Raw genomic sequence first — 72089 nt, 5'->3', positions numbered from 1 at the left:
AAAAAATAACCATTATGTACATTATACTGTGAATTTCAGTGTTTGTGACTTATGTACTGGATTGCAAAATAATAGTTTGAAGGCATTTGATGTGAGTTTAATGACCTAGTCTATAGGTTCAAGGAAGTCCCTGGTGTTGTAAGACAGATCCAATTTTTTATTATATCATGATAGCGTATACATTATTAAATGAAGGATATAATTAACTTATTTTCTTACCTACTTAACTCCTTAAAATCACCTGGCAGAGTTTGTTGTTACTTGGTTTCATACCAACAATTTGACCTCAGCCAAGTTAATTAGATCCTTTACACCTCAGTGTATTCTTCAACAAAACGGGAATAATAATAGTGGCGATCTCCTTTGGCTGGAGTGAGGGAGAAGCTGAGTTTGTGCATGTAAATAACCTCGGGAACTGTTTGATATGTGAAATTCAGTATATACTCATTCCCTTCCATATTTGACTTTCAGGTATTTAAAATCTTTTCAACCGACATTACTCTACAGATATCCTAAAATTCATAGAGCTATTTATTATTCACCTTTATCATGTATTTTTCTTCTAACTTTCTGTACTATTGAACAGCTATTTCCTGGGAGTTGAGGTCTCTTTCATCTCACCTACTCCTGCTCCACACAGACTAAAGTCCTTCTCATCCTCATAAGTAAATTCTAGAGTGAAGACCATCTTTCCACTGAAAACTTGTCTCCCAAGTTGTAATAATGCCTTTTGAGTCTTTTATAAAAATTCTTTTCCATTTCATTCTTGGCATCTTCACCTTGTAAAATTATTTACACTAATCCCCACTGGGATTTAGGCTTTTGAGGGTAATATCTGTTTTTAATTCCTTTTCATATTCTACTACCCCTAATTTTTAAATACTTTCTTAACAAATTGTCTATTCAAATGTGAATAGAATTAACTCTATGTACATACAATAAAATCAGCATAAATGATAAGTAATGTTTCATATTAATCTAGCAAGAATAATTTCTAGTTAGTACACTGTAGTGGTATCCATCTCTAGAGCTCTCTGGTCCTGATTCCCATCTATCCATCATCTGGTATCTCCTGGGCTGAGTCACTAGTGAGGTGAATAGTCAAGTACTATGCAGAGGTGTGAGACTCAGGAGGCCTCAGGCTCTAGTCAGGGTACAGATAGAAGAAGCTGGGACAGTATACTGGTCCAAACTAAGTGAATCCAAGTACTATTCAAGTACCTAGTCCTTTCTACACTTAAGATTGTGAGAGCTGATGGGAATCTGGTGAGTTGAGTTTCCTTCCGGTGATATGACATGAGGACTAGGAACTTTTCAGAGGCTTCTGTTCATCTCCTACATTTAAGGGATGGCCACTATTCACATGGACATGGATTAGATTAATAGACAAAGGAAAACAAAGACACAACAAAACAAAACAGAATAGGCAGCTTTTTATATTCCAACTGTTGGAAGAAACTAAAATAGCTTGAATAAAACATAATAAAAACACAAAGAAATTCAAATATAGCTACATGAAAAATTTCTGAAACAAAAATTCATAAAAATGTGATATTTATATTACAATAATTCAGTAGCTTATTTGAAGTATATCAGTATAATATAAACATGTAGTAGCTTATAATATCACGTAGAAGAAACGTATCACTTGAAAGAGAAAAACATGAGGGTTAAAATATGAGGTAACTTCAATAGTCAATCTTGTGTGTATTTTCAGATACTTTCTCAATATTCATTTACATGTTTTTTCAAAGCTTTATTGTTGTCTTATCCTTTTTATTCTTATTATATGTTGTGTTATCTCTTTCTCTCTTTTTTAAAAGTTTTTATTTAAATTCCAGTAAGTTAAAATACAGTGTAATGTTAGTTTCAGGTGTACAATTTAGTGATTCATCACTTCCATACAACACCCAGTGCTCACCATGACGAGTGCACTCCTTAATCCCCATCACCTATTTAACCCTTCCCCCACCCCACTTCCTCTCTGGTAACCATCAGTTTGTTCTCTAAGAGTCTGTTAAAAGTCTGTTTCTCAGTTTGCCTCTCTCTCTCTTTTTTCCCTATGCTCATTTGTTCTGTTTCTTTTTTTTTTTTTTTTAAAGATTTTATTTATTTATTTGAGAGAGAGAGAATGAGAGACAGAGAGCATGAGAGGGAGGAGGGTCAGAGGGAGAAGCAGACTCCCTGCCGAGCAGGGAGCCCGATGCGGGACTCGATCCCGGGACTCCAGGATCATGACCTGAGCCGAAGGCAGTCGCTTAACCAACTGAGCCACCCAGGCGCCCATTTGTTCTGTTTCTTAAATTCCACATACGAGTCCAAGATAGTTTTAAAAGGAATAATTTGAGTTTTAAATATTCTGTTAATAGTAAAAACACATTTTAAATTAATATCCCTTTATGTCCTTTGAATCATTTGTTGTCTTTTAAAGCATTTTTGACATTAGTTTACTATTTCATATATGAACATCAGCTTTAAAGGTACTAAATAACTTCTAACATATTGTGATAAGCACAAAAACACATATTAGAACAAGTCTTCATTTTTCATAAAAATATTTTTTCATTACAATAATTGAACAATGCTTTTTGATTGTGAATACTAATTTACTCTAATTTTAAAATATGGACATATAATATTAGAATTATGTACTATGCTTCCTGATATTTGTAACTTGGTTTTTATTTTTGTTATCTTTACAAGGGCCAGTTCTTTTTTTAAATAATCTCTACACCAACATGGGTCTCTAACTCACAACCCCAAGATCAAGAGTTGCATGCTCTACCAACTGAGCCAGCCAGGAGCCCCTTCAAGATCCAGTGACATTAACATGATAGCTTTTTAAACAACATATTATATATGTGGATATTTAATATCCTATTTAAATCCTATTATATATGCCTTAAAGCATGTATTTTCCCTAATCTATAGACAGATATTACAAAGAATTAAATTGGACTTAAATGGTTATATTTTATGCAAATCAATTCTTTGGCAGAACTATAAGACCTAGAAGATTTATTTTTTTATTTAATTAAATACCAATTGGGTCAGTTTTCAAGTTAAGGACCAGAGATAAAACAAAATGAAGAACTCTGCAATCTACAAACTTATACTCAGCCAGGCAACAGGAATGCTGGTTCTATAAGGTATGTGACAGTGGTCATAGCCCAAAATAATGTATAGACTATTGGAATTGTTAATGGTTCATGGTCTTTTGTGTTGGATCAATATCAATTTGATGATGTTTAATGCAACTCTGAGGTTTTATTATGCCAAAATAATACACCATTTTTCTTTATTATTCATAGCCATTTACTGTCTCATTGCCTCAGCCTATTGCTTTCAAATTATGTTCTGAATGTATCTTTGCATAATTAATAGATTCATTAAGGAACTTTTATTAAAAATTATTTTCACATGAATCTTGCTTTTCCTATAGAATTTAGAAACAGATGAAAGTATCTTTTAGGACCCCTCCCTTTTTTTTCTTTTTAGCTGGTTAATGAGTCCAAATCATTAGAAAAGAAATGATCCATAGGTAAAAATCATCTCTGAAAAGTTTTTGAGTGGGCCAAGCATACGAGAGTAAATATTTTAAACATTGTCATTCTGAAATGCAGAACAAAGTAAAGTTTTATGAAATCCTTTATTCTTCTCATGAGCTGCTATCCTATTACGTCGTGCGTGGGAGGGTGTTTATGGGCAGATAGTGTGACAATTGAAACTTGTTAATTCATGCTTTTGAAGTCTTTCAATTTTAAAGAACTGTCTCACAGTTAACCACTCATTAATTACAGAAGTTAGCTCTATCTCATTACTGTTCCCTTTATTGTCCTCTTCCTTTGTAAGATGGGATCCAGATAACTGGCAAAACTAATCATATGATTATGAAGATAGTATTGGGTTTGGCTTTATCTTTATTATAGAGTGGCTGGTATCAGTAGGAGTATTTAAAAGTAGACATTATAAAGTAAAAAGTACATTCAACATTATGCAAACATGATCTTTTTATGGACAGAATTGTAAGACTTTGCTACTGATAATTTCTAATACTTTTTAAATTTCACATTATTATTTGATACAAACTTACAGAAAATTTGAATATCAAAATGCTGAAAGCTGTTTATTTTGATTTTAGTTAAGTAACAAAGCCACAATGTTTATGTTTGAAGTACTATTTGAAGTCATGAAATCATTAAATTTATATTGGAGTATACTGAATACTCAAATATAAACCAATTTCATCTTTTCTATTTATCTGTATTAATTCTTGAAATCACAAAAATCAGTCCCCTTTATTTTAACTCTGCAGTTCTAAAAAATGGCACAAAAATTTTTGACATCCTTCCCTTGAGAGACGGAACCTAATCTTCTCCCCTTGGATCTGGACAAGATTGTGAATATTTTAGGTAACAAAGTTTGGCAGAACTGATGATGACTTTCGTGCAAGGCAAGGTCAGAAATGACCATGACTCTTCTCCATTGTTCTTCTGGAATGATCACTTTCTTAGAAAGCTTCTTCCTGGAACTTTGTCATCCATGCTGAAAACACCAAGCCACACCCTCTACTACCTGAATCTCATCAGCCCAGTGGTAGATATGAAGAGACAAATTTATCTGGAAATTGAAGTTCTCATCCTCAGCTTTTCCAGCTCCTAATCTTTTAAGGCATCCTTAGGTGTTTGAGTCAATCTAGGCCATTGTGTATCCCCATCTGAGGCTTCAAACATTATGAACAAGAGATAAGTCATCCCTGCTCTATTATGTCCAAATACTCGAGCAACAGAATTTTTGCGACTAATCAAACTGTTACTTTATGCTACTAATTTTGATAGTTTATTATGCAGCAATAGCAATCAGAAAAAGGCACATTTGTAGTTTGAATTAAAATTTGTATAATGTTATAGGGTACTCAATTATTAAACCAGAGATTTTTTTTTCTTATTAATGAAATATTTTGTCCTTTTAAGAACTTGGAAACTTTCCCAGATCCTACAACTTATATCCTCAAATCATGATTTACTTTTTAGCCTTGAGATTTGTTTTCTGTATCATCTATTAAACAGTATGGTAAGAATATTCTTATGTAGGGTGCCTGGGTGGCTCAGATGGTTAAGCGTCTGCCTTCGGCTCAGGTCATGATCCCAGAGACCTGGGATTGAGTCCCTCATCAGGCTCCCTGCTCCTTGGGAGCCTGCTTCTCCCTCTGCCTCTCTCTCTCTCTCTGTCTCTCATGAATAAATAAATAAAATCTTTAAAAAAAAAAAAAAAAAGAATATTCTTATGTATTTGTATTCCATTGCTTTGTAGTTTTATATTTCATCCTAGTTTTATTGGATAGTAATCTTTCTTACAACAGCATAATAATTTCCCTGTTCCAACTTGTATCAAAACTATATTTATATGATGGATTTCTCATGTGCTAAACACTTCATCATTTTAGCTCACATGAGTTTGACTTAAAATGCTGGTGACTAAATAAATAGCAATAGTTTCCATTCATTGCTCTCTCGATCCACATTTTCACAAGCAAATGAATATTCAGTATTTCTTTTATAACAGAACAACTCTGTTTGCTTAATAGAACAGTTTATTTCAACAAAGAAAAATAACAGTATAAATCAAATGCCCACTGCTAGACATATACTTTATTGTCTAACTCTTAGAAATTAGTATATGGGGGGCACCTGGGTGGCTCAGTCATTAAGCGTCTGCCTTCGGCTCAGGTCATGATTCCAGGGTCCTGGGATTGAGCCTCGCATCGGGCTCCCTGCTCGGCGGGGAGTCTGCTTTTCCCTCTCCCACTCCCTCTGTTTGTGTTCCCTCTCTCACTGTGTCTCTCTCTGTCAAATAAATAAATAAAATCTTTAAAAATATATAAAAATAAATTAAAAAAAGAAAGAAATTAGTATATGCAGGTTCATATCAACTCAATTTTTTTTTGAGAGACTTCTATTTCTTTCTCTCCATGTATCTACCTACACACATGTAGGCATGTACACACATATAATATATATATATTTCATCAAGCATATGGGTAATGCATTCTATATATTTAATTTATGTATTTATTTATTTACTTATTTATATTTTAAGTAAGCTCTACACCCAGCGTGGTGCCCAACACAGGGCTTGAACTCACGCCCCTGAGATCAAGACCTGAGCTGAGATCAAGAGTCAGATATTTAACTGATTGAGCCATCCAGGCACCCCTGCATTCTATACATTTTAATTAAGATTTATTTTCATAGACTATGATTACTTATTCCTAAAAATAGGACTTAAATTATGAAATAATGGATGGTTCTTGAGAAGGGTATAAGTTCTTTCTGTGTCACTGACCTCAAATCAAGTAAATATAGCAGTCATTAATAGAATGGATACCCTAAACATGGAATAGGCAATATTTCATGCTAAGTGAAGCTGAGATGTGAGAAATCCCAGGGAAAAAAAATGGTACAAGGATTATAAGGCTCAGCAATGTCAGTATCCTAGAATGGATATACTATGTAGGTTTGGAAGGCCCACCAAAAGATTGTGTTTTAAGAGAAAGACCAGACTACAAACACAACATTTAACAAGTTTATAATGAATGTTCTGGTGAAAGGGGAACAAGTATTTTTAATTAACTCAGTGGTATTTTTCTTCTGTAAGGCCAAAGCTGACAGTAAGAGAGGCTGCTACAGAGCTTGTCTGATTGAAATGGGAGTTATAAGACCTCAAAATAGTAGACAACAGATTACAACACTTAACTGTCAGAAGCCAGGGGACTGTAGCATCATCATATCTAGCAAGGTTCAAGTAGTGAGTGACCAAGGGGACTTGACTCACATAGAGTTAAGGAGATTGTTAGTAGAACCATCTCCAATCTACAAGTAAATAAGCGAATAGCTGTAGCACTGGAAAAAATCAAGGATAGCTATCCAAAAGCCTGAGGACAATCATCTAAATAAAGATTCATGATCTCCATCCCAGTTTTCAGACATGAGCATGAGATCAGACCTGGAATCCATGGACGGCAGACGTGGCTACATCTCCAGGAAGCAGGACTCTGCAATTCCAAGTCAGTTATACATGGGAATGAATTTATCAGTACTTCTAAAGGACCCTATGGCAATTTATATGGGTAACTCTGCCCTGGGGAATGGAGAATAACCAAACATTTTCAGGAACATTGGGCGGAAGTACCCAATTGTCACTGATACCAGAGATCTGAAGGGTCATCATGACCATCCTCTTATGTTGTAGCTCAGAGAAGCCAAATAATAAATTAGGTCTTCTGTAAGGTCTGGTTTACACTGGGCTAACATAGTCTCTTAACCCAACTGTAGTCATTTCCCTGGTCCCTAAATATATCATTAAAATTGACATAATTGGTAATTTGCATAACTTCTACATTCCTGATCTGTAGGATAGGCACTATCAAGAAGGAAAAGCAAACTGAAAGACTCTGAAACTAGTTCTCTCTCCAGCTAAGACAGTAAGTAAAAAATAGATCACATGCCAAGATTATAGGGAGATTAGTGTCACTTTACTGACCTAAAGGCTGCAAAGATGGTAATTAGTCTCCTATGTGTCCCCATATAATTCAATAAACTCCTGTAGAAAACAGATAGATTATGTTAGATAACTGTAGACTATTGCAAAAACAGCCAAGAAACCAATGTGGTATTTTTACTAGATCAGTTTAATATAGCCCAGGGACATAGCATTTGACCATTGATTTAGTGAATAAATCTTTTTCTTCAAAAAAGAAGGTCAGACATAGTGTACATTTACATGACAAGAATAGTTACAATAATTTAGTTTTATAGTCATATATATATATATTATATAATATATAATAAATTAGTTTTATAGTCATGTCAATTCTGCTTTCTATCACAATATAGTCAGAGGACACCTGGATACCTTGGACATACTGCAAAATATCACACTGATTTATTACATTGATGATATTATTTTAATTGCGTTTTATGGGCATGACATGAGTAACATGCTAGAAGATTTGGTAAGACACCCACATTCCAGAGTGTGGGACATAAACCCTGTGAAGATTCAAAACCTGACATTCAAAAACTATTTAAGAATACAGTTAATCAGGAGTGTGCTGGGATATCTTCTCCCAAATAAATATAAAGTTGTTGCACCTTTTTTACCTACAAAAAGCACAACTCTCAAGGACCTCAAGGGGTATACCAGTATTCTCTGTCAACTCACATCTATACCTGGTGGGGAATTCCATATGACCTCCTGAATAAGGAGAAAAATTCTTGAGCTTAGTTTATAGATGGATCAGCCATTGCATGGGTGTACATAAAAAATGAACAGAAATTATATTATAGCCCACTCAGGGGTGAGCTTGAGAATCAGTATCTAAGGAAATTGGACATTCTACTTTTGTGGAAGAGAATAAATCAAGTTTAGAATGTAAACAGTTTCAAGAATAGAGACAAATATCCTGGATAGTTGGTCAGGGACTTGGAAAAAAAAAAGGTGGGAAGATGGGAGGGAAAGTATTCTGAGGTGAATGTATGTGGATAGACATAATGGAGTAAGCATGAAGTATACAGAACTTTATGTCCTGTTACTGCTCACCAAATAGTTATCACCATGGAAAAGCCACAAAACTATCAAGTAAACAAAACTACCTGGCAAGTTGGTATTGGCCAGACTCTGTCAATGGCCAGGCCAGTGCTGGCGTGAAAAGTTAGACAGAAGTGGCCATGGTGGCAGAGACAGAGGCTGAACAAAACGAACTCACACTTACCAAAGATGATTCAACATTCTAGCAATAGAGACCAACAAGGAAACCCCAAACTGCATCATTCCTACAGGAAACCTACTGAATACTTGGTGGCAAATTTGTTATCCTTCCATACTGGTTGGGTCAGAAGTTTGTTCTCATATGCATAGGCATGTTTTTGAATATGGCTTTGCCTTTCTTTTCAGCAGGGCATTGGTTGGTACCTACATCAATAAGCTTATGGAGCATTAGATTTACTGACATAAGACCCCCAAGGATCAGACCAGGGGTCACATTAAAATCAAAGATGTTGTGGGAGTGAAGCCATGTCCATAAGATCCAATATTTCTGTCACATATTGTACCACTCAGAAGCTCCTGGAGTACTGAAGAGACATTTGCCTCACAAGCCCTAAGGAAATATTATGTAAGAATAGCATGCATCATCCAGGATGCATAATATGCATTGAATAGAAATATTTATTTTGTACTATTTCTTCAAAGGAAGAATACATAAGTCTGAAAAGCAAGAAATGGAAAAAAGAGCATTCCCTGTTATTATCACTTCTAATGACCTACCAGGAATTTTTGTGATTAAAATTTCCACACATCTGGACACTGCAAGATTTAGGCCCTTTATCCCAAAGGGAGCACACTTTTGTCAGAGGAAATGCAAGAGTCCCATTGAACAATTGTCTATACCTTCCCCCTGGAGACTTTGGGCTTTTTGTATCCAGGGAACAGCAACCAAGAAGGAAAGTCACTGTTTTTTTGCAGGTATTGACATGGATCATAAGGTGGTATATGCTACTCAATAAATGTAGGGAAGAATAAAATAATCAACTTAAAGGATTTTTGATACTCTTTCCCAACTGTGAATATAATTGAAAAAGTACAATAACTGTATCTTAAGAAGGTCATGGTGACCCGGGGCTCAAGCACCTTGGGGATGAGGTTCTGGGTCATACCAATTGGTAAGCCATTAAGGCCAAAAGAGGTAGTTGTTGAGGGCAAGGGCAATCTAGAATGAACAGTGGCAGATGGCAACAATGAGTATCAATTGAGGTAGTAAGGCCAAGTGCATTGGCAAGGCCTGAGGTTTATTCCACTAGCATCCCTTTGTTAGGTCTTCTGTCAGAAAGAAATGCTTAATGGAATCATGCAGTTGTTGCTCCACATACATATATGGAGAAGTGAATCCAAGTAGCACAAGTGGTTGGAAAGAGGTAGACATGGTAATATGCCACCCAGATCCAACTTCGAGGAAGAGCTTGCTGCTCCGAGGAGTTTGGTCAGCAAATTGCCTCCATCTATCCCCTTCTTCAGGGTCTGCCCCAGCTGTAGAGAATGGCCTTGACTGAAGTCTCACTTCCTCAAGGAAACTTGTATCCAGTGACTAAGCAAGGCAGGTGTATAAAGGCCTGGCCATTTTGGTCCAGTTGGGTAAAACTTGATGAATGCCAGTCTCAAGAGTTTCTCCCCCAGGCTGGCCAAGGCTTTGTCCAACCTACATCAGAGTTTGACTTGTTTGTCTTTCCCATTCCGCTTCTTCCCTCTTCTTTTTGTGGATTTTGATTCCTAATAAATATGTGACACCTCACTATCGATCTCAGAGTTGTCTTTTAGAGAACATACTGGACATTCCCTTTAAATGCATTAGTACATAGGGCGCCTGGGTGGCTCAGTTGGTTAAGCGACTGCCTTCGGCTCAGGTCATGATCCCAGGGTCCTGGGATCGAGTCCCACATCGGGCTCCCTGCTCTGCGGGGAGCCTGCTTCTCCCTCTCCCACTCCCCCTGCTTGTGTTCCCTCTCTTGCTATGTCTCTCTCTGTCAAATAAATAAATAAAATCTTTAAAAAAAATAAAAATAAAAATAAATAAATAAATGCATTAGTACATAGAAAAGGAACACTTATAAAGTGAATTCTTTGTTATTTCTGGTGGTATAGCCAATTTCTGGGTAGAAGCAGTACCTGCCATTTGAATAAATCATCAACTTTCTTATAAAAAATTGTCTTAAACAGCCCTTTGTAAAGTGACTCTGGCAATTACTCATTTGTTCTAATTAAATGATGTGAAGATAATCCCGAATATCTAATGATAAAACATGATTATAATTAGATTTCCAGTTCTTTTTGTGCCTCTGAAGAGATCTTTTATTTTCTACTCTACCATCTTAATTCTCTCTCTTACTAGAGCTGCTATGTTTCTGTATCTCTGACATATGTTTAATGATTATAGCTTCAACATTTTTGAGCTGAATAATGAAGCTTCATCAGACAACTGCTGCTGGTAACATATGTTTTATCTCTATGAAGAATGCTCTTCACGGACTATACATTCCACTTTGATATAATTTTGTAAATTAAATCAGATGCAAAAAATGTATTTTAAAATAAATATATCATTTTAAAGGGAGAGTTGGCATTTATATCTGGGGGTCTGGTTAATTAATGAATTAATTTATATCTAGTATTTTAATATCTATAATAGTTGCCATGGTATTTATTTGATTGTCTTTAAGTCAATCTCCTTCATCAATTCAACATTTCTAATAGGTTCTATTAACACATAGATTTATAGCAATTAAGATTTACTGATTAAGTTGTTTACTTAATACAATGAGGCCTTTAAGTGATATTTCCTTTCATTCCCAGTATTGTGCGTTTTTCGATATATTAAACTCTCTAACATGGATTAATAACTTGATTTTTAAATTTGAAATATGTATCAGAGTATAGTATATATTATATATACATCATATACATATGTATGAAAGTGTGCTCTTTTCTCTGTCTTTGGGATAGAACAAACATGTTTACCAAAAAACAAAAACAAAGCAAAATTAACAAAAACTAATTTATCATTAGTAGGGCAATAATATATATGGCCAGGTTGCTAAGCATCCAGAATTATTTATAACATACAATACTAATGACAAGTCTTTAAGGAAAATAAAATTGTGACTTCATAACCAATTGTGAGTTATAACAAAGCTGCCAAAATAAATACATACCACGAAGCACTGTGGTTACATAATGCACCTAAAATTAATGTATAGATATTAACTAATTCATATATACACATATACAAACACGTGTGTATATTTTCTGCTATTCTGCAAAAAAGATTTCTTTGTTTCCCTACTATTCTCCCTACCATGTTATAGAAGTGAATTGTACACAGTATTCAGAATATTCTTGAAAGAACATAAATCAAATAGATTCTGACACTCTCTTGCTGAAAGCCCTTCAACGATCGATTCTCACACTTAGCATAAAATAAAAACCGGTTAGTCAGTGTATTAATTTGCTAGGGCTTCTGTAACAAAGTACCAAAGACCTGGGAGGCTTAAACAAAAGACATTTCTCATATTTCTGGAGGCTTCGGAAATCCAAGATCAAAATATCAGCACGATGAGGCCTTTCTCCTTAGCTTCTAGATGACTATCTTCATGTTCACATGATGTTTTCCCTCTTGGTGTATCTGTGTCCTAATTTCTTCTTCTTTTAAGGATACTAGTTATATTGGATTAAAGTCTACCTTAATGACTTCATTTTAACCTAATTACCTCTGTAAGACCCTATCTTCAAATACATTCACATTGTGATGTGCTAGGGGTTAAAACTTCAACCTATCAATTTGGGGTAACACATTTCAGCCCTTATAGCGAGGACACAAAGGTCTACATCATCTAACTACTCTCTTCCTGGGACATTTTGTCTCTGTCAAAAGAAAATTCAGAGAGTTTTCCTTGAGCTGTTCATGAATAGGGAGACATCAAACAGGAAACTGGTTTGCAGTCTGGAGGCATGATGTTATAGGGTGGCGTACAAAGTGAAAATGAGGAAGTTGTTTAACCTCTGCAATTATTGTTTATTAAAAAATGTGCATTTCCAAATGGCAGAGAAATGGTTAAAAGTGATTATTTTATACCATTTTAGTTGTGACTCATGTTTCATTTATGATTTTCAGAGCCATTTACAAGAAATAATTTAATTTTGATTATGTTTATGAACTGAGGTAGACTAAGTTTTTCTTATGTGGCTTAAATGGTTTTGTCTTCCTGAGGGATCTTCAAGCCTGGTCTTCATTCTATTTTATTTTAACATCCTCTATGCACTCTGGTTTAGGCACAGACAGCCTAAATATGTTCACAGTTTTTCAAGTACTCAAATCTATTCTACCTTGACACCATTTCCTCTGCCATAAAAGCTATTCACAGTGATTTCGATTTTGCAAGACTTGCTTCTTTCCTAACATTTCAATTTAAATGTCATCTCCTAAGATAGATCTTGGATAATAACAACAAAAGTAGAAATCACTGTATACCATAATTCTACTTTAATTTTCTTTATAACCCTTTTTGCTATCTGAAATTTTCTTTTTTAGTTATGTGTTAAATTTACGTCTCTCAGTTGAATATAAGGAGAGAGAGAGTATGTGTGTGTGTGTAAGAGAAAGAGAGAGAGAGAGGGAATTCTTTTCTCATGTTCATAACTGAATTCCCAGTGAATAGAAAAATCCCTGTCAGGTAGAAGGTAGACAGTAAATACTTATTTATTTTATGACTTGAATGAATATATTAATGAATCAATGTAATTAAAATAGCTCACCTTTTTTTGTACTTCTAGGTAGGAAAGGGGAGCTATAAAATGGGTGTTATAAAGTTATCGGGAGGATAATAATGCTAACATTTCTCAATACTCATTTGCTTAATCAGTATGCAGGGTTTTTCTACTACGATAGACTTTATGTATACAATGACTGAGACAGAGCCCTCTCAAATTTCTTACACAAAAAGCACTATAAGATAAGTCATAGGTTTACTTTTTAACAAGGAAATTGGACACACAGTTCTATGAGATGATAAGAAATGACTATTCTCACAATGAAGCAAGTGCCAGGCAAATTTTCTGGCAACTCTTTGATTCTTGGATACTTTCAATGTGTGTTCCATGGTTCTAGCTTAGAAAGTGTTGGAGTGGTCACAGGAATATTCAGAATAATGTTTGATCAAATATCTGGGCACTGTGGCCCAGCCAAATTAGCACATATAGTTAACCACAAGCCAGAAAGCCAAGGAATCCAGGCAGCTTCTAGAGGATGGAAAAATAAGGAATCCCTAGAATCTCTAGGGAAAATGTAGCCCTTTTAAAAACCTTGATTTTAGCTAGTAAGAACATTTTAGACCTCTGATCTCCAGAACTCTAGAACTGTATGACAACATTTTTTATTTTATTTTATTTATTTATTTGACAGAGAGAGAGGGAACACACGCAGGGGGAGTGGGAGAGGGAGAAGCAGGCTTCCCGCTGAGCAGGGAGCCCAATGCAGGGCTCTATCCCAGGATCTTGGGATCATGACCTGAACCGAAGGCAGACCCTTAACGACTGAGCCATCCAGGCGCCCCTACAACATTTTTTGTTTGTTTTAAGCCACTATGTTTCCCAGATGTATTTAGGGAAAACCTGGAAACCTGCTTTGTAACAACTGGAAGTTCTCAAAGCAAGTTTTCTTTTTCTTTCTCTCTGTCTCTCTCTCTCTATCAGGTAGGTTTGGAAAATGCCTAAGCAGGCAATTTTCTACAAGTCTTGTCCTTACCTTTAACCTCTAATATGTTTTGGGAATCTCTCAGTCAGAGTTATGATATTCATCTTGTTTAAAATTATTTAAAAAATTATTTAATGGGGCGCCTGGGTGGCTCAGTCATTAAGCATCTGCCTTCGGCTCAGGTCATGATCCCAGGGTCCTGGGATCAAGCCCCACATTGGGCTCCCTGCTCCGCGGGAAGCCTGCTTCTCTCTCTCCCACTCCTCCTGCTTGTGTTCCCTCTCTTGCTGTGTCTCTCTCTGTCAAATAAAAAAAAAAAAAAAAATTATTTAACTAGGAAACACTTTTTTTTTTCTCTCCCCCATGACTTTTGCAACAAATCTAAGAAAAACACATTGCAATATTCTTCATAAAATTTAGTGATGGTGTGACTATTTTTCTAGGACATTTCATGACTGAGATCTAAATATTATTAAATAAAATAATAAAATGGATCTTGCCATTTCTATTTATTTCACCAACTATTTTAAAATAATGGATGATACAATAAATAGCTTGTGATATCTAATATCAAAAAATTTGAAAATTCTTTGATTTTTTTTTCATTCCATAGTTCAACTGAAACAAGCAAAAGGAGAAATTTACTTGCTTATTATAACTTTCCAATGTATAATCAAATGACGTTAGGACCATTTTTCATGATATTAAAAGTGAATTGTTCACGGTACTATTATTCTAAATGTGACAATTTTTTATTATTTGTAGTTATCACAAGAAAATTTTATTTTTTAAACTTCAGATTAAAATGAAATTTGACTTATACCTGAAAATGCTCAATTAGTATAATTTAACTTACAATTATGTAAATCAATCTTATGTTTTCAACCTTACACATAGTTATACAGAGCAAAGAAGCAATTGAAGAACAAAAAGATTACTTAGAAAAAAAATGCCCATTTTAATTAATTAATAAAATCAAGTTTTTAAAAGTCATCTAATTGTGCTATTTTTGTTTTCAAATTAATTACACATTGGGTAGAATGAATTATTCATATGCTTTTTCACACTACTCTAAGAAACAAAGGGTTTTTCATTTATTACATTTTTTCTATTTACAAGAGAAAAAAAATCTTTTGAAAAGAAGATACCATTGGTTTTTGGGTCTTCCTTACTATAAATATGTATTAACACCAAAACTTTTGAAAATATGACAGTACTTGTTTTTTGTTGTGCTGGTAAATGTTGCTACATCTTCCAGGGTTTCAGAAGGATACATTGTTTCAATGATCAGTAGTAGATATTTATTTATTTATTTATTTTTATTTTTTATTTTTTTTTTGAAGTCTGATCTTATTTATTTGTCACTCTTAGAAAATCTCATTTTTGACTGGACTCAGACTTAGAGGTAGAAGCTCTCAGAGAGGACAGTCTCCGTCTCTTGGCAATCTGTTCCTGGCGTTTTTCTTTGGTCTCCTTCATTCTCTTGGCCAAAAGTTTAGCATATTCTGCAGCCTCTTCCTTATTTTTCTGAGTGTGCTGCTTCTTCAAGGCAATACGCCGACATTTGTGCTGGAGGACATGTGGAGTAACAAGATGCTGAATCTTAGGCGCTTTGGTTCTAGGTTTCTTACCTTCTTTGTTTAGGGGCTTTCTCACAACATACTGGCGGACATCATCTTCTTTAGAGAGATTGACAAGTTTGCGGATTCTGCTGGCTCTTTTGGGCCCCAGGCGACAAAGCACAGTAGTATCTGTGAGTTCAGGAATATCCTTCTCCCCTTTTTTTACAATGACCAACTTGAGAACACTGAGATTGGCATCCACAATGCAACCCTGAACAGATTTGCGCTTTCTCTCTCCAGTCCTCCTTGGTCTATAGCAGGAATACCCCTTACTCAGCAGCAGGCGGACACGGTCATGGGTCGAGACACCCTGCCCCATGGGGAAGCCTTGTTTGTCATTGCCACCACTGATTCGGACCACATAACCCTTCCATTCTTCACCCAGAGCATCAGCAGCAACTTCTGTGGCCATACACTTCTCATAAAAGGTACGAGGTTTGCGTTCATCGTCCACTTCAATGAGTTTCTGGCAGCCAGTAGCTGGGAAAGAGATGTTCAGCTGAATCCTGAAGCAGCCTACCGCCTCTGAGGTGCCATGACAAAGAGCAATAGTAGATATTTAAACCTATACAAATATTTTGTTATAAATCTTTAAGGCAGATCTTTTTCCTCTCCAAGCTGATGTACCAATGATCTGGCCTTCCCCAAATAGACAATAGTTCTCTCAGAATTTTTTAACCATAGTTTTTATTTGATCATTCATAACCCACTCACCCTCCCATTTATCACAGAGTGTAACATTTCAGCTTGTATTGAAATTGAATTTTAATGTCTATTTTATTTACCCAACTAGATATTATGCTTGATATTAAATTACTGTAGCATAAAGCTTGGCCATTCTGTGCATGTATCCCTGGAATAACTTTAGCTAAATAACATGTATATATTTGGTGCAAGTTAAGTATTTATTAATTTAATTTGCCAAGTCCAACAATCACCATTCATTTCTATTTTAGCTTTATTTTCCTCCACCATTTTGCTGAGTAGTCATATTTCCAAAAGTGGAGCATGAGAACTCCCAGAGGTGCATGTTAGGGTGAGTTTAATGTGCTGAGTCACAGGATAAATATGGTCCAATTAGTTCTTTTTGAAAGTTTGAGGAAAATTCCAAAATATGAGTAAAATATTTTTCATATTTAAACAAATATGCACATAATTTGGGATAGAATACAACTCAAGAAGTGTTGCATGTGTAATCGATCATCTTCAGACTCAGTCCACTCACAAAAGTAATTTTCTCTATCATTAAGGACACCATACAATGTGAAACTTCCTGCTCCCTTCCCATACCTTACTGCTGGTTCTCTTGCCTCTTACATTATTTTGGGAGTGTCAATTTTTATTCTCAATATATTTTCCTCATCTATCTTTTAGGTCCTGTTACTATCACTGTCATCCTCAGTACTTTGTGATAATTTGATCAATTCAAATAAATTCAACTTTTGGAGGGTACTCTTAAAGTTGATATAATCTTGGTTGTATGTAGGAAGGCCTAGCATACAGATTAAATGTAGAGTGAGTCTAGTTGATGGAATACATTCTTTTCACCTTGCTTTTAAAGCGAATTCACAAGATTGATTTTTAATGTCTATTCTATCTACCTTGGGTCTTGAGGTGTTAGTTGGTGTATCCTGAGAAGTGAGTTTGCATATCACATTATAGAATTAATTTGTAGTTTTCTTGTTTGTCTCCTGAACTAAAGAGCGGATATTGTTAGTACTGAAATGGGATCACAGACATAGTTGTTACCCAGGGTAACACATTAAGTACCAATAAGTTACCTACTGTTTCTAGTCAATGATTATTTATTGAGCAAAATGGATTTATTTCCCCTTACGGCAGAATCTAACAAAAAAATTTTGAAATAGTGAGCAAATATCACTTTTCCGGGGGCTAGACGTTTTTGTTTTTTTTTTGTTTGTTTGTTTGTTTTAAAGATTTTATTTTATTTATTTCAGAGGAGATAGAGCAAGAGCAGGGTGGAGGGGTAGAGGGAGAGGGAGAAGCAGAGTCCCTAGTGAGCTGGGAGCTGGATGCAGGGCTCCATCCCAGGACCCTGAGATCATGACCTGGGCCAAAGGCAGCTGCCTAACTCACTAACCCACCCAGCAGCCCCCAGGGGCTAGAGGTTTTGTTAATGACATTTTCCTCTCCTTAATTTGTAATTGCTTTTACATTTCTCAGGGTCTTGAAATGGGCTTGCAGCAGTCTCTGCGCTCAGTGCAGAGTCTGCTTCTCTCCTTCTTCCTCCTATCCCTCTGCCCCTCCCCTGCTCATGCTCGCTCTCTCTCCCTCTAAAATAAATAAATAAATCTTAAAAAAAAGAGAGAGAGAGAAAGTGATGGAATGGAAAAATATATTCCATGCAATTGGAAAAAAGAAAAAAAGGCTGGGGTAGCAATATTTATATCAGACAAAATAGACTTTAAAACAAAGAATGTAACAAAAGACAAAGAAGGACATTACATAATGATAAAGTGATCATCCAACAAAAGGATATAACTATGGTGTTCTATTATCGTGAAATTCAGGCTAGTTGCTGCAGGTCCTGATTATATTATTTTCCACTATACTTCTCATGAGTAGTTGGCAAATATAAACTTTGTGAACATGCCAGAGGAGAGTTAGGAATTGAAGTGTGTCCTGCAGTTATTGTTTTGAACTGTTTTTACTATAGGGCATAAAAGGACTAATATGAAAATTCAGATATGTGAAGGCATATTCGTGAATTATATATTTGTAATTCCTGTGGAATGTTGAAGAAAATCCTGAAGACTATATATAGTAGTTGCCTTTCTTTTGTTTTCCTCCCTCAAACTTACCATAGCTTTGGGATGTCCTCTGCGTAGGGAAGAATTTTTCCACAATATTTTTTAAATGAAAACAACTAAAAGTCTTGCCTTATTTATCCATCTACCTTTTTTTCCCCTTTCTATCTCTCCAAGCTATGCATCACCAGTGATCATGAAGCCCCCCCCCCCTTTTTTAGAGAAGTAAGTTTCAGTATTATATTTTAAATTATAGGCAACTCTGCCTTTGGAACACAGCATGCCATGCAGTGTGTCCTCTTGGGTCAGAATCTTTATGGAGAAAGGCTACTTCCTGAAAGGAAAGAAATAACATTTTTACTGTTGATATCAATTCAACTTTTCACCATATAAGATATATGATGTAAAGTTTCAAGAGCATTATTTCACACTTTAAAATCAGACATGAAAATAAGAGTAAGAAAATGTGACTTCAATTTCCATGCCCTATAAAAATGATTGAGAATGGAAAAGAAGTGTAATGAAGTATAGTGTCATAATCTTTTTAAATGGACAGGTCAATATTTTTTAGTTCTCCTAAAGGCAGAGCTTACCATGTCAAAAAAGCCTTAGAGTTCCACAGAGTGATTTCCATGCACTAATTATGTTCCTTTTATATAAGCCCTAATTATGCAGGCAGAAAGAATGTTTTGTAGTTAAGTTGTGGAAAAACATACTGATTAATATAAAAAATGTTCTTTTCACTGCATGAAAAGACAATTGATTTGATTACATACAAAATTGTTTACGATGAAGGGAATTGTAGAGAGGTGATATACTGGATAAAATACTTGCAATGTCTAAAAGAGATAGGGGATAATAGAATATTCTAAGAAATCTTTTAAGACAAGAAAATGAAATCCCAAGAGAAATACAGTCAACATATGAGAATGCAAAAATCACTAAAGAGGAAATCTGAAGTGCAAGTAATTATAATGAAGAGATGCTCAAACTCACTAGCAGTCAGAGATGCTCAAATTAAAAAAAAAATGTTAATTTATAAGAATTAGCATGGCAAAAATTAGATAATAAACATTTTGGTTTGGAGATGAAAAATAAGAACTCATTCCTGGTGAAGTACACAATAAGAGCTATTTTGGAAAGAAATATGGCACTTTTCATTATATTATGCATATCCTGTGATCTCATTACTGGGTTCTATACCATTGAAATTTACACACAAATATTTTACAGAACATGTAATTTTGTAGTAATGAGGAGACAGGGGAAGTTTAGAGATCATCATTTGACAACTGATAAAATATGGTAGATGCTACCATAGAATACTATGGTATGTGTTATAACCATCAAACATATGTAACTAAAACAGCATGCATATATCTCAGAAATATAGTATTGAGGACCAAGTAAGTATAATAGGGTTGTAGAATGACTGTATCTTTCCTAGAATGATGATGGAAATGTAAAATAGTACAGTCACTCTGGGAACAGTTTGGCAGTTTCTTATAAAGTTAAAGATACACTATACAGCAATTACACTGTAGGTATTTATCCTCGAGAAATTAAAACTTTCATGTTTAGCAAAAATTTGTACACAAATGTTCATAGCAGTTTTATTTCTAATAGCCAAAAAAAACCACATAAATTTTCTTCAACAGGTGAATAAACTGTGACATATCTATATAATGGAATAGAACTGAGCAGAATTCACCAATAAAAAGGAACAAAATAATTATTCACACATTGATTTTGTGAATCTCAAGGATGTTATATTGAACAAAAATACCAATCTGAAAAAGTTACATATTGCTTTGTTCCTGTTCTATAACTTTTTTCAATTTGCGAAATTACAGTCATAGAGAATAGATTAGTTAGTATTTGACAGAGCTTAAGGTTGGGGATGGATAGGGCTATAAAAGGAGAACAAAAGAGAGTTTATTTGTGATTATTGAACAGTTTTGTAATCTGACAGTTATACATGAATCTATACATGTGAAATTTCATGTAACTATACAGAATAAAAGAATGCAAGCAAACCTGGTAAAATCTGAATAAGGTGTCTAGTTTTATTAATAGTTTCAAAATGTCAAATTCCTGTTTTTTTTTTTTTGTTTTTTTTTTTTTAAGATGATACTGTTGGGGAAGATAAAGGGCACAAACAAACTCTCTAGTATTTTTACCATTTATTTTGAGCCCAAAGTTATTTTTTAAAAAGGAATTTAAAAATAAAGTAAAATATACATTTGGGAATTAATAGTATTACGTTAAATTTACAAATTTACAAATCAATTTCAGGAGAGTTGATATATTTATATTACCTTAATTTTTTTCAAACAGGAACATAGTATCCTAATATTTCTTTACATTTATCCATTTACTCAAGTCCCTTTTCTGTACTGTTCAGTTAAGATTAAAAAATTATATATGTGTTGGGTGCCCAGGTGGCTCACTCATTGTCTGCCTTCGGCTCAGGTCATGATCCCAAGGTCCTGGGATTGAGCCTTGCATTGGGCTCCCTGCTCAGCAGGAAGCCTGCTTCTCCTTCTCCCACTCCCCCTGCTTGTGCTCCCTCTCTCGCTGTGTCTCTCTCTGTCAAATAAACAAAATCTTTAAAAAAGAAATTATATGTGTGTATATATATTTATATGTATTAAGTATATATATTATATTAAGTATATTATATATGTATTATATTATATATATTATATGTAGTAAATATATGTATTAAGTATATACTTATAAATTTTTCCAATTCAGCTTCTCTATGTTTAATTCTACTGAGTTTATACTTTTATATTGTGGTTATTAATTTGAAGGACATATTTTACCTTGCAATATTATCAGATTGGTTATAGTCCTTGTCACAGAATTTTTTGTTTCTTCTAATGTTTGAACTTGCCCACATAATTCATTCCTGTTTTATTAGTTTTTGTTTAATTCTATTAATTTCTCTTCATATAAATCATAATTATTTCTAAAAATATCAACAGTCCTAATTAATGATTATCTTTTCAAATATTTTATAAATATATCAAGTGAATGAGAGGACAAGCCACAGGATGGGAGAAAATATTGCAAAAGTTACATCTGATAAAAAACTGTTATCTAAAATAGACAAAGAACTCTTAAAACTCAACAATAAGATAACAAATAGCCAAAAAAGAAAGAGGCAAACCAAGAAACAGACTCCTAGCTATAGAGAATAAACTGAGGGGAGGTACATTTTGGGGGGGGGGGGTTGAATGAGTGATGGGATTAAGTAGGGCACTTGTGATGAGAACCTACTGATGTATCAAAGTGTTGAATCACTATATTGTACACCTGAAACAAATACGACACTGCATGTTAACTAACTGGAATTTAAATTAAAATTTTTTAAAAAGATAACAAATAGCTAAATTAAAAAGTGGGCCAACGACCTTAAAAGATAACTCACCAAAGAAGATATACAGATGGCAAAAAGCATATGAGAAGATGCTCCACATCTTATGTCATCACAAAAATGCAAATTAAAATAATGAGATATCACTGCACATCTCTTAAAATGTTCCAGATCCAGAACACTGACAACACCAAATGTTGGTGGGGATGTAAAGCAACAGGACTATCATACCTTGCTGGTGGGAATGCAAAATGGTACAGCCACTTTGGAAGACAATTTGGCAGTTTCTTACAAAATGAAACATACTTTTACTATGTGATCCAGCAATCGTGCTCCTTGGTATTGATGCAAAGGAGTTGAAAACTTATGTCCACACAAAAACCTGCACATGGATGTTTATAGCTTCTTTATTCAGAATTACTAAGACTTGGAAGCAATCAAGATGTCCTTCGGTAGGTGAATGGATAAATAAACTAGTACATCCAGAAAGTAGAATGTTACTCATTGCTAAAAAGAAATAAGCAATCAAGCCATGGAAAGACATGAAAAGAAGCTTAAATGCATATTACTAAGTGAAAAAAGACAGTATGAGAAGACTACATACTACATAATTCCAACTATACAATATTCCGGAAAAGGTAAAACTATGAAGACAGTACAAAGATCAGTGGTTGAGAGGGGTTGGTGGGGAAGAGATGAACAGACAGCACAGATTAATTTTAGGTCAGTGAAAATACTCTCTATGATTTTATAATAATCGATATATCTCATTATATGTTTGTTCAAACCCATAGAATATACAACACTAAGAATGAACAAGGTCAACTATGGACTTCAGGGGATTATGATATGTTGCTGTGGGTTCATCCTTGGAAAAACTGTACCACTCTGTTGAATAATATTGATAATGGGGAAGATTATACCATGTGTGGGAGCAGGGGATATTTGGGATATATCTACGTTTTTAAAAATGTTGTTATAGGGGCGCCTGGGTGGCTCAGTCGTTAAGTGTCTGCCTTCAGCTCAGGTCATGATCCCAGGGTCCTGGGATCGAGCCCCGCATCCCTGCTCAGCGGGAAGCCTGCTTCTCCCTCTCCCACTCCCCCTGCTTGTGTTCCCTCTCTTGCTGTGTATCTCTCTGTCAAATAAATAAATAAATAAATAAATAAATAAAAGCTTTAAAAAAAAATGTTGTTATAGACCTAAAACTGCTCCAAAAAATAAAGTAAAAAAAAAAAGAAAAAGAAAAAGAAAACAGAAGAATTAAGTTATCTCACTTAACTTGATAGTAAGAACTTAGTTGTTATGAGAGGTATCTAATTATACCACAAATATATATAGAAATACTGGGTCAGAAGAGAAAAATTACTTTTTAAATCATGTGATTTTTATAATAATGAAGTTACTTTATAAATTGACAGAGTGCCTAGTAATAACCACCCCTGTCAAAATTTGGCTATGTATTATAACAGTAGGAAGAAATAAGAAATTCACACAGAGACAGAGACATGAAAGTAGATTTAAAAAACTCTCAAGGAGAAAAAACATGTTGTCTTAAGTAAGCTAGTGATAAACTTGATAAGAAAAAAATAACTGGCGTATAACTGTAAGAGCGATTTCCTGATACATTAGCCACTATTATCAGGACAAGGAGACTCATTCTAAAATTATTTAATATACATGCATAATTTAAAACAACACTAAATTCAGTAACATATGAATTTTAAAAGATGGGTAGTAGGGGATTGTCAGCTAGCTATGACTCTACTCCAATGAAGCAGTGAGATTGACAATACACTTTTAAAGACTGATTTATTTATATTAGAGAGAAAGAGAGAGAGAGATCAAGAGCAGGGGAAGGGGCAGAGAGAGAGGGAGAGGGAGAGAATCTCAAGCAGACTCCCCCTGAGTGTGGAGTCCGACATGGGGCTTGATCCCAGGAACCCGGGATCATAACTTGAGCTGAAATCAAGAGTCAGACGCCCAACTAACTGAACCCCCTGGGCGCCCTGACAATATACTTTTAAAGTTAATAAGGCAAACATAACCCGGTTTATTTGCAGTTCTTTGTAATAAGTAAAATAAACACAACTGTGAACAGTGGAATTAAAAAGGGGGAGGAAGGTCATAAATTTGTATCTGCCTCATTTTTCAAAATAGAATAGATAGGATTTAAAACCTGGATACCAGCTTTTGCTCAACTTAATGTAAGTATGTGTGCATTAAGATGATTCTGATTTTAGTGAAAGGATGGAAGAGCTTAACAAAGGATAAAGAATAATTCAGTGGGAGAAAACGTATCATTCAAATGACATATTTTTTAAAAATTGCAGGTAACTGAAAATAAAGACCAAGACACTTAAATATTTTATCTCAGTCAATAAGTTCAGTAATTTTCCATGCACAGATTTGCCCTGCTGGTCTTAAATGGGGTAAGTTTAGCATTAAAGGATAAAGCTAATGAGCAAATGAAATTTATATGATAGACTGTGTCTAATTGAATGTAGCACCAGATGTCCATTTACAGTTCATTTGAAATGTAATCATGGTTACACTTGTTGCTTTCATTATGTTTATAGTTGTCTTTGAAGGTACTATGAGAGTTCTCTGTTCATAAAATTTTATTTTATGCACTAATATAGATTATCTAAAAATAGTATACTTTTATTTTTACATATTAAATATTTTAAAATAAAATGATTAGTAACATTGTATCTAAAAATTTACCTAGTATCTAGGAGTGAGTTAATCAATGAGAAATATTAAAGAACACATCATATTTTTTCTGTTACTATCCTGTAAAACCTATAAAGTATTGATGTGGTTATGTATTTCCAGTTAAGAAACTCCACTGCAGAGTTATTATTACATAACTGCATAACTGTGTATTATTACATAATTAAGTTAATATCATTTTTCATTATTTTGTTTTTACCATTAAGTTGTCACTTCAAGGAATTTTAGTCAACAACTCTTGCTGAAGCTATGTTCAAAATCGATCTTCAAAATTGTTATTTATTACCATGCTTCTTATAAGAGGTACTAACACATTTTAAAAAGTTAATTGTTCAATAAATATTAAAATAATATTATATGCATATGTAAAAATTAATGACTATTATATATTTACTGTGACATGCCATTTCACAATACAACATCAGTCTAATCCACTAATTTTCTTTTGTCAGGAATTTTTACCACAATCCCTGATTTTGTTTGCTTGAATTTTCTCTTACATATATGTGCACACTACACATAACACATGATATAAAGCTATCAAGCCTAACCTGAAACTGTACAGAAAATCTCTTCATCTATCCCTCAGGAAGTGAACCATTCATTGATTGGATTTTAGGGTTAATTCCATCGGGTTTAATTTTGTGGCTCATATTGCTGCTTTCTGTCAATTGTTTCAACATCATTACCCCATCGTTTTATACAATGGTTCTGTGATCCTGAATATGTTTATTACCTTCTTTCTAATAAATGTGCATGGGTTTTTGAAATAGAAGCTATCCTCTGCTTTCCCATTTCTCTATTATTTCCTTCCAGTAATTTCCAGGGGATATTTAATGTAGCAATCTCTGTGCATTTCTGGAATTTAAACATTTTAAATCTGAGTCACTATCAGAGTTCTGTAAAATTGGAAATTTCAGGTTACTGTTTTAATAACCACTCAAGTTTTCTATATAACACTGTTCCAGAGTTTCCTATATTAAATCTCACTAACCAACACTATAGTGCAGCAATTTCACGCTGCATCTCAAAAGAATACATGGATGTTTTCAATATTAACAATCTGAAACTCTCTGATAACCTCATATGTAATATAATAATAGAGGCTTCCTAGGATTTACTATTCAATTATTGATTCAGTCCCAGTGGTAAACCTAGTGAAAATACCAGCTTAAGTATATCCAGTCAGTATGTGTGTATCTGTGTGTGTGTGTCAATGCTTTGGACATAGCTAGCAGTCAAGTTGTGAGTGTATGTTCAGCATATACACATGTGCTAACTGTAATACATTAATCATTTGGAAAAATAACTTCTTTTATATGATCCATAAAAGGAGGAATTAAAAAAAAAAAGAAGAAGATAGCAGGAGGGAAGAATGAAGGGGGGAAATTGGAGGGGGAAATGGACCATGAGAGACTATGGACTCTGAGAAACAAACTGAGGGTTCTAGAGGGGAGGGAGGTGGGGGGATGGGTTAGCCTGGTGATGGGTATTAAAGAGGGCACGTATTGAATGGAGCACTGGGTGTTATACGCAAACAATGAATCATGGAACACTACATCAAAAACTAATGAGGTAATATATGGTGATTAACATAACATAATAATAAAAAAAACAAAATAAAAAATAAAAAATAAAGCAATACTTCCAAATATCTCATTGGTTAAAGGAGAAATCATAGGGGAAATTAAGAAATACTATGAAGTCAATGATAATAAAAATACAACATTTAAAAAAAAAAGAAAAATGTTAAATTGCTACTCTACTCATACTTTCAATGGTGCACCTGGAGAATATGTAACTTCCAATAATGTACTGTACAGGTTTAATCCTTTAAAATAAACATGATACAAAAAGTAAAAAAAATATGTTCTATTTGATTATTAGTAAATATTTGTTGGATAAATGCTTTGCCTCACTGTATAAAATTGTGACCGCTCTATATATGGCTTTAGGTATGTGTCCCTTTTGACTGCTTCAAAAAATAAAGTTAACAAGAGAAAATAAAACCCACTATTTATATTTATTTCTGAACTCTGGAGTTCACCAGGTTCTTAAAATCACAGATAAAATTATTTAATACCTAACATATCTTCCAATTTTCTATAATAACTGAGAGATTCCTGTGTAGAATAGAGAACTTAAAAATGAGTATATCAATTTATTGAATTCAAACTTTATTTCTGATTTTCTCTACAACTCTGTGACCCCAGGGTTTTTGCTTTCAATACAGTTGTTTTTAAATTTGCATAAGGCAAAACCCACACATTATCAGTGTGTACTTTGATGAGTTTTGATGAGGATGAGTTTGGTGTACAAAGAATAGGATTAGCCATCATCCTAGAAAGTTTCCTAATCATATCCTTTCCAGTGAATACTTCCCATATAGAGGAAATTTAAAAAAATAAATTTCACCATAAATTAGTTTTTCCCATTGTAAAATTTCATATAACTGAATAATACAGAAGGTACACTTGTGTCTGGTTTCTTTGCTTAGAGATGAATTCATAGGGTATCATGCACATATTAGTAAATCATTTCTTTTTATTGCTAAGTAGTATTTCATTTAATATATGTCAATTTGTTTATTTGTTCTTCTCTTCATGGGCATTTCAGTTGTTTCCTGTTTGGAGCTATTATGAATAAAGCTCCTGTAATAATTTTGGTATAAGCCTTTTTATGAGCGCGTGTTTTAAGTTACTGGGGTAAATATCTAGGCATACAATTGTTTGATCATAGGATAAGTCTATGCTTATCTTTATAAGACATTTTCAAACATTTTTCCAAAGTGGTTGCCATATTTTACAGTGTCATCAACAATATAAGAATGTTCTGAATGTGGGTGCCTGGGTGGCTCAGTTGTTTAAGCGTCTGCCTTCTGCTCAGGTCATGATCCCAAGGTCCTGGGATCGAGCCCCACATTGGGCTCCTTGCTCAGTGGGGAGCCTGCTTCTTCCTCTCCCTTTGCTCAGATAGTCTGCTTCTCCCTCTCCCTCTGCTCCTCCCACTTGCTTGTGCTCTCTCACTCTCTCTCTCAAATAAATAAAATCTCTTTTTAAAAGAATGTTCTGAATGTTTGTTTTATATTCTTGCTCATAATTTAGACTTCTGTGATGACAAATACTAAATGCTTGTTCTCAAAGACTGAATGTAAAATTGGTTTTACTTATTTTTTTATATATTAATACCATTCCTGAGTAAAATTATTGGCTTATTTTGTGTGTGTGTGTGTATGTGTGTGAATCTTTTTTTAAAATACAGTCTGTTTAATAGTTATGGATTATTTAAGTTTTTTTGTTTTATATTGTATTCCTTTGTTAAAGTTTTTATTCAAATTCCAGTTATTGTGTCCCTTTTGGTAAGTTATGCTTTTCAAAGTATTTGTCAATTTCTTTTAAGTTGTCTAGCTTATTGATAAATAGTTATTTATTGTATTTTCTTATTATCTACTTAACATCTGCAGAGTCCACATTGTCTACTTTCTTTTCTTATATTGGTATTGTGTGTTTGTAAGTTTTCATTCTTAATGTCTTATTCGATTTTATTAATTTCAAATATATTTTCAAAGAAACATTCTGGGCTTATTTATTTTCTTTTTAAAACAATTAATTGAGATATCTTTGACATATAGAAATTTTATATTATTAAGATAAACCACTTGATGTTTACATGTATACATTATGGAAAGATCACTACAATCAACCTAAAAATCTTATCCATCACCTCTGTGTGCTTACCCTTGTATGTGTATGTGTGTGTGTCTGTGTGCATTAAGAAGATTTAATTTAAGATCTCTATCTTAGTAAATTTTCAAATGTACACTACTATGATAGTCCATATGGTAACTATTATCACCATGCTACATATTAGATCTCCAGACTTTATTCATCCCACATAATTAAACTTTGTACCCTTTGCCCAACATCTCCCCATTTCTCCCATCCCCTAGACCCTGGCAACCACCATTCTACAACCTGTTTTTATGAGTTTGACTTTGTTAGAGCCCACATATAAGTCAGATCATGTGGTATTTGTCTTTCCGTGTCTGACATTTCACTTAGCATAATGTTTTCCATTTTATTTTCTATTTCACTGATTCCTTGTCTGTGTTATTTCCTTTCTGTAACTAATTTTTGTTGTAATTCATTCTTTACTACTTTTGTTTAAAGCAGGGATACATACAACTAATTTGTCTGTAAACTTATCTCCAAAAACAGGTTTAACTTCTTTACACAAATTGTGATTTGATGTATTTTTATAATTCTCGGTTCAAAACATTTTCTAATTTACCTTATTTTTCTTTGACCCATTCTCTACTAATTGTTGTGTAATTTTCACATGCTTTTTTTTTTCACATACTTTGACCTTTTTTAAGTATCTTAAAGTTATAGTTTACTAGTTCAATTATTTTGTGGGCAGAGAGCATTCTCTACAATATTTCAGTCTCTTCAAATTTATTAACATGTGTTTTTGTGCTCAGAATAATATTTAACATCATTATATTCCATGTATACTTGAATTCTACAGTTGTTGGTTATAGTATAAATATCAATTGGGTCACTATGGTTAATGGAGAAGTACAGTATGTGTAAATTCTAACTGAAATTTTTGGGCTAATTTTCTATCAATTACTGAGGAAGGGGTACTAAAATCTCTGTGATCATGTTTTTGTCTATTTCTCCATTTATTTCTATCCATTTTGCCCTCAAGAATTTTTACATAAATCAAATTATTGCCATATAATTTATACATGATAAAATGCAGTCATCTTAAATATATAGTTTGATGAGATAGGACATATATCATATAACCACTATATCATTCAAGGTATAGAACATGTTCATAATCACAAAAGCTTTCTTGTTCTCTTTTACTATGAATCACACCCACATCCATTGAATCTAGGCCACAAAGAGTTGTTTTCTTCAATTATACATTTGTTTTGCTTTTTCTATAACTTTATAAAAATGGAATGATGTGTTCTTTCTTGTTTGTTTTTTCACTAAATCTATGTATATATTATTTATATTATTATATATTATAATTGAAATATGGTGTTGTCTAATCAGTATGCCATTCCTCATACCACAATTTATTTTTTCTCATTATTTGTTCTTGAACATTTGGGATTTTCCAGTTTAGGCTTCTATAAGTTCAGCTACTATGAACATTCATGTGCAAGTTGTTTTGTAGAAACATGATTTTGTTTCTTTTTGGTAAAGACCCAAGTGTATAATTGTATAACTGTATTATATATTAACATAACAATGTAAATGGATAATTAACCTTATAAAACCTATCAAACTCTTTTCCAAAATAGTTGTCCCTTTTTGATTCTCATCACCAATGTGTAAAAGTTCTAGTTACTTCACATACTGGCAAACCTTTGGCATCTTCAGTCTTTTAAAATTTTGGCCATTCTACTAGGTATATGTTAACCTCATACAGATTTCATTTTTATTTCCGTGGTGCCTAGAATTGTTGAGAATTTTTATGTATATTTTGACCATTTGAGTACCTTCTGTAAATTTTTCAAATGTATTGCCCATGTAATAGGTTTGTCATCTTACCATTGAAGAGTAAGAGTTATTTATATATTATTTATATTTATATTATACTATATGAATATATTTTCATTATAATTATAATATATTTATAGTATGTAAATTCATGATATTATGAATATGGTATTATATGTTAATATATTATACTTTATTGCATATATTTACATTCCTATTCATTTATTTATTATATAAGTGCTGAGTTTTTTTCATCTTTTCTACTCAAAGTTTCATAGTTTAAGATTTAATGTTGTCTGTGAGTTAATTTTTGTATAGAGTGAGATTAGAGTTGAAATTCACTTTTTCCAAACAGATATGTGATGGTGTCTTGTTATTAGCAAAATACATTTATTACTAAAATAATTTTATTGAATACTTTTGTCATAATTGTTTACTGTTACCTCCATTAATGTTGCTTACCTTGGACTGTCCTAGCCTGATTTTAACTTTCAAAAAATCTATGTTATTGTACTATAAATTTATCTTTCATAGACATTCCATAGCGAGGTTGTGTTTTTTATTCCTTCTGACAATTTCTTCATTTAATTGAAGTACATTTATAGTTAATGTAATTATTGATAAGATTGGATTAGGCTGTTTTTCTGTTGTTTTTCCTTTTGTTTTGTCATCAGCTTTTTTTTCTTTTTCCCCAGTTTCATGTGTTTATTTGTATCAATCACAACTTTTTTCAATACTTTGTTGTAATCCCTTAACTATATGTTAGCTGTTTATTACTGTAATATGATAGCGTTTGCACTAAGGATTAGACTAGGTTGCCTTAAATAATCACAGTATACTTAGTGTTAATTACATTCCACTTCACAGACCTGTACCTCTGAAACAAATAATACAATATATGTTAAAAAAAAAAAGAAGAAGAAGATAGCATGAGGGGAAGAATGAAGGGGGGGGAATCGGAGGGGGAGATGAACCATGAGAGACTATGGATTCTGAGAAACAAACTGAGGGTTCTAGAGGGGAGGGGGGTGGGGGGATGGGTTAGCCTGGTGATAGGTATTAAAGAGGGCACATTCTGCATGGAGGATAGGGTGATATATGTAAACAATGATTCATGGAACACTACATCAAAAACTAATGATGTAGAGGAGGGAGCAAGATAACGGAGGAATAGGAGACCTGGATTTCATCTGGTCTCAGAAATTCAGCTGGATAGGGATCAAACCATTCTGAACACCTACAAACTCAACAGGAGACCGAAGAAAAGAATAGCAACAACTCTCTGAACAGAAAAGCGACCACTTTCTGGAAGGTAGGATGTGTGGAGAAGTGAATCCGAGGCGATACTCGGGAGGATAGACGGTGGGGGAGGGGCCTTCATCAGCCGCTTCTGACAAGTGGTAAAACCGCGGAGGACAAAATCGGAACTTTTAGAAGTCAGCTCCGCTGAGGGACGTCACTCTGGTGGCTAAGCGGGGGGTGGAACCCTCGCGGGACAGTGTGGTCTCAGGACCCTCGGGCTCACAGAAAGACCGGGGGTGCCTGAGTGCGGCAGAGCTCCCACGTATCGGAGCAGGGAAACTGGCTGCAGAGACGGAGCCGAGGCGCGGGCTCTCAGGTCGGGGTTGCCATAAACCGTGATCCACAGCACAGTCGGGCCACTGCTCCTCCAGCAAGGAACCCAACAAGCGGTAGATCCGGGGAGACTCACCTTCCTTCCCCGGGAGGAGCGGTGCGGGAGCGCACCGCGGGGATCTGCTGGGTTTGGAGACTCCGCGCGGGGTCGGGTGCCAGAGATAGAAACTCTCGGTCACAGGCTGGGTGAGCACGGAGTGCGGCCGGAGACCAGGGAGACGGGAATGACTGACTGCTTTTCTCTGGGGGCTCACTGAGGAGCGGGGCCCCGAGTTCTCGGCTCCTCCGGGCGGAGACTGGGAGGCCGCCATTTTCACTCTCAGCCTCCAAAGCTGTATGGAAAGCTTGCAGGGAACAAAAGATCCAGAGAGCAAACCCGAGCAGATTACTTAGCCCGGACCGGGCAAGGGTGGGGCAATTCCGCCTCCGGCAAAGACATTTGGGAACCACGGCAACAGGCCCCTCCCCCAGAAGATCAGCGAGAACAGCCATGGAAGACCAAGTTTACCGATCAATGAGAACGGCAGAACTCCAGCGCTAGGGGAATACTGCACATAGAATCCATGGCTTTTTTACCATGATTCTTTAGTCTTTCAAAGTTAATTTTTTTTTTAACTATCTTTTTTTTTTTGAATTTTTCTTTTTCCCTTTTTCAGCCAACATCTTATCAATCCCTTTTTAAAAAAACATTTTTATTTTTCATTTTTAGAGTCATATTGTATCCCTTCGTAGTCGTTACCCGTATTTTTGGCATATATATAAGTTGTTCTCTCTTTAAAATTTTGAAATAGTTTCTTCTAACAGATCAAAATATACCCTAAATCTCTAGTGCATGGTTTTTTTCTTCTCCCCTGCCCGATCACATTCTCTCCCCTTTTTTTCTTTTTTTTTTAAATCCTCTTCTTTCTTTTTTCAAACAACTTCTTATCAGTTCCTTTTATAACATTTTTTATAATTTTCATCTTTACAGTCATATTCCATCCCTTCACCATATCAACCCTTATTTTTGTACATATATAAGTTTTTCTATCTTTAAAATTTTGGGAGGCACTTTCTTCTAACAGACCAAAATACACCCAAAATCTAGTGTGTGGCATTGATCTATGTACCAGCCTGATCATATTTGATCATATTCTGTTTTTTTTTGTTTTGTTCTGTTTTTGTTTGTTTTTATCTTTATCTTTTTCTTTTTTTTTTCTTTTTCTTTTTTCTCTCTTTCCCTTTCTTTTCCCCTGCTTCAGGTCTTTTCTGATTTGTTTAGAGAATATTTTCTGGGGACGCTGTAACCCTGTTAACATTTTGTTCTCTCATTAATCTATTCTCCTCTGGACAAAATGACAAGATGGAAAAAATCACCTCAACAAAAAGAACAAGAGGTAGTACCAACTGCCAGGGACCTACTCAATACGGACATTAGTACGATGTTGGATCTAGAGTTCAGAATCATCACTTTAAAGATACTAGCTGGGCTTGAAAAAAGTATGGAAGTTATTAGAGAAACCCTTTCTGGAGAAATAAAAGAACTAAAATCTAACCAAGTCGAAATCAAAAAGGTTATTAATGAGGTGCAATAAAAAATGGAGGCTCTAACTGCTAGGATAAATGAAGCAGAAGAGAGAATCAATGATATAGAAGGCCAAATGATGGAAAATAAAGAAGCTGAGAAAAAGAGATATAAACAACTACTGGATCATGAGGGCAGAATTTGAGAGATAAGCAATACCATAAGACGAAACAATATTAGAATAATTGGGATCCCAGAAGAAGAAGAAAGAGAGAGAGGGGCAGAAGGTATACTGGAGCACATTATAGCAGAGAACATCCCTAATTTGGGGATGGAAACAGGCATCAAAATCCAGGAAGCACAGAGAACCCCTCTCAAAATCAATAAAAATAGGTCAACACCCCGACATCTAATAGTAAAACTTACAAGTCTCAGAGACAAAGAGAAAATCCTGAGTGCAGCTCGGGAGAAGAGATATGTAACCTACAATGGTAGAAACATTAGATTGGCAACAGACCTATCCACAGAGACCTGGCAGGCCAGAAAGGACTGGCATGATATATTCAGAGCACTAAATGAGAAAAATATGCAGCCAAGAATACTATATCCAGCTAGGCTGTCATTGAAAATAGAAGGAGAAATAAAAAGCTTCCAGGACAAACAAAAACTAAAGGAATTTGTAAACACGAAACCAGCCCTACAAGAAATATTGAAAGGGGTCCTCTAAGCAAAGTGAGAGCCTAAAAGCAACATAGACCAGAAAGGAACACAGACAATATACAGTAACAGTCACCTTACAAGCAATACAATGGCACTACATTCATATCTTTCAGTAGTTACCCTGAATGTAAATGGGTTAATGCCCCAATCAAAAGACACAGGCTATCAGATTGGATAAAAAAACAAGAGCCATCGATATGCTGTCTGCAAGAGACTCATTTTAGAACCAAAGACACCCCTAGATTGAAACTGAGGGGGTGGAAAACCATTTGCCATGCTAATGGACACCAAAAGAAAGCTGGGGTGGCAATCCTTATATCAGACAAATTAGATTTTAAATCAAAGACTGTAATAAGAGATGAGGAAGGACACTATATCCTACTTAAAGGGTCTATCCAACAAGAAGATCTAACAATTGTAAATATCTATGCCCCTAACATGGGAGCAACCACTTATATAAACCATTTAATAACAAAAGCAAAGAAACACATCGACAACAATACAATAATAGTGGGGGACTTTAACACCCACCTCACTGAAATGGACAGATCATCTAAGCAAAAGATCAACAAAGAAATAAAGACTTTAAATGACACACTGGACCAAATGGACTTCACAGACGTATTCAGAACACTCCATCCCAAAGCAACAGAATACACATTCTTCCCTAGTGCCCATGGAACATTCTCCAGAATCGATCCCATCCTAGGTCATAAATCAGGTCTCAACCGGTACCAAAAGATTGGGATCATTCCCTGCCTATTTTCAGACCACAATGCTTTGAAACTAGAACTCAATCACAAGAGGAAAGTCGGAAAGAGCTCAAATACATGGAGGCTAAAGAGCATCCTACTGAGGAATGAATGGGTCAACCAGGAAATTAAAGAAGAATTTAAAAAATTTATAGAAACCAATGAAAATGAAAACACAACTATTCAAAATCTTTGGGATGCAGAAAAGGCAGTCCTAAGAGGAAAGTATATAGCAATACAAGTCTTTCTCAAGAAACAAGAAAGGTCTCAAATACACAACCTAACCCTACACCTAAAGGAGCTGGAAAAAGAACAGCAAATAAAGCCTAAACCCAGCAGGAGAAGAGAAATAATAAAGATCAGAGCAGAAATCAATGAAATAGAAGTCAAAAGAACAGTAGAACAGATCAATGAAACTAGGAGCTGGTTCTTTGAAAGAATTAACAAGATTGATAAACCCCTGGCCAGACTTATCAAAAAGAAAAGAGAAATGACCCAAATCAACAAAATCATGAATGAAAGAGGAGAGATCACAACCAACACCAAAGAAATACAAACGATTATAAGAACATATTTTGAGCAACTCTATGCCAGCAAATTAGATAATCTGGAAGAAATGGATGCATTCCTAGAGATGTATCAGCTACCAAAACTGAACCAGGAAGAAATAGAAATCCTGAACAGACTTATAACCACTACAGAAATTGAAGCAGTCATCAAAAATCTCCCAACAAACAAAAGCCCAGGGCCAGATGGCTTCCCAGGGGAATTCTACCAAACATTTCAAGAAGAATTAATACCTATTCTTCTGAAACTGTTCCAAAAAATAGAAATGGAAGGAAAACTTCCAAACTCATTTTATGAGGCCACCATTACCTTGATCCCCAAAACCAGACAAAGACCCCATCAAAAAGGAGAATTACAGACCAATATCCTTGATGAACATGGATGCAAAAATTCTCACCAAAACACTAGCCAATAGGATCCAACAGTACATTAAAAGGATTATTCACCACAACCAAGTGGGATTTATCCCTGGGCTGCAAGGTTGGTTCAACATCCGCATATCAATCAACGTGATACAATACATTAACAAAAGAAAGAACAAGAATCATATGATCCTCTCAATAGATGCAGAAAAAGCATTTGACAAAGTACAGCATCCTTTCTTGATCAAAACTCTTCAGAGTATAGGGATAGAGGGTACATACCTCAATATCATAAAACCATCTATGAAAAACCTACAGCGAATATCATTCTCAATGGGGAAAAACTGAGAGCTTTCCCCCTAAGGTCAGGAACGCGGCAGGGATGTCCACTATCACCACTGCTATTCAACATAGTATTAGAAGTCCTAGCCACAGCAATCAGACAACAAAAAGAAATCAAAGGCATCCAAATCGGCAAAGAAGAAGTCAAACTCTCACTCTTTGCATATACTATGATACTTTCTGTGGAAAATCCAAAAGACTCCACCCCAAAACTGCTAGAACTCATACAGGAATTCAGTAAAGTGGCAGGATATAAAATCAATGCACAGAAATCAGTGGCATTCCTATACACCAACAACAAGACAGAAGAAAGAGAAAGTAAGGAGTCGATCCCATTTACAATTGGACCCAAAACCATAAGATACCTAGGAATAAATCTAACCAAAGAGGCAAAGGATCTGTACTCAGAAAACTATAAAATACTCAAGAAAGAAATTGAGGAAGACACAAAGAAATGGAAAAACATTCCATGCTCATGGACTGGAAGAACAAATATTGTGAAGATGTCAATGCTACCTAGAGCAATCTACACATTCAATGCAATCCCCATCAAAATACCATCCACTTTTTTCAAAGAAATGGAACAAATAATCCTAAAATTTGTATGGAACCAGAAAAGACCCTGAATAGCCAGAGGAATGTTGAAAAAGAAAAGCAAAGCTGGCAGCATCACAATTCCGGACTTCAAGCTCTATTACAAAGCTGTCATCATCAAGACAGTATGGTACTGGCACAAAAACAGACACATAGATCAATGGAACAGAATAGAGAGCCCAGAAATGGACCCTCAACTCTATGGTCAACTAATCTTTGACAAAGCAGGAAAGAATGTCCAATGGAAAAAAGACAGTCTCTTCAACAAATGGTGTTGGGAAAATTGGACAGCCATATGCAGAAGAATGAACCTGGACCATTTCCTTACACCACACACAAAAATAGACTCCAAATGGTTGAAAGACCTAAATGTGAGTCAGGAGTCCATCAAAATCCTAAAGAAGAACACAGGCAGCAACCTCTTCGACCTCAGCCACAGCAACTTCTTCCTAGAAACATTGCCAAAGGCAAAGGAAGCAAGGGCAAAAATGAGCTCTTGGGACTTCATCAAGATAAAAAGCTTTGCAAAGCAAAGGAAACAGTCAACAAAACCAAAAGACAACCGACAGAATGGGAGAAGATATTTGCAAATGACATATCAGATAAAGGGCTAGTATCCAAAATCTATAAAGAACTTATGAAACTCAACACCCAAAGAACAAATGATCCAATCAAGAAATGAGCAGAAGACATGAACAGATATTTTTCCAAAGAAGACATCCAAATGGCCAACAGACACATGAAAAAGTGCTCAACATCGCTCGGCATCAGGGAAATCCAAATCAAAACCTCAATGAGATACCACCTCACACCAGTCAGAATGGCTAAAATTAACAAGTCAGGAAACGACAGAAGTTGGCAGGGATGCAGAGAAAGAGGAACCCTTCTACACTGTTGGTAGGAATGCAAGCTGATGCAGCCACTCTGGAAAACAGTATGGAGGTTCCTCAAAAAGTTGAAAATAGAGCTACCATACGATCCAGCAATTGCACTACTGTGTATTTACCTCAAAGATACAAATGTAGGGATCTGAAGGGGTACGTGCACCCTGATGTTTACAGCAGCAATGTCCAGAAGAGCCAAACTGTGGAAAGAGCCAAGATGTCCATCGACAGATGAACGGATAAAGAAGAAGTGGTATATGTGTATATATATATATATATATATATATATATATATATATATATATGGTGGAATATTATGCAGCCATCAAAAGGAATGAGATCTTGCCATTTGCAACAATGTGGATGGAACTGGAGGGTATTATGCTGAGCGAAATAAGTCAAACAGAGAAAGACATGTATCATATGACTCACTGATATGAGGAATTCTTAATCTCAGGAAACAAACTGAGGGTTGCTGGAGTGGGGAGTGGGGTGGGAGGGATGGGGTGACTGGGTGATAGACACTGGGGAGGGTATATGCTCTGGTAAGCGCTGTGAATTGTGCAAGACTGTCGAATCTCAGATATGTACCTCTGAAACAAATAATGCAATATATGTTAAGAAAAAAAAATGATAGCAGGAGGGGAAGAATGTAGGGGGGGAAATCGGAGGGGGAGACGAACCATGAGAGACCATGGACTCTGAAAAACAAACTGAGGGTTCTAGAGGGGAGGGGGGTGGGGGGATGGGTTAGCCTGGTGATGGGTATTAAGGAGGGCACGTTCTGCATTGAGCACTGGGTGTTATGCACAAACAATGAATCATGGAACACTACATCTAAAACTAATGATGTAATGTATGGTGATTAACATAACAATAAAAAACTAATGATGTAGTGTGTGGTGATTAACATATTAAAAAAATAAAAAAATATTCCACTTCATATAAAATATGAAAAATTTACAATAGTATAGTTTCATGGATCCACTTCTGTCGACACTTTGTGGTATCATTATCACATATTACATCTATATAGTTTTACAGTTTTGTTTTAAAGAGTTATATGACCTTTAAAACTATAAAGGAAGAAAAATGAGCAGTCATATTTACTCTCAAATTTTTCATTTTTGTTGTTCATTACTTTCTGAAGCCTTGAATTTCATCTTTTGCCATTTCTCTTCAAGCTAAAAACATGATGTAGTATGTTTTTGTAGTGCAGATCTACTGGCAATAAATTCTTCCAGTTTTTATTTAACTGAAATTTTCTTCAATTTTGAAGGCTACATCAAGTATATATAAAATTATGAGGTAGTAGATTTCTCATGTTATAGCTTTGAAATGAATTTATTATATGACAGAAAAAGAAGAATCTCTCCAATAATTCTTCCTAGTAAAATTTCCTAGGATGAATGCATTTAATAAATATGGAAACGCCTGTTAGTACTTTTGTTTATGTTCCCTATCTACTCCCTGTCCTTCTATCCTCTTTTGAACCCAATCCAATCAGAATTTAATCTTCATCCATTCATTTTAAAAGCTCCCTTTTCAGTCACTAATTATTTATATATTATGAAACTGCTAATTTCTCTTGACATCTCAGTAGAATCTGAAATAGTTGTCCTCTCTCTCTCTCTCTTTTTTTTTTTTTTTACAAAACATATCTTCATATGGATTCTGAAACACTGTGCTGTTTGTTTGCTCAGTACTTCAGTAACTCCTACTTTTAACTCACTATTGCTGGATCTTCTACTTCTCCCCACTTTTAACTCTCTGTTCCTAGGTTTTCTATCACATCCTATTCCTAAAGTTGGAGTGACCCAAGATCTAATGTCTGGTCCTCTTTTCTCTCTGTAGCTGTCTGTACTAACTCCTTAAATAATCCCAACATTTTTTTCCTTATTACTTTTGTTTCCATAGACTCTAGAATACAGTGCAAGAAGCAGAGTACTTTCTTGTGTTAGTTTCCTAGTTCTGTAACAAATTACCAAAATATTAATTGGCTTAGAGGGCATCCATTTATTATCTCAAAATTTTTGCAAGTCATAAGTCTAGGCTTAGACTTAACAGGGCTCTTTACTCAGGGTCTGTCAGGCTGAAGTCAGAAGTGTCAACAAGGATGCATTTTCACCTAGAAACTCAAATAAGAAATTACCCACTTCAAATACATTCATGTTGTTGACAGAATTCATTTTCTCATGGTTGTAGAACTCATAGTGGCTTGTTTCTTCAAGTCCAGCTGAACCATGTCTTTCTTTTGAGGTTTTCACCTGATTAAGTCATTACCCAAGAAGGATTATCTCACTTTTGACTAACTTTAACTCAATGGTCTTGAAACCTGAATTATATCGGTAAAATTCCTTCTCTTTTGCTGTAGTCCATGGCCAGAACTGCCACATATTCCACCCACATTCAAGGTGGGATGAGTTATACACGGCATAACACTGGGTATAAAGATAGAATTCTGCCTACCATGTTGCTCAATAAATATTTTATTTATTTATTTATTTATTTATTTATTTATTTATTTATTTATTTTTATGTAGTCTCAATAGTTTAGTATTGCTTTTGTTTCTTTTGCCTCTGGAGACATATCTAGAAAAAAGCTGCTACAGCTGATATCAAAGAAGTTACTCTTTGTATCCTCTTGTAGGATTTTTATGGTTTCAGGTTTTACATTTATGCCTTTAATACATCATGAATTTATTTTTGTGGATGGTGTAAGAAGTGGTGAAGTTTCATTCTTTTGCATGTAACTGTCCAGTTGTCCCAACAACATTTGTTGAAAATAATGTCTTTTTCCCACCTCACACTTTCCTCCTTTTTTGAAGATTAATTGACCATGTAATTGTGGGTTTATTCCTGGGTTTTCTGTTTTGTTCCATTGATCTATTTTTGTGCCAGTACCATACTGTTTTGATCATTACAGCTTTATAATATAAATTGAAGTCTGGAATTGTGATACCTTCCGTTTTGCCTTTCTTTTCAAGATTGATTTGGCTATTCAGGTTCTTTTGTGGTTCCATACAAATTTTAGGATTGTTTCTTCTAGTTCTGTGAAAAATGCTGTTGGTATTTTGATAGGGATTGCATTAAATGTGTATATTGCTTTGGATAGTATAGACATTTTAACAGTTTTCTTCCAATCCATGAGCATGGAATGTCTTTCCATTTCTTTGTGCCATCTCCAATTTCTTTTATAGGTGTTATATAATTTTCAGGGTACAGGTCTTTCACATCTTTGGTTAGGTTTATTCCCAGGTATCTTGTTAATTTTGGGTGCAATTGTAAATGGCATTGTTTTTTTAATTTATCTTTCTGCTGCTTCATTATGGGTATATAGAAATGCACAGATTTCTGTACATTGATATTGTAACCTGGGATTTTTCTGAAATCATGTATGAGTTCTAGCAGTTTTCTTGGTGGAGTCTTTTGAGTTTTCTATATACAGTATCATGTCATCTACAAATAGTGACCATTTGACTTCTTCCTTGCTGATTTGGATGCCTTTTATTTCTTTTGTTGTCTGATTTCTTTTTGTCGTCTTTTTATTTCTTTTTTTGTCTGGCTAGGACTTCTAGTACTAAGTTGAATAAAAGAATTTTTGCATCTATATTCATCAGGGATATTGGCCTATAGTTCTCTTCTTTAATGGTATCTTTATCTGGTTTTATCAGGGTAATGCTGTGCTCATAGAATGAATTTGGAAGTTTTCCTTCTTTTTTAATTTTTTGGAATTGTTTGAAAAGAATAGGTATTAACTCTTTTTTAAGTCTTTGGTAGAATTTTCCTGTGATGCCCTCTGGCCCTGGACTTTTGTTTTTTGGGAGTTTTTTGATTACTGATTTGATTTCTTTGCCGGTTATTGGTCTGTTCAGGTTTTCTATTCCTTCCTGTTTCATTATTGGTAGTTTATATTTCTTCTAAGGTGTCCAATTGTGAGCATATAGATTTTCAAAAGAGATGGTTTGCATTTCTGTGGTGTTGGTTTTTCTTCCTCTCTCATTTGTAATTTTATTTACTTGAGTTTTTTCTCTTTTTTTCTTGATAAGTCTAGCTAGAGGTTTATTAATTTTATTGATTTTTTTCAAAGAACTATTTCTTGGTTTCATTGATCTGTTCTATTGTTTGTTTAGTTTCTATATAATTTATTTCTTTTGTAATCTTTATTGTTTCCTCCCTTCTGCTGGTTTTAGGTTTTATTTGTTGTTCTTTTGCTAGCTCCTTTAGGTGCAAGGTTAGGTTGTGTATTTGAGATTTTTCTTGCTTCTTGAGGTAGGCCTGTATTGCTATAAACTTCTGTCATAGAACCACTTTTGTTACATCCCAAAGGTTTTGGATTGCTGTGTTTTCATTTTCATTTGCTTCCATGTACTTTTTTATTCCTTTTTTAATTTTCTGGTTGACCCAACATTGTATAGTAGCATGAAGCTTAACCTCCATGTATTTGTGGTCTTTCCAGATATTTTCTTGTGGTTGACTTCTAGTTTCATAACATTGTGGTCAGAAAAGACGCATGGTATTACTTCAATCTTCTTGCATTTGTTGAGGCTGGTTTTGTGGGCTAATATGTGATCTATTCTGAAGAATGTTCCATGTGCACTTGAAAAGAATGTGTATTCTGCTGTTTTAGGATGGAATGTTCTGAATATATCTGTTAAATCCATCTGTTCTAGTGTGTCATTCAAAACTATTGTTTCCTTGTTTATTTTCTGCTTAGATGATCTGTCCATTGCTGTAAGTGGGCTGTTAAAGTTCTCTGCTATCATTGCAGTAGTATCAATTCCTTCCTTTATGTTATTAACCGTTTTAGTATTTGGGTGCTTCTTTGTTGAGATCATAAATATTTAGAATTGTTATATCTTCCTGTTAGAATGTCCCCTTTATTATTATATAGTGTCCTTCTTTGTTTCTTGTTATAATCTGTTTTAAAGTCTATTTTGTCCAACATAAGTATTCCTACTCCAGGTTTCTTTTGACATCCATTTGCATGATAGATGTTTCTTCATCCCCTCACTTTCAATCGGCAGGTGTCTTTAGGTCTAAAACAGGACTCTTGTAGGTGGTATATAGATATGGACCTTGTTTTTTCATCCATTATTTCACCCTATGTCTTTTGATCGGAACGTTTTGTCTATTTATATTCAAATTAATTATTGTATCTGTCTATCTATTGATTGATCAATCAGTTCATCCCTCTACTCCCTTTAGTTCTCTGTGTACTCCAGTTGCCTGTTCTCCCTAGACATCCAGCTCCATCTTTGCATTTCAGAAAGACCACTGATCTCTGCCTGGTTTCCCCTCTGACAAATGGCCAGGAAGCTCTCTTCAGAGGATAATCTGGGCAATAGTAGTCCTCATTCATTTATTTATTTTTGTTCTTCATGAATCACTGGCCTTTGTTGCCTGATGTTCAATAGCATAACTGTTTCATATATATATATTAGGGTTTTGTTTGTTTGTTTGTTTCATGTAGGAAGATAAATCTGATGTTCAAACATGGAAATTCTAGTATGGTATCTTTAATCAATTACCTGTAGTCAATTTCCAGATGCTATTTATGTTTTCCTTTGATGATATATTATGCATAAGAATTCCAAAACTAATTGATTTTCTATGAATTTTAATTTTTGCTACTACTTGTGTCCTTCATGTACAGTTTAAAATTAGGCACTGTGCTAGGCACTCAAACCCCCATCCTAGATACACCATTAACTATGTTATATTTGATGAGTATATTCATCCAACAACCATATCTCTGCATTACAATAAGGTGAGATACCAGTGACTATTATTCATACTAAATATACCTTTTAGTAAACTCTGCATCTTCCTTTGTACATCCTGGTAACAACTATCTTAAATGTACAGTGAAAAGGGATGATTTCATGTGCTGTCAATAGGTGCCAACTAGTACTGGAATGGGTTTGAATAGCAGCAATTTAATGAATTACTTCACCAAACACTGCAAAACACATTAAGGTGTCATTCTTGCATTTGAGAATAAAGGGGAAAATTCATTTTCTATGGCTTTCAAACTGGCTATCTTTCTGCTCTGAGATGCAGAGTCATGGTGATCATGTGGTTGTAGCTATCAGTTAACTAATAGTAGAGAAGTTCAAATTTAAAACAGTAGACAAGTTGATATGAGATAAGTGGTGGAAATATGCATAGGGTTTTTTTGTAAGTGTGTATCATCATCCAGGCTACCTCATTGTTAATAGATGCAAAAAGAATTTGGAGTCAATGTATTGTATCATATTGATTGATTTGCAGATGTTGAACCAACCTTGCAGCCCAGGGTTAAATCCCAATTGGTTGTGGTGAATAATCCTTTTAATATATTGTTGTATTCTATTGGCTAGTATATTGGTGAGAATTTTTGCATCCATGTTCATCAAGGATATTGGTCTGTAATTCTCCTTTTTGATGGGGTCTTTGTCTGGCTTTGGGGTCAAGGTAATGGTGGCCTCATAAAACGAGTTTGGAAGTTTTCCTTCCATTTCTATTTTTTGGAACAGTTTCAGAAGAATAGGTATTAATTCTTCTTGAAATGTTTGGTAGAATTCCCCTGGGAAGCCATCTGGCCCTGGGCTTTTGTTTGTTGGGAGATTTTTGATGACTGCTTCAATTTCTGTAGTGGTTATAAGTCTGTTCAGGATTTCTATTTTTTCCTGGTTCAGTTTTGGTAGCTGATACATCTCTAGGAATGCATCCATTTCTTCCAGATTATCTAATTTGCTGGCATAGAGTTGCTCATAATATGTTCTTATAATCGTTTGTATTTCTTTGGTGTTGGTTGTGATCTCTCCTCTTTCATTCATGATTTTGTTGATTTGGGTCATTTCTCTTTTCTTTTTGATAAGTCTGGCCAGGGGTTTATCAATCTTGTTAATTCTTTCAAAGAACCAGCTCCTAGTTTCATTGATCTGTTCTACTGTTCTTTTGATTTCTATTTCATTGATTTCTGCTCTGATCTTTATTATTTCTCTTCTCCTGCTGGGTTTAGGCTTTATTTGCTGTTCTTTTTCCAGCTCCTTTAGGTGTAGGGTTAGGTTGTGTATTTGAGACCTTTCTTGTTTCTTGAGAAAGACTTGTATTGCTATATACTTTCCTCTTAAGACTGCCTTTTCTGCATCCCAAAGATTTTGAATAGTTGTGTTTTCATTTTCATTGGTTTCTATAAATTTTTTAAATTCTTCTTTAATTTCCTGGTTGACCCATTCATTCCTCAGTAGGATGCTCTTTAGCCTCCATGTATTTGAGCTCTTTCCGACTTTCCTCTTGTGATTGAGTTCTAGTTTCAAAGCATTGTGGTCTGAAAATCTGGAGGGAATGATCTGAATCTTTTGGTACCAGTTGAGACCTGATTTGTTACCTAAGATGTGATCTATTCTGGAGAATGTTCCATGGGCACTAGAGAAGAATGTGTATTCTGTTGCTTTGGGATGGAATGTTCTGAATATATCTGTGAAGTCCATTTGGTCCAGAAAGAACAAGAACCATATGATCCTCTCAATAGATGCAGAAAAAGCATTTGACAAAGTAAAGCATCCTTTCATGAGCAAAACTCTTCAGAGTATAGGGATAGAGGGTACATACCTCAATATCATAAAAGCCATCTATGAAAAACCTACAGCGAATATCATTCTCAATGGGGAAAAACTGAGAGATTTCCTCCTAAGGTCAGGAACACGGCAGGGATGTCCACCATCACCACTGCTATTCAACATAGCAGTTGTCCTAGCCACAGCATTCAGACAACAAAAAGAAATAAAAGGCATCTGAATCGGCAAAGAAGAAGTCAAACTCTCACTCTTTGCAGATACTATGATACTTTCTGTGGAAAATCCAAAAGACTCCACCCCAAAACTGCTAGAACTCATACAGGAATTCAGTAAAGTGGCAGGATATAAAATCAATGCACAGAAGTCAGTGGCATTCCTATACACCAACAACAAGACAGAAGAAAGAGAAAGTAAGGAGTCGATCCCATTTACAATTGCACCCAAAACCATAAGATACCTAGGAATAAATCTAACCAAAGAGGCAAAGGATCTGTACTCAGAAAACTATAAAATACTCATGAAAAAAATTGAGGAAGACACAAAGAAATGGAAAAACCTTCCATGCTCATGGATTGGAAGAACAAATATTGTGAAGTCGTCAATGCTACCTAGAGCAATCTACACCTTCAATGCAATCCCTATCAAAATATCATCCACTTTTTTCAAAGAAATGGAACAAATAATCCTAAAATTTGTATGGAACCAGAAAAGACCCCGAATAGCCAGAGGAATGTTGAAAAAGAAAAGCAAAGCTGGCAGCATCACAATTCTGGACTTGAAGCTCTATTACAAATCTGTAATTGTCAAGACAGTATGGTACTGACACAAAAACAGACACATAGATCAATGGAACAGAATAGAGAGCCCAGAAATGGACCCTCAACTCTATGGTCAACTAGTCTTCGACAAAGCAGGAAAGAATGTCCAATGGAAAAGAGACAGTCTCTTCAACAAATGGTGTTGGGAAAATTGGACAGCCCCATGCAGAAGAATGAAACTGGACCATTTCCTTACACCACACACAAAAATAGATTCCAAATGGTTGAAAGACCTAAATGTGAGTCAGGAGTCCATCAAAATCCTAAAGGAGAACACAGGCAGCAATCTCTTCGACCTCAGCCGCAGCAACTTCTTCCTAGAAACATCGCCAAAGTCAAGGGAAGCAAGGGCAAAAATGAGCTCTTGGGACTTCATCAAGATAAAAAGCTTTTGCAAAGCAAAGGAAACAGTCAACAAAACCAAAAGACAACTGACAGAATGGGAGAAGATATTTGCAAATGACATATCAGATAAAGGGCTAGTATCCAAAATCTATAAAGAACTTATGAAACTCAACACCCAAAGAACAAATGATCCAATCAAGAAATGAGCAGAAGACATGAACAGACATTTTTCCAAAGAAGACATCCAAATGGCCAACAGACACATGAAAAAGTGCTCAACATCGCTCGGCATCAGGGAAATTCAAATCAAAACCTCAATGAGATACCACCTCACACCAGTCAGAATGGCTAAAATTAACAAGTCAGGAAATGACAGACGTTGGTGGGGATGCAGAGAAAGGGGAACCCTCCTACGTTGTTGGTGGGAATGCAAGCTGATGCATCCACTCTGGAAAACAGTATGGAGGTTCCTCAAAAAGTTGAAAAGAGAGCTACCATATGACCCAGCAATTGCACTACTGTGTATTTACCCCAAAGATACAAATGTAGGGATCTGAAGGGGTACGTGCACCCTGATGTTTATAGCAGCAATGTCCACAATAGCCAAACTATGGAAAGAACCAAGATGTCCATCGACAGATGAATGGATAAAGAAGGTGTGGTATATATATATATATATACAATGGCATATTATGCAGCCATCAAAAGAAATGAAATCTTGCCATTTGCAAAGACATGGATGGAACTGGAAGGTAGTATGCTGAGAGAAATAAGTCACTCTGAGAAAGACATGTATCATATGATCTCACTGATATGAGGAACTCTTAATCTCAGGAAACAAACTGAGGGTTGCTGGAGTGGTGGGGGGTGGGAGGGATGGGGTGGCTGGGTGATAGACATTGGGGAGAGTATGTGCTATGGTGAGCCCTCTGAATTGTGTAAGACTGTTGAATCACAGACCTGTACTTCTGAAACAAATAATACATTATATGTTAAAAAAAAAAAAAAAGAAGATAGTAGGAAGGGAAAAATGAAGGGGGGTAATTGGAAGGGGAGACAAACCATGAGAGACTATGGACTCTGAGAAACAATCTGAAGGTTCTAGAGGGGAGGGGGTGGGGGAATGGGTTAGCCTGGGGATGGGTATTAAAGAGGGTACATATTGAATGGAGCACTGGGTGTTATACGCAAAAAATGAATCATGGAACACTACATCAAAAACTAATGATGTAATGCAAGGTGATTAACATAACATAATTCAAAAAAGAATATAGTGAGAAAGTACATCTTCCTATAAAAATGTCACTTTTTATAATAAACATGATTATTGTGATCTAAATATTAAAAAAAAGAAAAGAATTTGGAGTCAAACTAGAATATTTGAAAACCATATTTTGGTGCAAATATAACTCCAGCAACAACAATTAAAAATGCCTGGGTAACGTAAGATACAAATTAGGGATTATAAATTATCAGGAGCCATTAGGAGCCTGGTAATGGTTGCCAATCTTAGCTACTTCTTGTCGATACTCTTAAATGATTTTGAGGTCGTCGAATGAGTTTTTCTGCATTCTAATGTTTCTAGTTTAACAACATGTGAATGTGTTTCACCAATTCAGGACCTCAGACACAAGTTAAGTATTTTATGATCAAATAATACAAATCATTATAAACATTATTTTAAAACATTTGTGACTGTTAAAGACACTGATTCATTTTAAGCTATCAACAACTTCACAGTAAGAAATGTAGCTAATATTCTACTTATTACAAACAACGTGCCATTTCTGCTTCTGGACACTAAAATTAGTTTGGTCACTTTGCTTGAATTGATGAAAAATATAACCTACAGTATTACAAAACTGATATGTAGTCTTTGATAACAGGAAATCACTGGACTAATGGCACATGCAAGAAACCCACTGCAACACTCAACCATAGTATACATTCCTATGTTATTGCATATCTACTGCTATTATTCTATTGGTGTTACTTTTTTAAAATGTCACTTACCTCTAGATTTTTGTTGCATAGTTGGCAAAGATGAATTATGTGCTTCATCCTCTACTTGTTTCACTACTCCTTATCCTACTGGTTCCACTAATCTAAGCTCACAATTATTATATTTCTTTATATGTTTTTTCCAAGATTGTATTTTCTCTTTGATCATCTTGTTTCAGATACTATCCTCTCCAACCTCTACCCACTCTAATTCACTAAGAAACTCATTATATCTCAGGCACACAATTTAAGCCCTCATTATTTTCATGATCCTATTTCTTTGGTTTCCTAGTTGTAGCTACATATAAGGGAAGCCATATTAAACACTATGGTCTCATGACAGATTGGTCTTTTATCACTTTGTTTTCTTAGATACTTATTTTTTAAGGTGCTATGTGCTCTCCTTTGCTCTCAGTCCTCAATCTCACTGGCTTTCATCATGAAAGGATTATTAAATTTGTATTGTGGATTTCTTCAGACAATTAACAGTTTTCAGGATGACAGCTTTAATCAGTATGTAGCAGAGAGATAAAACACATGCATTTTGCTGACAAAATGCCAGGGTTTGAAAATTTGGTGTAAGGGGCACCCGAGTAGCTCAGTCAGTTGAGCATGTGGCTCTTGGTTTTGGCTCAGGTCATAATCTCAGGGTCTTGAGATTGAGCCCCGTGTCTGGTTCTGCACTCAGCAGGGAATCTGCTTGAGGATTCTCTCCCTCCCTCTGCCCCTCCCCCCCCCTTCCTCCCTCTCTCAAATAAATAAACAAATCTTTTTTTTTTTTTTTTTTTTAAGAAAACTTGGTATACTATTTTGGAGAAATTAACAATTTGAAGCCTCAGTTTATTCACTTAGAAAATGAATACTCTGGAGTAATTTAATAACTGTCATAGGTTAAATTATGTTACTTGAAAAGATACATTGAAATTCTAATCCCCAATACCTCAGAAAGTGACCTTATTTGTAAATAAGTTCATTACAAATGTAGTTAATCAAGATGAGGTCATACTAGAGTAAGGTGGATCCCTATTCCAATATGCTATGTGTCCTAATAAGAAGAGGACAACATCATGTGAAGACAGAGGCACACAAGGAGAATGCCATGAGACAATGGAAGGAAAGAGGGAAGTGCTATAGTTGCAAACCCAGGAGCACCAAGAACTGACAGCAAACCACCAGAAGCTAGGAAGAGGCAAGGAGGATTCTTCCTTGCAAGTGTCAGAGGGAGCATGACCGTGTTAACACCATGATTTTGCACTTCTTGCCACCAGAACTGTAAGACATTAACTTTCTATTGTTTTGCACCACCAAAACAGCAGTTTTGCTGTTTTGTTACAGCATTTATAGGAAACTAGTAATAACATATTACCTTTCAGTGCAGGCATCATTATTACTTTAAGTAATATATGATAGGCACCTAGTACAGAGTCTGCCTCGTAGAAGTACTATATAAATATTAGATGTTGTCACCATTATTCCTAATATCTGCCCTTACAAATATCAAACTTCTTTTTTTCCCATGATTCTTTTCTATCTCAGCTGTGAAAACTAATATTTCTTTCATGAGTGTGCTGCAAGAAACAAAATAGTCATATTCAGTATGCAAAAGTTTGTCACATTTAAACTGTTCTTATCCAATCAGAAAATCCCAAAATATTCAAATACTTCCTGCCAAAATATGAATGTGTTGCAACTATATTTCATATAAATATATACTAAGGATTTCTAATTTGTCTTTCCAAAAAATCATATTTTGGATTTCATCTCAGGGCATATTGTAGGGAAAGACTGGTGTAAATGTGGAAGGCATAGACTTTTTTCTAATAAAATTATTTGGCATTGCTATGGGATTTGCTGGTCTGTTTGTTTCCCTAATAGCTGTTGCACTCCACTGCTTCTGTCTTTGCCAAGACATTCCCTCAGATGATCCTCTACTCAGTGGCCAATACTGGAGCCCAGGAGATGGAGAAAAAAAGTGACAGAGGAGAGTCTGTGACAAACTCTAGAGGATCAAAGACATACAATGAACAATCTTTGGATCTGACAATGAAAACTTAATATAACTGTTTCAATAAGTGTAAAATTTTCAGATCATTATGAAAAAGAATAGATATTTTCACTTCTGAAGATGTATCTGCAATAGCAGGCAAGGAAATAGTTAAGATAAAAGAAGTAATTTGAAAATGTCACTTAATTTGTGTTAGGATAAAGTGAAACAATTCTCCTAGGGCTGAAATTACTCCCCAGGAATGAGTTAAGCACACAGGGATGCTGCCTTAACTCCATGATGCTAATGTGCCATCCAAAATCATCAGAAGCCCTCTCTCTTCAGTAGGAAATCATACCCTAGGAGAATTTGACTGATTATACTTAGATATGTTCATTATAATATAGAGAGAAATATTGATCCCAGAAGCTTAATTTCTCATGATATGTAAGAGAAGAATTTGCCACATATACAAAGGTCGATTTTGTCTTTCCTAATATTCCTATTGTTTATGACTTTAGAATGACAAAATAACCATTTATCAGAAATCAAATAAATGTGGCAAAGAAATACATTCTTTGGAACTTGTATTTAGCTATTCATACAAACATAATTTTAGGGAATAATAAGTTCATCATAATAATCAAATGTGCTCTGATGAATGTATCCCATATTACTGTTAATAGTTGTATGTGCTCATTACAGGAAAAATTAGCACAACAGAAACAATGGCAATACAAATAAAAATGGTTGGTAGTTTGGTATAGGACAAACTTGAAAATATCTTTTAGTCTACTGATAACATACTAACTAGCTATGTTATCTTCCACAAATGGAGTTTTAAAATAAAAGATCGTTGTGTAAACAAGCCAAGATTTTCTCCTTTGTCAATACAATGCATATATTTGAAGTGTTGTTGATTATTTATCTTTATACATCAAACATAGTTCATTAGAAATTATAAAATGTTCAATACATTTAATATTTTGCAACTCATGAACTTTATTAGTAGCAAGAAGTAAAACAGGCAACAGTTAAAGTGAAACAGTTCCACCCCTAGCCTATTATATTTCAATGAAAATATTGATATAACTTTTATAGCACATATGTGATAAGAAAGCTGATTCCAGGGTATTTAGAACCATTCTGACAATTTGTTTGCCACAATGTGAATCAGGTCCTTCTCTACAGGCAACCTATTAGACAGTAGATAAGGAAAACTTTATACTTTTCATTCATACATTACCCATATTCAATTAAGAACTCATTCACTGGTCTGTTTAGGTAATTCATTATCAAATGATCCTGGAATGTAAAATTTTAATATAAATAGGTCTGGAGTGTTACTATATCTGTTTTGTATTTTTATTGGCAAACTTCAGTATTTTTTTAAATAAAACATGATTATGACTCAGTTCATAACTGCATCTCTAATAGAATTGAACAACTATTCATAATATATAATGGAGACATTGTAATCATTATATAGAATGAAGATAATATCTTTAACCACAAATTTAGCTAGAAATAAATATTTCATGTTATGATCTTCAGTTATTTTTTATCTAGGACATATATTTGCACTAGCATCAAAAAGATATAGGAAAATGCATTATTTTTTTATTCGATCACATTTTGACATATATAAAGAACTTGTGTCATCATCATCATCATCATCATTTTACTACCATTATTATCTAATCTCCATTTTGGTATTAGATTTCAGAATTTTGCTTATAAATTCTACAAACACAAAGTGGTGTGTTAGAGGTGATGCATAACAGTTCATGACAGCTGGATTAAATTTTCAGAATTTTGTGAGTTGTTGGAATCCACATCCATAGCTTGAAATCTGTCATATTGGCATTATTTACACCACAAAAATAGGAAAAACTACAAATCAGAGAGTTTTTTCTCCTATTAGGAGAGTTAGGTTTTCAATATTTACCAACAAATCACTACAGACAGATATGTAAAATAAATCTTTATACTCTGATAGGAAGAATGGCCTTCCAAAAATGTAACTATGCTGTAATTACTGGGACCTGTGAATATTTTACATTACATGACAAAAGGTGTTTTGCAGATGTAATTAAGGTTATGGATCTTAAAATAGGGACTTTATCTTGGATTGTCCAGGTAGGCACAACCTAATCCTATGCAGTTTTAAAAGCAGAGGACTTTCTCAGGCTTGGGGCATAGGAGATAAGACAGAGGGAGGTTTTGGGGCGCCTGGGTGGCTCAGTCGGTTAAGTGTCTGTCTCTTGGTTTCAGCTCAGGTCATGATCTCAGGGTGGTGATATGGAGTTTCAAGGCAGCTCTGCACTCAGTGGGGAGTCAGCTTCCCCTCTCCTTCTGTCCCTCCCCACTGCTTGTGAGCCTGCACTTGCTCTCTCTCTCTCTTTCCAAAATAAATAAAAAATCCTTTAAAAAAAAGGAAAAGAAAAGAGGGAGGTTTCAGAGAGATTTGGAATGTGAGAAGGACTTGGGTCAGTATCCATGACCTTGAAGATGAAAAGAGGCCTAAATCAGGTAAAATGGGAGGACTATAGAAGGTGACTCTAATCCTTGCTAAGGGAAATCATTCTTACAACTGAGAAGAATTTGTTAAATAAATAATTTGGCATTTTCAAAGCTTTAAAAAATAACTATGTATATATATCTTATAAATTATATGTTGATATATAAATTATATATATTTATAAATATACCTCTACATAATTTATGTATGTTTATATGTATGATTTAATTATTTTTTATATATGATAAAAATATAGTTTATTTTTTATTGACTCTAGGCATTTTGTTTAAAATATTTGCAATTTTCAATTAACAAGTTTGTTCTTCTTAATTTCAGGATTATTTTGGATAATAATCCTTAAATTGCCAAGAACAAGTCAGTACAACCCACAAACATTGATGAAATAAAATTGTATCTTTTTTAGAATTGTGTAACATGCTTAGTGATTATTCACTCATTAAATGGAATTATACCACCCATTAAATGGAATTATTATAGATATAAATGCCATAATTTATATCATTTCTAAGTCTGGAGTTTCTATGTGCTTCTGACATACCATTAGTTTCAGATTCATAGTAATACATTATCAATTAGAATGGACTGTATTTGAATTTATTTGAATGAATTTAAAATATTATTTTGAAAAATTTCATACGTTGTTAAAGCCATGCCTTAAGCATGTTCATAAGCAACAGTCCCCCCAGTCCTCTTCTTTCGTGACAAGACCAAAGAACCTGGATGATGCTAATCTAGAAGGACATTCACAGCTCATGAAAGAATCATCACTGCTAATCAAATCAGAGAGAAAACCCACCACTCAGCACCACTGGAGACATTTCATGTGCTGAATATTTCATAAGAAAGGGGCTCTAGCTGAAGCGGAAATTCTCAACAGTTTCAGGTTGCGTGCAAATATTTACTTAAACATTCTAGCACAGTCCAGTTGGTGTGCAGCAACAACACCAGTGAGCCTGGAGTGATCCTTATAAATTATGGTAATTACATATGACATGATTCCTGCTAGGTCACAGCAGCTTGCCTTGGTCCCTCTTGCTTTGCCAGCAATTCCCCTACTTGCATGATTATGTGGGCAGGGTGCCATAGGAAATCGGATGCCAACACAATGACAAATGTCTGTTTTGACTGCTTAACTTTAAACTCAATTGTTGATTTACAAAAGCATTAAAACACAATCAAGGACTGACACTAAGCCCTTGAGTCAGGAGAACTGGTGTGGCGGTAGAACTTGAAAGCCTTGGAAAAGACTATTCCAGGTTGTCAAAATTTGCAACAACTCTTTGTTACAATGACACACAATACCCCACTACATTTTTCTCTACACATTTGATGAACATCTTTGCCTCTACCTGAATATAGAAAAAAATGTTCAAAGATTCAAAAAAAAAAACAAAACAAATAGAGCTACCATATGATCCAGCAATTGCACTCCTGGGTATTTACCCCAAAGATACAAAAGTAGGGACCCGAAAGGCTACGTGCACCCCGATGTTTATAGCAGCAATGTCCACAATAGCCAAACTGTGGAAAGAGCCAAGATGTCCATCAACAGATGAATGGATAAAGAAGATGTGGTATATATATACAATGGAATATTATGCAGCCATCAAAAGGAATAAGATCTTGCCATTTGCAACGACGTGGATGGAACTGGAGGGTATTATGCTGAGCGAAATAAGTCAAACAGAGAAAGACATGTATCATATGACCTCACTGATATGAGGAATTCTTAATCTCAGGAAACAAACTGAGGGTTGCTGGAGTGGGGGGTGGGGTGGGAGGGATGGGGTGACTGGGTGATGGACACTGGGGAGGGTATGTGTTCTGGTAAGTGCTGTGAACTGTGCAAGACTGTTGAATCTCAGATCTGTACCTCTGAAACAAATAATGCAATATATGTTAAGAAAGAAAAAAAGAAGAAGAAGAATGTAGCAGGAGGGGAAGAATGAAGGGGGGGAAATCGGAGGGGGAGAAGAACCATGAGAGACGATGGACTCTGAAAAACAAACTGAGGGTTCTAGAGGGGAGGGGGTTGGGAGGATGGGTTAGCCTGGTGATGGGTATTGAGGAGGGCACGTTCTGCATGGAGCACTGGGTGTTATGCACAAACAATGAATCATGGAACACTATATCTAAAACTAATGATGTAATGTAGGGGGATTAACATAACAATAAAAAAATTAAAAAAATAAAAAAATAAAAAAAAAACAAAACAATCATTTTTATTGTTTTTAATGATTATTTTTGCAATGTCTTGATGAGTGCTTTGAATGTTGAATTTAATCAAGCATTAGAATATGAAGAATTAGCTAGGAATGAAGTATAGTAACTGAAAAAGTTGTAAGTTTGATAAGAAGAAATTCATTTGCATGAATATTGACCAACCAGTCCATATTTGACTGTTAAACATGGACAATGCGCATTACTTCTTGATACCTTCTCAAATTTTAATCTTTTCTTTAGTTCTTTATTTATACAAGTGAAACAGGGTTTCTTTTTAACACTTGTGTATATCCCTAATGTTCTGTAATTTAAGTGTTCTTATTTGAAGTACAGTCTTAAATAGGTTTTCAAGCATTAGTAAAAGGACTGGTAAATGAACAGTGCAGAGAGAGGAAAATAATGTAGTGATGAGTTTACTGCCTTAAATATCAAGGGTATAATAAATAAGGCAAGATAACAAAGTGATATGTGAGTAACATTTAAAAAATGAAAAATTTCTGTAACTCTGATGCATATGAAACCCCACATAAATACATAAATGGGGATATTAATTGGTAGTTCTCATTGATGACATATATCTTATTTATCAAAAGTGAAAATTGAAACTAGAAAAATGGAAACACTGGAAATAAACTAGAGGGAAAATGAAAATCAAACTCTCAAATTTAAGGTGTATGTAATTAATAAGAATAGAGAGCATTATGTTAAGCAAAACAAGTCAAAGGAAGACAAATACTATATGATTTCACTCATATGTGGAACTTAAGAAACAAAACAAATGAGCAAAGGGAAAAAAGAGAGAGAGAGAGAGGCAAACCAAGAAACAGAGTCTTAACTGTAGAGAACAAACTGATGGTTACCAAAGGGAAAGTGAGTGAAGGGATGAATGAAATAGGTGATGGAGATTAAGGAGTGCACTTGTGATGAGCACCAGGTGTTGTACCTAAGTGTTGAATCACTAAATTGTACCTCAGAAACCAATATAACATGGTATGTTAACTGGAATTTAAATAAAAACTTTAAAAAGAATAGATTTCTATATTTAAGCAAGGGGTTTTTTTAGGTTCAAATGAGAAATCTAATATTGCACTGACTTGTTTCTGCTCTTGAATATCAGATGTGACTGAACTTGGTGTGACATGTGAAGGTGTAAATTACAATTAAGCAAAATATTCCCTTGTGGCTATGGCAAGTATTTTGCGGCAGACCAAGGCTCCCAATGAAAGCAACTCTACCTGATGTATAAACTCATTTAAAATATCATTTCACAAGCTTCCAAGGCAGCAGGAATTGAAGATTAATGATCTAGTAGATAAAGAAAACTCAGGATTGCATCATCCTCATTGAGTTTAGGGAACAGAGTTTGATGACAGAAGTGTACCTGACCAGACATAGAACTCTGCATGGATGCTGGTACTCTTCTCCCATGTGTGCTATCCTTAAGTGAGGGAGGGTTTTACGGGTACTTCCTAGAGAAATTGTTAGGTCATAAGCAGATCTTATGTGTTAAATTTACTGTAGCATTCTAATATATCTAAGCTACTGGTTTCCCTCTCTAAAACTGTATCAGGACATTTCTGTCATTTCACTGCTTTTATCATAGCCAACTACAGCTTCCTATTCCTTCTACTCTGGCCAGATTCCCTTACAATCTATTCTCACATATATTTCCCATGTTTCTGTAAATATTATTTGGTGAAAATTTTGTGATTCTTTTGGCATGAGTTGCACCTCTCATGGGTCATATTTTGTAACTCACCCTTCATTGACTAATGGGACTTGAATCTGGTTATATATATAGAAGCAATGAGGTATGATAGGGTTTTCTTCTTATTAGGTTCAACAGTTCCTTGCAAGGCAGCTACTTTGGTGGAGGCCACTATAGATTCCACAGGCAAAGGGAAACTAATCTCTTTAAACAGGGAAGAAAGGGATGCTTCTAGGGGCAGTGTTTAGAGTTTCAGTGTCTCCAGCTTCAGCTGATTCAGCCCATATAACCCTACCCCAATTTTTAGTGTCTCACTTTTCCCAAAGTTTTAAGTTTTAAAATAAGGGATTCTGTGAGATTAAAAATCAAATCTGCTTTGTAAGTCATCCACCAATATGAATAGACTGTGGACTTGGTTTTCAGAAATCATATCCTTAAACTACAGGAGATAAGGGATTTTGCCATTGTACTTTTGTTGTTTCAGATCATTTTTTAAATGGTCAGTTATAGAAGATTTTAGGTTCCTAATGCATATCATGAGTCTGTAATTTAAAACAATGAACTCATTTTTTTTTTTTTTTTTTTTGCCTAGATTCTCCAGCACACTTAAGGTCACCAAACAACTCCATTATACTCAGGGATGTTACTAAATTATTTTATGTCAGAAAATATTTTGTCACCCAATGCCTTGCCTTCCATATGCATTTGATTACAGGGGCTTGACTACAGTAATTTCTTTGAGTAATTTCTTTGCCACCATATTCTGTAGATTACCAACATCCCTTTTCCAGTGAAAACATGGTTATTCATGCCTTTAAAAGCAAATCAAATATCTAATTTCAAATAACCCGTCTTAAATACATTTTCTTCTAAAACAAATTCTAGTACCAATTTTAAAATCTTTCTTCCTCCAGCCATTGTTATTTTAATACTCTCTGCCCTCCATTCTTTCCACACAATATCCTTGGGACACACACTGCCACTTATATCCTTGATGATTCTCACTGCATCACTAAACTTGCTTTGGAATTCTAGGAAAATATACCTAAATTCTTACAATATTCATTTTATGTATTTGTTTCATAGGCATTTCAAATCAATATATCAAATCAACATATCAATAATCTTAAACTCTTTGCCTCATCCTACAATATTGCTATTTTTTCAATGTTGCAAATCTTAGCAAATGATATTATCATTCTTTTATTTATGAAGGTCTGAAATCTTCATTATCCATGATCCTTTTTCTTTATATCCCAACCTTTATCCAATCAATCACTGAGACTTACCTTGTCTATCTTCTAAATAAATCTCTAATTTTATTATCTCTCCCATTGCCACACACTCTAACTAGTACAGAAAATAATCATCATACTCTTGAATCACTGAGTATCATAGTTTTATAGTTTTAATAATCTGAATTAAGCATCATAGTTGTTTCTTATTGTCCTGTGATTACATACCCCATATGAAGAAAGAATGGTATTTGTCTAACATAAATCTCATTGCTTTATCTAAAATACATAGTTTCTAACAATGCTCATAGTAAAGCTAGAATACTTTATGTTACTTCACAAGACACTTTATGACATAGATCAACTTACCAGTGTTATCTTTTGCAACTAGCCTCTATTTTCTGCACTCTAGCTCTACAGATATAGTAAATAAGATTTTGAGCAAATAATAGTACTGTATTTGCCCAGTTAATTTTCTTACTGATTGTTCTTTCTCTATCCCTCATGCAACTGTGAATTCTCTCTCCTCTCCCACTAGCCTCAAGTTGAGAGATTATATATAACAACAAAGACAAATTCTTTATGTTGAGTTTCAAATAGTTTATTGAATCTTGTAATAGAGATAGCATTCTTAGAAATATGAGACTTCAGGGGTGCCTGGGTGGCTCAGTTAAGCGTCTGCCTTTGGCTCAGGAAATGATCTCAGGGTCCTGGGATCGAGCTCCGCATAGGGCTCCCTGCTCAGCGGGAGGTCTGCTTCTCCCTATGCCTGCTGCTCCCCCCTTCTTGTGCTCTCTCTCTCTCTCTGTCAAATAAATAAAATCTTTAAAACAGAAAAAAAAAAGAAATATGGGACTTCAATGACAAGATCTAGTTTTATTTTTTTTTATCTTTTTTTTGTGGTGGTGGTCCCGGTGGTGAGGTATATATGTGTGTGTATGAAACAAGGGTCATGATCATCAGGTCATGATCTCAGGGCCATTGGATTGAGCCCTGGGTCAGGCTCCATGCTGGGCTTGGAACCTGCTTAGGATTCTCTCTTTCCCTCTCTCTCTGTCCCTCCCCCACTTGCACTATCTCTGTAAAAAAAAACTATGCATTATGTGATAATATGATTTCATAGCTTTATATCTTATTAAGCTACTATAACCAAAGCTTAAATGATTGGATTCAATATCTATTATGATGAAAGTTTCTAGCCATATGTTCTGGAGATGATCTTATTCAATATTTATATTAATGATTTTTACAAAGACATAGGCTATATGGCAATAAGATTCACAAATGGCACCAAACAGATGCATCTGGGTTAGGTACAAACACTTTTTGTGACAACATAAGAAAAAAAAAAACATAAAACAAAAGCACAGCAAACAAAAACTATTCTCAAACATAAGGAAAAGATCAATTCAAATAGTAAGATTGCACTCCACAAGAATAAATGTAAACTCCAGTACTTTGTTTATAATAATGCATTGATTATATTAAGAATGATAGTTAATGACACTGAAACAGTCCTTGCGACAGTTAGTTTGTTAATGATCCTTTGGGATTATGACTTAGCAATACTGTACACCTGTTTTTTAATTATCTGCCTTAATTTTGCAGGAAATATCACCAGGTCTGACTTTGGTCTCACATCATCATCTAACAAAAAGAATAGAGCACCCCTATAACCCCTGTGTTATTAATCTGTTTGTAAGGGCTCTATTACCCATCCAGGTCTATTTCTAATTAGATGGAAGACTACTCTTAATTGTTCTTTCTACCTCAAGGCTGTTACATCAGAATCAGAGGCTTGTTATTCATTGGATTATTTCCTTCATTGCCCATTTAGATTAATAGAAGACACAGGGCCAAATATTTTACACTTCTTTGAGGAAAAACCAAACTAAATTTCTTTGAGGTCCTGTTAACCAATAACTTATCCCTGATTCACACTAATGGAAAGCTTATAAAAACCTAATCATAATTTCATAACAACTGCTTTGTTCTTTCTTAGAGGAAAACATATTAAGTTATTATGTTAGAGATTTTCTTAAACAATTCCATACCTCTATCTTTGTGCACACTTCTCATAGTAGGTAAAAAGGATTACAAACAGAAAAGAAAGAACTTTCACGTGCAGTGTGTGTTTCAGTACGATTTTAGAAAGTAGCAGTTAGAATTGCAACTGATGGTGTTCCCTTACCCCCATCTTATTCAATTTTCTGACCAGTATGACCCATCATTTTCTTGGACTATCAAGAAAGATACAAAATGAAGAGAATTTTCTCATCCCTTGTTGCATTCTTTTGTCAGCGCCAAGGGAATTTACAATAGAAACAAGCCTCTCCCCTTGGAAGCTGTTTACAAGCTGTTTACAAGTAACACTGACATTGTACCATAGGAAAATAGAATAGCTGGTTGTAACATTCCTGAGGCAGGCAGTTTGTTATTATCAACCAGTTACCAAGGACAATTTTACGATCTAAGAGTATACACTACACATATACACACCCATACACATATATCACAGATTTTATATTCTCCCATGTAGAGATTTACAATACGATCATAAAGTCACATTTCATTCAATTTGTAAGAAAAATAACATCTACTTTGGGCCTAGACTATCCAGACTATTTAATTTTTTTCTTTTTTTAAAACAGCTTTATTGAAGTATAATTAATATATTTAAATCTTAATATTTTTGCTAAAACAAAATATGGAAAATGTGAAATATATACCAATACAATATGAAAAATAGCTTTTTTGTAGGTTTTTCCAATTGCCCTTTGTATTGCTGGAAACAAAATGGAAAGTCTGAGAAATATATGCAAAGTGCTATTAGTCCCAAAGACCTACCATCTACAGGTCTGTATAAAGTAATTGAGAAAAAATCTTCTACTTTTATTTACAAGAGATTTACTACCATGTTCTAGAAGTTGCAAGATCTTTATGGAGAAATGCTAGCTTATTGTCTTATGGAGACTCAACTACTGGTAGAATTACATGATGAATCATATGCATTATGCAATCATATGATTATGCAATGAATCACAATCCACCTATCTCTTATTTGTACCCATTTGTTGTAGTCACGTGCACTTTTTAAGCCCATTCTAAACTTCCATGTATTTGAAAGCCATTATAATCCTTTAATTGTTCATTTTCTCGAGACTAAACCAAGCTTCTTTAAGTGGTCTCCTTTATCAGATTTCCTTACCTTTGCAAATTTTAGCCCAACTTCTCTGTGTGGCCTGTCATTTTTTAATACTCTGCTCAAAATTTGCTTTGTGGAACTTAAGTCTCCAAGTGCTGCTGACAACCAAGGAACACAACGGATTCATTAGCTGCTCTCTTCTTCAGTTTCTGCTTCCATTAATTTTGGTCCGATCAAGGATTCCCTGCTGAAGTTGATATGAACTGCTGTTAATTTAGATATCTTTCATGCTTTGCATGGTGTACGGCTGCTTTTTCACTAAATAGAATATTTCATATTTATCACAATTATTCTTCATTCTGCTGATTGAGGCTGTTTACTTTAATGTGCTTATAGTATTTATATATATATTATATATTTGTGAATAATGTTGCAAATATTCACTTGATATTTCATCTCTGAACAGTTCTTTTTTTTTGAGATTTTATTTATTCATTTGTCAGAGAAAGAGAGAGCACAAGCAGGGGGAGCGGCAGGCAGAGGGAGAAACAGGCTCCCTGCTAAGCAAGGAGACCCATGCAAGACCCCATCCCAGGACCAGGGATCATGGCCTGAGCCAAAGGCAGATGCTTAACCTACTGAGTCACCCAGGCATCCCTCTGAACAGTTTATATCACCTTCAAGTTGAATATACTTTCTATAGTTTTGAACTGTGACTGAGAGATTTTTGATAAGGTCAACTCCAAGCTCCATGATACACTACTAGGGCTCTAGCCAAAATTACATCAAATCGTGGTCTCTGAACATAGTTAATAATGAACTCTGAAAAAAACACAACTATATTCAACTTTCCAATATCTGCCAGCATTTCTCTAGTGTCTAAAAGAAATTTATGTGAATGACCTTGCTCGTATGTATCTGGGTTAATAATGACAAGGAAAACAAGCTTTTTATCTGCATCTAATCTGTAGAGTAGTAATAATGCTCATTTTACATGCATTAATAGTATTTAATGAGTAACTGTTAATAAAGCATAGAACCTAGAGAAAAGTAGGCATTTGATATGTAGGATATTATAAGTTTCATCACTCCTGAAATAATTTAAAATACAATAGCTTTCATTATTAAAATTTGAGTTTAAATTTATACAGTATATGTGTGCTAGTCTAATTATATCAACATTAAGCTAATTAAAATCACATATATATATAAATACTTTAACTAAAAGTTGGGGAAAGCAGGTGGAATTTATTAATTAAAATGTAGTTGTTGGTAAGTTTTATTAAATTAACATAGATAGCTATTTTTATAATACTAGTACCACTTTTAAATGGCTTAACTCATGTAATCATTTGCTAATATTTTCTTTAACTTGTAGAGGATTTCCTTATGCCTCAGTGATGCTGAAAAGAGTTACTTAATCTTTCTTTTGAAATATAATATTGAAAAAAAAAAAAAGAAATATAATATTGATGTTATTGGAGTCAATATGAAATCACTTCTGCGTTACATTTTTAAATATTAGTGATGATATAAAGAAGTTTATTCAATAGGTGATTTTAATTAGAATGCATAATTTAATAATGTATGCACACCTATATTCAAGCAGTACGTTTTCAAAAAGGATCATTATTTCTAACAAGTATGATGTACTAGGAACAAATTTTAATGACAAATCACAAGTAAAAATGTGAAATTATTTAGGATCCAAATTGACTTAAAACAGAATAACAAGGAAATAATACTATTTCCAAAGACAGTTAATATAACTATGATTGCAGCCCAAATATTGTATTAACGGTCGTATATAAATGTTAATAATCTTAAAATGTATTGTTCTGATTGTTCTTGAAAAAAAAGAGTTCTGAAAAATAAAAGTTTAATAGAGAGCTCATATGGTCCTTGCCTAATGTTCTTTTAGAAAATTGTGAAAAATGCAGAATTAAGTAATTTTTCTTTTTTTAAAATCAGCTTTACTGAGGTATAATTGATATACAGAAAACTGCACCTGTTTAACGTATATAATTTGATGAGTTTGGAAATATGCACACACCAGTGATACTATTACTACTATCAAGGTAATAAACATACCCATCACTTCCAAAAAGATTCCTCATGTCTCTTGTTTTTATATGTGGTAAGAATGCTTAACGTGACACCTGCTTAACAAAATTTTAAGTGCGCAATATTGTGTTGTTAACTATAACCATTATGTTGTGCAGTAGATCTCTAGAATGTCTTCATCTTGCATAACTGAAACTTTATTCTGATTGAACAACTCCGTTTCCCTCCACCTTCCTTCAGCTCCTAGCAATCACCATTCTACTCTCTGCATTTAGGGCTTTGACTATTTTCGATTCCACATATAAGGGAGATCATACAGTTTCTATCCTTCTGAAAGTGGTTTATTCCACTTAGCAAAATGTTCTCCAGTTTCATCCATGTTGATACAAGTGGCAGGATTGCCTTCTTTTTTAAGGCTGAATAACATTTCCTTGTATGTATTCATCACATTTTTCTTATCCATTCATCTGTCCATGGAAATTCAAGATGTTTCAATATCTTGGTTATTGTGAATAATGCTGCAAAGAACATGGGGCTGCAGACATTTCTTTGAGATCCTGATTGCAACTGTTTTGAATATGTACCCAGAAGTGGGATTGCTGGATCATGTAGTAGTAGTTCTATTTTTAATCTTTTGAGGAACATCCGTACTATTTTCCATAGTAGCTGTGCTATTCTACATCACCACCCACAGTGTACAGGGGTTCCAATATCTTTATATCCTCACCAACACATGTTATCTCTCTCCCTTTTTAATAACAGTCCATTAGAAAAGATTTATGTGTTATTAAAAGTAGCAAGCACTATAGAAAATATGAATGGTATAAGCAAAAGTATAGATAAAAATAACAGAGCTGACAACTAGCAAATTAGGTGTTTGTTGTCATGGGACTTCATGTTAGTTAATGCTTGTGAAAAGTCTGGATAGGTAGTCTTGTAAGGATATGTACAAATAAAAAAATTTCCCCTGTTGAAAATAAGGGAAAAGACTAGTTCTGCTCCCTGTTTTTGGAGCATTTACTTTAGAAAATGCCTAATTGTAAGCTCTCTCTCTGCTTGAAATGTATGTAAATCTTTTTTAAAAACTAAATAAGCCTCTTAACAACTTTATGAATCAGAAATGGCTTTTTCAAGGACCTGGGAACCATGTCTTTGAACTGTAATCATCAACGATGATAGTCCCCCTCTTTTCCAGTTTCTGTGGATTCTAGGAGCCTAACTCCCACAGGGATTTTCTCCACATTACAAAACTACCTCTTGTTATGAAGATATAAGGAGTTTATTTTTCCTTTGGATAAAGCCAATTAGCTACACAGAGGGACATCCCAATTGCCAAGGAAATTTAGGATGTACTATGTGTAACAAATTGTGCTGTCAAGCTCTCTTACTTGGGGATCACTTGTTTATCATGAGAACTTGTACATAACAGGTTGTATTTGCTTGGCTATATAAAAGGAGATTTTGTCTTACTTTGCAACCTCTTTAGTGGGCTGCTTTGATGTGCATGACATTCTGGTTTAATGCTTTTTCAGTAAGAAAACTTTCTTTTGTCTCTGTTTGCAGAGAGGTTTTCTGGATTGAGAAGAGATTTTGTTTTTAGTTGCATTTCCCCAACAGTCCCTACCTGTAAATTGTGATGAAGCTTCAGATGCTAATTTGTAAGCTGGATGACCTCTTATTCAATGACTTCTTTAAAAAATATTCTTTACCTTATTTTCTTTTCTTCTAAACATTGGAAAATGCACCATAGATATGAAAATATTCCATAATGTTATAATATCTTTTTACTTTTTTGAAATGAATAAGATAATAACATTTGTTAATTGCAAAAAATTTAAATTTCTGTCATTTGTGTAAAGCAGTAGATATGTATACTTTACAATTATATTGTCAATCATGTTAAAAGAGAGCCTTCACACAATTTAAGAATGATATATCTAAAGTGAATACAAAATGCTCAGTATAAAACATTTAAAAATAATCCATATTAAATTATAATCACCCAAAGAAAACCACTTATAAAAATTTGTTTTTTCCATTTTATCCATTCTAAGGTTTATTACTGTTTTGCTAATAGAGCTTTAAGTATATTAATATACATGATTTTTATATGCATTTTGGACTGAAAACCATTGTAAGTGCATGTAACATTGGCCAGAAGCAAATTATGGATATTTGTAGGCAATGTTGAATAAGAAAATAAAGTTCAAAACTTCTAAAAGTGGGAATTTCCAAGGTAATTTTTAATCTGTTAATTTGCAATTTAAGAAGAATATATGCATTAGAATTGCTTGATTGGAGAACAGTGTATTCATTCCTTTGAAAATCATACAACTTTCTTATCTTGTCATATGTGAGTTAACTCCTTTTAATTTAGATTCTTCTGTAGCCTAAAAGAGAATATATTACTTAAAATCTTTGACATTGTAAGTGTAGGGTTTTATTTTTTGTTCTCTCATTTTGTAACTTCCTGTCTACTGATATTACAGAAAAAAATCTATTCAAAATGGGCCAGAGGAGTGGAAATTTAGTGGAAAAAAGAAAGAGGCAGAAAAATCAAACTTACCCTTGGGTTTTTTTTTTTTTTTTTTTCCATGGGGATTCATGTTGTTTTCCATTTTTCTTTCTTTTTCCACCTCCCATGATGGTCAGAAGGTAAGGTTTTATGTTTTTATAAAATAAAGTGGTTTAGTATAGTAGTTTAATTCCACCTTTAATTTTCTAGATGATCACCATATATACAATGAATGTAAATATTGAAATTGAATATAGGAGAGGGTGACCCTAAGTTTGCTTCTTCCCTTGAACATAACTGAATAAATATCAAATCATTCTGAACACCCAAGAAATCATTCAGAAGTCTTAAAGAACAAAGCTGCATGTCTACAAACAGCAAAAATGACCCACGGAAGGTAGGAACTGTGAAGAGTTGATCTGTGGAAGAAAAGAGCTATGGGTACTGCCGAGGGGAGGTAGCTCTAATAGTGGAGGGAGTAGCAAGAGAAAATGAGAGAGAAAAAGAGTGAAAACACACATAGGGGACTCCATAAGGAAACTGTGCCCCAAAACCATTGAGGAGGAAAAAGGAGACGGTTTCAAAACAGCTAAGTTTTTCTAAACAGTGGAGCACAGAGTCTAAAGTTTTGGAGGTCAGCGCCATAGCCAGGGTCAGGCCTGGCAGTGCTCTGGCAGGAAAGCAGAGCAGAGCCGGGGAAGCAGGCAACACAGTCTGAGGATTCCCTGGGTTGCAAGGGGAGAAGCAGTTCCCTTGTTTTGAGTGCATTTGGTATAGGTGATATGGCACCTATGTGGGCAAAAGACCCTGCAGACACCATTGAGATACCCCATTCACCAGTATTGGAACAAAGATGCAGGCTGAGGGCAGCAAACCCTGGCACCGGGTGTATGTTATGATTTACCATAAACTTGTAACTGCTGTGTGGTTGCACAACTGTTTTCTGGGAGAAACTGGCACTGGCCACAGCACAGTGAGACCCTCCCCCAGGGGATCAGCGTGTGTCTCACCATAGGGCTCTCTGAAGTGTGGGGTTTTGAAACACAGCTGTGCCTGGGATAAAGCACAGGAGTGCTGCACTGCCTGGCAGGCAGACAGCTTGGTCAAGGACAGGGTGAAGGCCAGGATCTGACGGAAGCTGGGGACACAGGAGGGGTGATAGTTTGCATGTCTGTGAGGGCTGCCTGAAGAGTGGCAGTCACTAACTTTCTGCTCCAGAGGCAAGAGAGCTGAGAGAGGCCATTTTCATCCCTTGCCCACCAGCACTGATTGAACTCAGTGAGCTAAACAGCACCAAGTGGAGAACGGAGCCACCACACCAAGCCCTGCCCCATACACCCTGCAGATGCATCTCCACTAGGGCAAGTTCACCTTGAAAATTGAAGCAACAGGCCCCTCCCCCCAGAAGACAAACACAAACCCCTTGCAGGCACCAAGTCTACTGATCATAGAGTGCTGCAAAACTTGAGCTCTAAGGAAAACAGGACCTGGCTTCCTTTGGGTTTGTTTGTTTGCTTGTTTGATTTTTTTAATTTTTGTTTTTGTTTTTGGATACAGAAAGCAATCTTTTAATATTTTATTTTTTATTCTTTTTTTTAAATTTTTAATTTTATTTGTTTTCTTTTTCTATCAAGCTTCTCCTAACAAGAAGATCAGAACACACCTAGGATCTGGCTTCCTTTTTTTTTTTTTTTTAATTTTTAAATTTGAATTTTATTTTATTTTGCTCATTTCTCTTTTTTTGACCTCCAAAATGACAAGATGGAAGAATTCACCCCAAAAGAAAGAAGAAGAAGAATTGATGGCCAGGGATTTAATCAATACAGATATAAGTAAGTGTCTAAACTAGATTTTCAAACAATTATAAGGATACTAGCTGGACTTGAGAAAAGCATAGAAGACACTAGAGAATCCCTTACTGCAGAGATAAAAGAGCTAAAATCTAGTCAGGCCAAAATTAGAAATGCTACCTCCAAGATGGAAACTTAAATGGATGCCATAACAATGAAGACGGATGAATCAGAGGAACAAATCAGTGATATAGAAGATAAAATTATGGAAAATAATGAAGCTGAAAAGAAGAGGGAAACAAAGCCAATGGATCACAAAGGAAGATTTAGGGAACCCAGTGACTTATTAAAATATAATAACATCCATATCATAGGAGTCCCAGAAGATGAAGAGATATAAAAAGGGGCAGAAGGATTTTTTTTTTTTTTTTGAGCAAATTATAGCTGAAAACTTCCCTAATCTGGGGAAGGATACAGGCATCAAAATCCAAGAATCACAGAGAACTCCCATTAAATTCAACAAAAGCTGGCCATTACCAAGACATATCATAATCAAATTCACAAAGTACACAGAGAAGGAAAGAATGAAAGCAGTAAGGGAAAGTCCTTAACCTACAAGGGAAACAGATAAGATTTGCAGCAGATCTGTCCACAGAAACTTGGCAGACCAGAAGAGAATGGCAAGATATATTCAACGTGCTGAATGTGAAAAATATGCAGCCAAGAATACTTAATCCAGCAAAGCTGTCATTCAGAATGGAAGAAGAGATAGAGTTTCCCAGACAAACAAAAACTAAAGAAGTTAGTGACCACTGAGCCATCCCTGCAAGAAACATTAAGGGGAACTCTTTGAGTGTGAAAAAAAGACCAAAAGCAACAAAGACTAGAAAGGAACAAAGAACATCACCAGAAACACCAACCTTACAGGTAACACAATAGCACTAAGTTCACATGTTTAAATAATCACTCTGTAAATGGATTCAGTGCTCCAATCAAAAGACATAGGGTATCAGAATAGAAAAGGGAAAAACAAGATCCATTGATATGCGGCATACAGGAGACTCATTTCAGACCTAAAGACGTACATCAGCAGATTGAAAGTGAATGGATGGAGAATAATCTATCATGCTAACAGATGCCAAAAGAAAGCCAGAGTAGCCATACTTCTTTTGGACAAACTGGATTTTGAACTAAAGACTGCAACAAGAGATGAAGAAGGGCACTATATCATAATTAAGGAGTCTATCCATGAAGAAGATCTAATAATTATAAATATTTATGCCCCCAAATTGGGAGGACCAAAATATATAAATCAATTAATAACAAACATAAATAAATTCATTGATAATAATACAATAATAGTAGGGAACTTTAACACTCCACTTACAGCAATAGATCATCTAAGCAGAAAATCAACAAGTAAACAATGGCTTCAAATGGCACACTGGACCAGATGGACTTAACAGATATAGTCAGAACATTTCATCCTAAAGCAGCAGAATACACATTCTTCTTGAGTGCACATGGAACATTCACCAGAATAGAACCCATACTGGGTCACAAATCAGCCCTCAACAAGTACAAAAAGATAGAGATCATATCATGCATATTTTCAAAACATAGCACTATGAAACTAGAAATCAACCACAAGAAAAAATTTGGTAAGACCACAAATACATGGAAGTTAAAGAACATCCTACTAAACAGTGAATGAGTTAACCAGGTATTAATGAAGAAATTAAAAAGTACATGGAAGCAAATAAAAATGAACACATGACAGTCCAAAACCTTTGGGATGCAGGAAAGGCAGTCCTAAGAAGGAAGTATATTGCAGTACAGGCCTACCTCAAGAAGTAAGAAAAGTCTCAAATATACAACCTAACCTTATACCTAAAGGAACTAGAAAAGGAATAGCAAATAAAGCCTAAAGCCAGCAGAAGAAGGGAAATAATAAAGATTAAAGAAGAAATAAATTATATAGAAACAAACAAACAAACAAACAAAACCCAGTAGAACAGATCAACAAAACTAAGATCTGGTTCTTTGAAAGAGTTCATAAAATTGATAAACTTCTAGCCAGACTTATGAACAAGAAAAGAGAAAGGACCCAAATAAATAAAATCACAAATGAAAGAGGAGCGATCACAACCAACACCACAGAAATACAAATAATTATAGGAGAATATTACAAAAAAATATATGCTAACAAACTGGGCAAACTGGAAGAAATGGATAAATTCCTAGAAACATACAAACCACCAAAACTGAAACAGGAAGAAATAGAAAATTTGAACAGACTGATAACCAGCAAAGAAATTAAATCAGTAATGAAAAATCTCCCAACAAAAATCGAAGGCCAGTTGGCTTCCCAAATTCTACCAGACATTTAAAGAGTTAATACCAATTATTCTCAAACTGTTCCAAAATAGAAAAAGAAGGAAAACTTCCAAATTCATTCTACATGGCTAACTTTATCTTGATTCTAAAACCAGACAAAGATCCCACTAAAAAGGAGAATTACAGGCCAATATCCCTGATGAGCATGGATGCAAAAATTCTCAAAAAGATACTAGCAAGTTGAATTCAACAATACATTAAAAGAATTATTCGCCATGATCTAATGGGATTTATTCCTGGGTTGCAGTGGTGGCTCAACATCTGCAAATCAATCAACATGACACACCCCATTAATAAAAGAAAGGATAAGAACCATATGATCTTGGGGCGCCTGGGTGGCTCAGTTGGTTAAGCGACTGCCTTCGGCTCAGATCATGATCCTGGAGATCCAGGATCGAGTCCCGCATTGGGCTCCCTGCTCAGCAGGGAGTCTGTTTCTCGCTCTGACCCTACCCCCTCTCATGTGCTCTCTCTCTCTCATTCTCTCTCTCAAATAAATAAATAAAATCTTTAAAAAAAAAAAAAAAAAAAAAAAAAGAACCATATGATCTTGTCAATAGATGCAGAAAAAGCATTTGACAAAATACAGCATCCTTTCTTGATAAGAACCCTCAACAAAGGGGCACCTGGGTGGCTAAGTTGTTAAGCGTCTGCCTTCAGCTCAGGCCCTGATCCCAGGGTCCTGGGATTGAGCCTAGCATCTGGCTCCCTGCTCAGCGGGAAGCCTGCTTCTCCCTCTCCCACTCCCCCTGCTTGTGTTCCCTCTCTCACTGTGTATCTCTCTGTCAAATAAATAAATAAAATCTTAAAAAAAAAAAAAGAACCCTCAACAAAGTAGGGATAGATTAAACATACCTCAACATCATAAAAGCAAAATATGAAAGGCCCATAGCTAATATCATCCTCAATAGGTAAAAACTGAGAGCCTTTCCCTTATGGTTAGGAACAAAACAAGGATGTCCATGCTCACCATTACTATTTAACATAATACTGGAAGTCTTAGCCTCAGTAATCAGACAACAAAAGAAATGAAAGGCATCAAAATCAGTAAGGAAAAAGTCAAACTTTCACTGTTTGTAGATGACATGATACTACTCTATGTAGAAAACCCAAAGGACTACACCAAAAAATTGCCAGAAGTAATACATAAATTCAACAAATTTGCAGGATATAAAATCAATGTACAGAAATCTGTTGCATTTCTATACCCCAATAATGAAGCAGCAGAAAGAGAAATCAAGGAATCGACTCCATTTACAATTGGACCAAAAACAATAAGACCCCTAGGAATAAACCTAACCTAAGAGGTGTTAAATTCTATAGTGAAAACTATAGAAAACTTATGAAAGAAATTGAAGAGGACAAAAGGAATGGAAAAACATTCCACGCTCATGGATTGGAAGAACAAACATTGTTAAAATGTCTATATTACCCAAAGTAATCTACACATTTAATGTAATCCCTATCAAAATACTGCCAGCATTTTTCACAATCCTAAATTTTTTTAAAGATTTTATTTATTTATCTGAGAGAGAATGAAAGAGAGAATGAGCAAAGATATATGGCAGAGGGAGAAGTAGACTCCCCACTGAGCAGGGAGCCCAATAAGGGGCTTGATCCCAGGACCCTGGGATCATGACCCAAGCTGAAGGCAGATTCTTAACCATTTGAGCCACCCAGGCAACCCGACAATCCTAAAATTTTTATGGAACCACAAAAGACCCCAAATAGCCAAAGCAATCCTGAAAAAGAAAAACAAAAATCGTGGAGGCATCACAATTCTGGATTTCGAGTTATATCACAAAGCTGTAGTCATAAAGACAGTATGGTTCTGACATAAAAACAGTCACATAGATCAATGGAACAGAATAGAAAATCTGAAAATGGACCCACAATTATTTGGGCAGCTAATCTTTGACAAAGCAGGAAAGAATATTCAGTGGAAAAAAGACAGTCTCTTCAACAAACAGTGTTGGGAAAACTGGACAGCAACATGCAGAAGAATGAAACTGGATGACTTTCTTACACCATACATAAAAAATAAGTTCAAAATGGATGAAAGACCTAA

The 72089-nt window shown here is 34.9% G+C and overlaps 1 pseudogene; it reads right to left on the bottom strand.

Moving 5' to 3' along the window:
* Nucleotides 1-15517: 15517 nt before the first annotated feature.
* LOC118523475 (small ribosomal subunit protein eS6 pseudogene) lies at nt 15518-40085 on the bottom strand (annotated as a pseudogene).
* Between the last annotated feature and the right edge of the window lie 32004 nt (nt 40086-72089).

Source organism: Halichoerus grypus, chromosome 1 (genome assembly GCF_964656455.1).
Source record: "Halichoerus grypus chromosome 1, mHalGry1.hap1.1, whole genome shotgun sequence".
Taxonomy (NCBI): domain Eukaryota; kingdom Metazoa; phylum Chordata; class Mammalia; order Carnivora; family Phocidae; genus Halichoerus; species Halichoerus grypus.
The sequence above is the reverse complement of the archived record's forward strand: the minus strand, read 5'-3'. Positions and strand labels throughout refer to the sequence as shown.